Genomic DNA, 72,089 nt, shown 5'->3' with positions numbered 1-72,089 from the left:
TTATGCATATATTCCCTTCAAACTTTGAGCAAAACTAATGCTACGTCCCGTCCTTAATCTCCTAAATTTTAATAATATTTTTTTTGAGAGAATTACAATCCAGTCCCATGCAAAAAAAATAATTACTAAAAGGTCTAATAATAACCTGAGTAGCCCGTAATGACAAGTTCTAGAGTAGAGAATAACAACTTTTGAAACTTGTTTTGTAATTTTTTTTTTTGCATGGGATCTCATTGTAATTCTTCTTATTTTTTTTTGGGTACAACTTAGAGTATCTTTAAATCTTTTTGGGTTTGGGACTAATATCTATTAGACCAGAAGTATTAAAGTACTTCCAACAAGTTTGCTTTAACAATTAAAGACGATAGTTTAGATAATTTAACACATATCCGTTATACAACTTGTATACATAAACGTAAAAGTTTAGGGAAAGTTTCAAAGATTGGAAACATTATTATTTATAGTTTAGAGAATTTTTATATAATTTAGATTTTAAAATTAAAAAGAAGAGATACATATATATGTGTCATTTATGATAGAATATGTGTGGTCCGTGTCAGATGAGAAGAGTAATTAAGTTCTGGTAACATATATCCTTAAGAGTCACGTGAACATATATGGTTGGTTTGGTTTAGCTTAGTTAAGATGCTCCTCTTTTGAGTAACGTGAGTACAATGTTTAGGCGTATGACATTGGAGCGTCTTTTGTAATTAAGCCAACCATTCTCATTCGTTCTCACAAAACGATTAATCAAACTTTTTTCTTCAATTCCTTTTGTTTTTTTAATTTCAGCTTTCTTCAATTTATTTCTTATATGTTTCTTTAATTTAGAACCTCAAGAAACTAATGCAGTTCCCTCCATTTGTTTTTTTAAATTAAAAGCTCTTCAGTTCACTTTAGTTAGTTCTTTCTCAGTGAGAGTTGTGTGTGTGTGTGTTTTTTTTGGGTTGGGAGCAGAGGATTACAATCGTTTTCATATAACTTTTTAAACTTATAGGCTTGAATTAAAATGTGTCGAAACATTTTCCATTTCTTTTGTAGAAAGCACTCTTCTATATTCAGAAAATTGCATTAATAGCGTGTACATGGATATAACTCAAAATTTAAACAAGTTTATATGGGGAAAAACAAAACTTAAAAGAATATATGATTAACGAATGAAAACAAAAATTTCTTTAGGAAGGTTGGTTCTCAGGGTTCATATTATTAATACAAAGATCTTATTAATAAATAATCTATAAGCACATATAAATATAATTTAAACTGAGACTTATTAATTGTCAAAGGCAGATGGAGGGGGCACTAGCCAAGGCCATGAACCCCCCCTCCCAAAAAAAAAGATTTTAATTTTTCTTTGTATCATGCATATATCAGGCCCCCAACATTTATGTAAACTTTGTACTTCTCTGATTGTAAACGTAAGACTCATTTTTGTAGTATAATTTACAATACAAAATGAGTTTTATATTTAGGATCGGAGGGAGTGCTAAATATTCTTCTCAACCTTGATCCCCCTTACAATTCAATCTTGGTTCCACTCCTAAGAATTTCACAGGATAAGTGAGACCGAATACGTAAGCTTATAGTGACATACAAATTTTGATAACGATATAATTGGTCTTATCATAACATTGATGAATGATGAAATTCAACAAATACTAATTATCTAGTATTGCAAATGGAATCGTACTCAAAACCTTTCACTTATTAAAAGACCTTAGCTTTAATGAGTATTGGTCAAGGTGGTAAGTAGTCTCACTTTCCACAAGAAGGGGAAGACATGTTTGAATATTGAGAATTTGCACACTTGTTGGTAAAGGAGGTAACACGTTAAACAACACACCTTACTTTCCAAGACTAAACGGTTGTTTGGATACCTAATCTATGTTAAAAGACTAAGATCCAAAAAAAGTATTGGATACCGAGTGGTGGTTCTTCCCCTTATATTTTTTTAAAAAAAAAAAAAGATAAAAGCTTTTTTGTGAGTAGGGTATATGGCATTGCCAACTCTAATGCACACATTGAGGGGACAATGGGAGTACAAGAGGAGGTGTTCACGTGATGGGGGATCAGAGGGACACCAATTCACCATTAAAGCACTGTGCAAAACTTATGGGTCCCCTTTGATGAGATTTTCTGTGCCAAAGGCTTATTATTACTGTGTTGCCCCATTTGCTTCTTCTTCTTCTTCTTTGATGCTCAAAGCTTAAAGTGTAGATGCAAAGATATACGCAGAAAAAAGAAAAGGCAGCGAATGAATGAAAGCATTCATGGAAGATAGAGAGCACGTGCTAAGACAGCCATTTTTACAGCTCTCACGTGATCAAAGAAACCCACACGCCATTCTCTTTCTCTTTACTCTTTCTTCTTCTGTCTCATTTCCCAATCTCAACATCGCCAGACCAGCATGTGGTTTTATCTCACACAGACACACACACTCTTCTTCCAGAAGAGTTTATTTAACTTTTATTTTTATTCTATAAATATAAGATCCCAATTCATTTTGTCTCTCATATTTATCTATTTTTTTTCAAGATAATCTTTGTAATAATAGTACTTTTAACCAATACACTTAATTAGCAAAAATATTTTAAAAAAGACAAAACATATTTATTACAAATAACTAAACTAATTTTTTAATCTATTCAAATTAGTCAATTATCTCTTATATTAATGACTAAGATAGTGTATGTATATACACACATATTTGTGTGTGCCTGCCTGTACACACAAGCATATTTTATGACAAGTGGCCAATTCTGTATAAAACCAAAAACTGTTTATTTTCTTGTACAGCTATTTGACGGGTCACATTTAGTATTGGCAAATTTAACTAGATTACCAGCTCTCCTAATAGTATAATATTTTCTACATTTACATATGCTCTGACTTTAAATATCACATGGCCCCTTCTATCATGTATTATCAAGCCCATCAGTTTTTGAGTCGCTTGAGCTAGTTGCTCAAAGGTCAGTGGTCTAATCGTAATTGAATCGAGACTAATCCAATCACAAGTAAAATGATATAACAACATATATGTGTGTGTACATATATATATATATATATATGTGTAACATTCAAATAGAAAAGACATTCATCAACAAGTGAAACGGAACATAAGCCACACATAATTTAACAAAACAACGTTATTAAAGTACAAATATGACAAATTGCTATTTTTTTAAGCTTAAAATTACATCATTTTAGGTTCAACAAGAGAAGGAAAAAAAAGTATCAAATTCAACCCAGTCTATTTGCACAAAACTTTTGACTAAATCAGCTAGATAACTGGTTTACTGGTTTATTAGTCTGATTGACTAATCCAAGTTGGATTTAATACCATCTGGCACTTAGATGTGGCCTATCATTAATCCAAGGCACGTAGATTTTCATTTTCACACACGGTTGGGCATAGTATACACGAGTGAAAAATGAAGAGGGAAAGGAAATATAATACCCATAAATTAATATACGTATATATACACATACACAGATTACTATTATTATTATTAGTTGACAAGAGTTCTTTTTATTATTTTTCATTTATTGGTACCAATATATATTTATTTTTTGGCCATAAGGTATTTATCAACGCCGTAGAACAATCGGAACTGAATCATTGTGTGATTTGATTAATTAATATTAGGAAAAGCCCACAAGTATTAAAAGCCCAACGCTCTCCTTCCCATCTTTTGAGTTTCGATGTTTTGCTTTGAAAATTGATGCGTCTTGTTCATAACAGACATCAAACTTTGGCCCAAGACACCCACACAAGCGCGCAAAAACGTCAAATTTATTGAAATTTGTTTCATATATAAGACCCAAAACAAAAGCCCAAACATCAAATTTATTTAATGTATAATATAAAATAGTGTTGTTATAATCAAGAAATAAGGAGAATGTAGAGTAGAAAAGAAAGCAAGAAATAGAGAAGACAATGGCCTTTTCTCATTCACTTTGGTTCAAGGTACAAATGCCTCATGCATGCCCTCTATTTATAGGCCTCCAAGCATTGAAGTCCTATACTAAGGTTACAAAAGAATAAAGAACATTATAATGGCATTAACAATAAGAAACTCCTCCCAAGTCATTCATTAGGGAGGTTATGTAGTTTATGACACTTGAAGGTGATGAATCCTATGAGAATTCTAAGGGTTAGGGGTTATGGACATCCACTCATACAATATTCATAACACTCCCCCTTGGATGTCCATAATGAGTATTGTGCCTCATTAAAACCTTACTAGGAAAAATCCATTGGGACAAAAACCCAGTGAAGGAAAAAGAGTACACAATATTTACTCCCCCTAATGATAACATCATTTTAAGTCTTTAAGTCTGCGCATTCCAATACCATACACTAACTTCTCAAATGTTCTAGTCGGCAGTGTCTTGGTAAACAAATCAGCAAGGTTGTCACATGAGCGAATTTGTTGAACATCTATATCACCACTTTTCAAAAGATCATGAGTGAAAAAGAACTTTGGAGAAATATGTTTTGTTCTGTCTCCTTTGATATATCCTCCATTTAATTGAGCTATGCATGCTGTATTGTCTTCATATAATACTGTTGGAATCTTCTGTTCAAGGGAAAACCACACATTTTTTGAATATGTTGAGTCACTGACCTCAGCCAAACGCATTCTCGACTTGCCTCATGAATTGCAATTATTTCCGCATGATTTGATGAGGTAGCCGATAAAGTTTGTTTTGTTGAACGTCATGAGATCGTTGTACCTCCATAAATAAATAAATATCTTGTTTGAGACTTGCCTTTATGTGGATCTGATAGAAATCCTGCATCTGCATAGCCAATTAATTGTGATTCTGATTCATTAGAGTAAAATAATCCCATATCAATTGTCCCTCGAAGATATCGAAATATATGTTTAATTCCATTCCAATGCCTTCTTGTTGGGAAAGAACTAAATCTTGCCAATAAACTAACAGCAAATGCAATATCAGGTCATGTTGAATTAGCAAGATACATTAATGCACCTATGGCACTGAGATATGGTACTTCAAGACCAAGAAGTTCTTCCTCATCTTCTTGAGGACGAAAAGGATCTTTATCCTTATTCAGTGATCTTACAACCATAGGAGTAGATAACGGATGTGCCTTATCCATGTAAAATCGCTTTAATACTTTTTCAATATAAGTTGATTGATGAAGGAAAATTCCATTTGTCAAGTGCTCAATTTGCAAGCCAAGGCAAAACTTTGTTCTTCCAAGACCTTTCATTTCAAATTCTTTCTTTAAACAATCGACTGCTTTTTGAAGCTCTTCAGGAGTTCCAATTATATTTAAATCATCCACATAGACAGCAATTATAACAAACTCTGATCCATTTCTTTTTATAAAAACACATGGGCAAATTGGATCATTTTTATAACATTCTCTCAACAAATATTCACTAAGTCGGTTATACCACATTCTTCCAGATTGTTTTAATCCATATAAGGATTTATGCAAACGAATTGCATAATTTTCTGAGAATTCTTACATGCCTCTGGCAATTTAAATCCTTCAGGGATTTTCATATAAATCTCAGTATCTAAAGAACCATATCAATATGCCGTAACAACATCCATTAAACGCATTTCAAGTTTTCTATGGACTGCCAAACTAATTATATATCTTAAAGTGATTGCATCCACCACAGGAGAATATGTCTCTTCATAATCAATACCAGGTCTTTGTGAAAATCCTTGTGCTACAAGCCGTGCTTTATATCTAACAATCTCATTTTTCTCATTTCGTTTGCGCACGAAGACCCATCTGTATCCAACTGGTTTCACACCATTTGGTATATGGACTACAGGTCCAAAAACTTCACGCTTTGAAAGTGAATTTAACTCTGCTTGAATTGCATCTTTCCATTTTGGCCAATCATCTCTATGTCTACATTCTTCAACTGATGTAGGTTCAAGATCCTCATGTTGATTAATTATTTCAACAGCAACATTATATGAAAAAATATTGTCAACAACTGTGTTCTCTCGGTTCCATCTTTTTCCTATAGTAACATAACTTATTGAGATCTCTTCATTATTTTCAGGTACCTGAGCCTCCTCTGAGGTCTTTTGATTAGTTATGTTTCGGTCCTCTCCTATAGGATTTGCCTCATCAATTTGACTATCATGACCATCATGATTATTTGCTCCTTTTTTCTTTCTAGGAGTTTTATCTTTGGAACCGATTGGTCTACCCCGTTTCAGGCGTGGTTTGGTTTCACTTGCGCTTTCTAGTTGTCCTGCTGGGACATCAATTCTAATTGGAGCATTTTCAGCTGGAATGTGAGATTTAGTAATTCTCTTAGGATCAGTGAATGCATTTGGCAGTTGATTTGCAATATTTTGCAAATGAATTATTCTTTGAACTTCAAGTTCACATTGTTGTGTACGAGGATCTAGATGAGATAATGATAATGCTTTCCATATGATTTCTTTATCCAGCTGCTTATTATCTCCCCCTAATATTGGAAAAATGGTCTCATCAAAATGACAATCGTCAAAACGTGCTGTAAACAAATCTCCTGTTAATTATAGAAGGAGATTCATAGCCAACATATATCCCTAACCTTCTTTGAGGTCCCATCTTTGTGCGTTGTGATGGAGCAATAGGGACAAATACCGCACATCCAAAAATTCTAAGATGGGAAATATTTGGCTCTCGACCAAAAGTCAATTGTAACGGGGAGAATTCATGATAACTTGTTGGCCTGATGCGTATAATTGCTGCTGCATGCAGAATTGCATGTCCCCAAGCTGAAATAGGAAGTTTTGTTCTCAAGAGCATTGGTCTAGCAATCAATTGGAGGCGTTTAATAAATGACTCTGCTAGGCCATTTTGAGTGTGGACATAAGCAACAGATTTTTCTACTGTTATTCCAGTTGCCATGCAATAATCATTAAAAACTTGAGATGAAAACTCACTAGCGTTATCAAGACGAATTGTCTTAATTGCATGGTCTGGAAACTGTGCTCTTAATCGAATTATTTGAGCAAGTAATCTAGCAAATGCTAAATTACGTGTTGATAACAAACACACATGGGACCATCTTGTAGATGCATCTATTAAAACCATAAAATATTTGAATGGTCCACATGGTGGATGGATAGGTCCACATATATCTCCTTGGATACGCTCTAGAAATGCAGGAGATTCAACTCCTATTTTTGTCAATGAAGGCCTTATAATTAATTTGCCTTGAGAACAAGCAGCACATGAAAATTCTTTAAATTGAAGAATCTTCTGGCTCTTCAATGGGTGTCCATGTGAATTTTCAATAATTCTTCGCATCATAGTTGATCCGGGATGGCCTAACCGATCATGCCAAACAATAAACGTATCTTTATCAGTAAACTTCTAGTTTACCGTAGCATTTGTTTCAATTGTACTAATATTTGTATAGTACAAACCAGAAGATAATGTCGGTAATTCTTCCATGACATATTTTTCTCCATTTCTTACCATTGTAACATGCAAATATTCAATGTTCTTCTCATTTATAGTCTCAACATGATATCCATTTTGGCGAATATCTTTAAAACTTAATAAATTTCTTTGAGACTTCGAGGAATATAAAGCATCATTAATAACAAATTTTGTTCCTCTGGGTAATATTATAATTGCTCTTTCGGAGCCTTCAATTAGTTTTGTATTACCCGCTATAGTATTGACGCTTGCACTATTTATCGTAAGATGAGAAAAATATTTTCTATCTTTGAGTATGGTGTGTGTTGTAGCACTATCTATCAGGCATATATCTTCATTCTTGTGCCCAACAAAAGGAAGAGAAACATCCATATTCTTCACTGAAAAAAAAACATTCATTAATATAAATTCGAAGTACATCATGATTAATAATACTCTTAAAAAAGAGAAATAAATAAACATAAACTAAATTAAAAAGCATAAATAAAGCAAACTAAAATTATCCAAATTCTTCTAATCATGATTCTCAAAGAAATCAGCCACATCCAAATGTGTCATAGCATCAAGGCCATTAACATCATCTAGCTCATTGATATCATCATTTTTGTATGCAAAATTTGCCTCCACATCATCAGTTTGAAAAGTCAAATTTGCTTCCACATTATTTGAACTTCTTTTTATAGAGGCCTGATAAAGTTTTGCTAGATGCTCAGGCGTACGACAGGTACGTGACCAATGTCCTTTTATGCCACACCGGTAACATTGATTTTCAATAACTCTTGAAGGGCCATTCTTATCTTTTTTCTGCCCATCACCAAGTTTTTCTTTTGGTGGGTATTTGGTTATAATTGTTACTTCCACCTTACGCGTCCCTTACCACGACCACGGCCTCGGCCACGACCACGACCGCGTCCACGCATATGATAATTATTGCGTACAGTCACATTCGCTTCAGGGAATGAAGCTGATCCAGTGGGACGAATCTCATGATTTTTCATTAATAGCTCATTATTTTGTTCAGCCACAAGAAGACATGAGATCAATTCAGAATATTTCTTAAAACCCTTTTCACGATATTGCTGCTGCAGGAGCACATTTGAAGCATGAAAAGTTGAAAATGTTTTTTCTAATAAATCCTCATTTGTTATTTTCTCACCACATAATTTCAATTGAGAACTTATTTTGAAAACTACTGAATTATATTCAGTCACAGATTTAAAATCTTAGAGCCTCAAATGCATCCATTTATAACGAGCTTTAGGCAAAATTACCCTTTTTTGATGATCATAGCTTTCTTTTAAATTATTCCACAATTCTAACGGGTCTTTCACCGTCAGGTATTCAGCTTTCAACCCTTCATGCAAATGGTGGCGTAGGAAAATCATGACCTTAGCCTTGTCTTGGCTAGTTGCTTCATTTCCAGGTAAAATAGTACTTCCTAGACCTTTGGCATTTAGGTGGATTTCAGCATCTAAAACCCAAGACAAATAATTTTTTCCAGTGATATCAAGAGCCGTAAACTCGAGTTTGGTAAGATTGGCCATGGATCAAACTAAAATGATAATGACAAAAATTAGAATTATAATAAAATTGATGCACACTGAAACACAATAAATAAAATATTAGGATTCAAAAGTCACCCATAAATAAATTATTCCTTTAAAATTATAAACAAAATAAATGAATAAATAAACAATGACAAATAAACATATATGAGGAAAAAAAATAAACAACACAAATAATTAGTTACAATAATAATATAGAGACAATGTATATATAAATATATATAGGCGGAAGGGGGAAAGCGGTAATGTAAATGCGGTAATATAAATAAATATATAAATATTACAATAGACTAACTAATATATAATAAAAATTAAACTAAAGATAAAAATAAAAATAATGCTACAGTGAGATAAACGAAATAAATATAAATTGATAAATAATGAATAAACAACATATAAATTATTAGGCCTTATTATAAATAAATTATATAAACAACATATATAAACAACATAAATAAATACAAACAAATATAATGATAGAAAAAAAATATAAACAGTGTAAATTATATATATGTATATGAGAGTTAGTACAATATAGATAAAACAACAGTAAATTATATATGTATATATGTATATATGTATATATGTATATGAGGGTTAGTACAATATAGATAAAATAACATGGGACACTGTAAATTATATGTATATGAGAGTTAGTACAACACAGATAAAATAATGTAAAACACCATAGATACCAAATGGAGATGATACATAAATTACATCAATTATTTGAAACAAACATAATATTTTACAATGTGACAACAAAAATAAAATGACTTAAAATAAAACAGAATGTTAACATAATGAAAAAAAAAAATTAAAATGTAAAGAAAAGAACAATAGAGTAACATTATATAATATAAAACATGGTAATTAAGAAAGGAGATAATATAAATTTAATATGTAGTCAATACATAGATATATATTGTGATGATTGAGTAAGGAGATAATTAGACGATGAGAAGAGTGCATTATCTTACGAAGGGTTTATACCTCAAATTTTCAGAGCAAGGTCGTGCTAATAACGTGTTATAAACAAGAAATAAGGAGAATGAAGAGTAGAAAAGAAAGCAAGAGATAGAGAAGACAATGGCCTTTTCTCATTCACTTTGGTTCAAGGTACAAATGCCTCATGCATGCTCTCTATTTATAGGCCTCTAAGCATTGAAGTCCTATACTAAGGTTACAAAGGAATAAAGAACATTATAATGGCATTAACAATGAGAAACTCCTCTCAAGTCATTTATGAGGGAGGTTATGTAGTTTATGACACTTGAAGGTGAGGAATCCTATGAGAATTCTAAGGGTTAGGGGTTATGGACATCCACTCATGCAATATTCATAACAAGTGTGATAATTTGACATCACTTAAATTCCTCTAACTATAATCAGATTTTTGCGAGTCAGATAGCATATCAATTTCAAAAACAAAATGATAAATAATAAATTTTAAAGTAAAATACAGTGACCTCTCTTCCATTTTAACAAAATTACAACATATCCTTGTTGTTTTCAAAACCAGTTTTTAAGGGAATAGGGTTTCTTCACTTCTCTGTCCTTCTATTTCCACCCACTTCCTATCTCAATTATTAAAATTAATATTTAAACTGCTCAGATTTCATATTTAAAATTTTTCAACATAATAACCAATAAAAAATAATTATTTTAGAATATTTAATAGTGTTAAAAATTAAGTACAATAATATTTAAATAAATAATTTAAAATATTGTGTTAGAATTAGTAAAGTTTAAAGAAAAAGACATGTATTATATTAAACCTCTATTTTATTAATATTTTTACATATGTATTTGGACTATTATTTTAGAAAACTTATGTGTTGAAATTTGTTTAAAAATTACTAAATAAATAAGTTTACATAATTAAAAAATTAAAATATGAATTAAAAATTTTGAAAAAACATATGCATCAAACTTTTTGATAATCTAAATGATTTTTAAACACATATGTGGAAGAAGGAGTAGTTTGATAGAATACATGTGATTTTAAATGGGTAGAAATGAAATCTTAAATACAAAAGGGGAGGTTTGTGTTTTGTAACTATTAATTCGAAAAAAAATCATATAAGTCTTAAAAATATATGTATATATAATTAAGATAAAATAGAAGGAACGTTAATGTATTTTAGTCTAAATTATGTTTCACTCTAATGAGTCTAGCCAATCAATGAAATGTGACAATGATTACATATGGAATAATAAGTTGCCGGATACATGAAATGTCAACCATTTTACCACATTATAATTATCATATTAGTTATTAGTCCTAGTTGAATATTAATAGTATGTACTACTAGTTGCAATAATATTAAGTAGGACACAAAATTTTAAGTCTGTCTATTTTATATTCATTACTCTTATTTAACCAATATACAAAAGGAAAAATTGCAAAACAAGAACCGTGAAAATTGCAAAAATCACAAATCAGGACTCGTTGCAAGATTTGTATAAGTTTTGGGAATAATTGAATGGCAAATAACAACAAATTTTTCACAAAATACCTGATTTGCAATTTTTACAATATTTTTTTAACGATTTTTTCTATATAAAAATCCATTTGATTCAAATTAATATATGGCTATTTATTAATAAACCATTCCTTTCCTAGAGGTCCAATTGTGTACTATCTCAAAATGCATGACGTTGCATTGATCAATCAAAGTCCATTTATACATTATGTGATTGAAACAAATAGAAGAGATTTTACGCTTTAATAAAATTTTGAATCTGTTATGAATATTGTAATTAGGGGTATGTCTATAACACCCAAGCATGAGGCTCTTAAACTTTCATCTTATATTAAATGTCATTATATCCTATAACTCCCAAATTGAAGGGTCTCAAGCATTTATTTCCTGTAGTTTCTGATTGTACAATTATGTTGCTTGATCCTTTTTTTATTTTTATGGATTTGTAACTCTAGAGTTAGTATTTGATGTTGGGGTCTTATAAACAGAGGATGTTGTGCATACAATGATGACAATGAAGTGAATAAAAGATTACTCCCCATTTCTTTTCTAGTTGTTGTCCATCTCTATTATCTCAATCTTTCTTATTTTTCTTATTTTCATAACAGAGTCTAAATTTATAAATAAAGAAATCACATTAGAACGAATACTTTTAAAAACTGGATTGAAGAAGTTTGCGGTTTATAGTTCTCATGATCTAACTAGTTAGATTGGCAGTCGAACTGATAACATAGTAATTAAATAAATTTTTAATAAAAATAATTATATATAATATGTGTGTGTGCGTGTAAGGATAAATTCCTAATAATACTGATTGTTAGCATAATAACCCGAGAATATATTAAGTTTTCAATAAAATAACGTCATATAAACTACAAATACTCTGATGAAAATAACCTCTAGAGAGGGTCAATTTTTTTTTTTGAACTCAACAAAATACGTATACATGGCAATTGAGTGAAAAATGGAACTCGATATGCCTACCAAGGTTTTAAATTCGAGCCTCATATTTTTTCCCAAAAAAAACACAACTGAGAGAGATCAGAGAGAACCATCCCATTTGATATTTAACAATGCTTGAAAATTTGGAATTATATATAGTCAAAATATAACAATATGCCATAAAATAATTGGATAGACAAAGCGTTTTTTTGTCTGATTCAACACTTGCATATATAATCTTTAACCATCAATCGACTTCGCCGGCTTTAGCCGGCAATTACTCATTAAAATATATGTTTTAAGCAACAGTGTAGGTTAAACCTGAAACTCCTCTCATCCCAGGCTTCCATGGCAGACACTATAATATATATACATATAGACACACACACATGCATATAAACTTGCATGTGGCTTATATGAATTCCATATAGCTTCATATATATGTGTGTGTGTTAGAGTGAATAAGAATATCATCAATAGAGAGTAAGAATGAGGCAAGCAGGGGCATATTCGGGGCTGCATCAAGGAAGGATGGGGCCTCAGGCGCTGCCATTGGCGAGGATAAAGAAGATAATGAAGAGATCTGGGGATGACGTCAAGATGATATCAGGTGAAGCTCCCATTGCTTTTGCCAAAGCTTGTGAGCTCTTCATTGAAGAGCTCACCAGAAGGTCTTGGCTCATGACCACTCAGTCCAAACGCAGAACTCTCCTCAAAGACGACGTCGCTTCTGCCGTGATCGCCACCGACCTCTTCGACTTCTTGATCTCTTTGGTCACCCACGCTAGTGCCTCATCTCCCTCTTCTTCCACCATGCAATCTTAGAAGGCCTCATTGTTGTCTCTCTTCTCACATCTGTAAACTTTTTGAAGTTTATTACAGAGTTTGGATGCAAATTTGCTTCAAACGTTTTAACTTAAAAATGCTAAACACCCAGAAGTTTTTTGTTTATTTGTTTTTTGTGTAAATTTGTTTCTGAAGTTTAAAGTCATAGCAATATGTCTCTTACCGTTAAAATATTAATAGTCAACATTATTATTTTAATGACAATGGACAATATTGCTACAATTTTAAATTTCTGATGTAAATTTGTACTCAAGAATTTATTAATGTCCGATAAAAATTTTCAAGACAAATTTGCAATATAACTATTTATTATAATATAAAAATATCCTCTGATTTTTATTACTAGTAGTATATAATTTATATGTTCATGTCAATTGAATAAAGGGTAATTCCATAGTACAACATATTAATGGATAGTGCGTGATACATGGAAAACAACAAATACACCCCTCAGTTAGAATCCAAGTGGTTTGATTGATCCGATCCTGCTCCGTACATTGTGTTGGTTGTTGACGTCAAGTAAAAAAGGTAAACCCCTAATTAGTTTAAATTGATCCAGTATATATTGTGTTGGTTTTGGACTTGCTCGGCCGTGGGCTGAGTGTGCATTAGTTGGAGCATTAATTAATTTATGAAAACGCTTTCATTGATGCATCATGTGTGATGTATTGATTTTATTATTATTATTATAAATTTGTTTAAAGAAATCTATTAGAATGACGGACCAACCAAGAGGGAAGTGAATTGAATGATAACAATAATTTAAGATTAAAAAACAATAACTTACATGGAAGGAGTTTGAGTTAAAAGGATTTTATCAAAGGATAAGATAAGGGAAGAAGCACAAAGCAAATTTATTTTATTTTATTTTGTTGGTACAAAGCACACGGCAAATTTACATTGGTTCGGTCTTAAACACTCGATCTATGTCCAGTTCTCAGAATGTCTATGAGAGTTTCACTATACTTCAAAAATTTGAAATGGTTCTTGGCGCTCTAGTATATCAATTGATTACTCTCAATCTCTTCTCCTTGCTTTCCTTAAGATTACAACCAGCTCAAAATTCTCACAATCTTGAGTAACTCTCAAAAGAGTAATAAAAGTTTAAGTATCTCTCTCTTATAGATTAATATAAATCAATACTGAAACTTGGTAGGTAAACTTAATAAAAACAAAGCCTTGAGAACAATAAATTTGACAGCGTAATTGTTCATTCTCTCTTCTTTGCTTATTTGAATGCTTTGTTCATTTATAGTGAATCTTCATTAACTATCGCGTTAGACTTGAAGCAATATCACCATTTGAAAAAGAAGCTGAAGGTGTAGTTAGCTTGTAATGATTGGGGTGCTTTTAGTGTTTCTGAAAAAAGTAGCTTAATCATGTTATTTTTCCATTGAGCTATTTGATCCTGTATTAGTCATGCTCAAACATGTCATTAGTGGTTTAGAGTATTAGCTATAGATAAATGACGAGCCATAATTACATTTCAAACAAATTAGGTTCAGTTTGCTGACGGATCATATATCAGAACTAAATGAATGATTATGAATAAGGAACTCGATAGCGGCTATTATCAATAATTGTTCAATAAGATGAAACTGGAATGAATGAAAAATTTGAAGTTTATTATCAATAATACCCTTTATCGATAACCTTATCGATAAATAATTAAAGATGTGAAAACTGAAATGTGAGAAACACTGATGTTCTTAGGCCATTTTATCACAAACCTTATTGATAAATCTTTGAACAAAATAGAGAGATAACCCAAAATTTATCAAAAAGCTGAATACCAAAAATTGCAAAACACTTGTATTTATCGATAATCTAATCGATAAATATCACTAGGAAATCTATTTCGCAGTTCAAGTCAAACAAATTATCGATATCATTATTGATAAGCCATATTATCAATAATTAATGCTAAAAATCTTTTAAGAATAATTTCTGAAATTGTGAAAAACTTGACTTATAAAATCTTATTGATAAAGAGTTTGCAAAAACCTTATTGCAAAAGAAGAATGTTGATAACTTCATCGATAAACCAAAGATTTTACATTTAATTCGTTCAAATCAAATACTTTGAAATTTGAGAGCATTTACTGAAGTTCTTATGAATAAACCATGTTATGGATAAGCTTATTGATAAATGTTTCTTTTTTTTTTTGAGAACCAAAGTATTATGAGAAAATTATTGATGATTTGAATTATCAATAACATTATCGATTATTACTGATTCAACGTCGAGACAACAAGCTTTTAATCTTTAAAACAATTAACTTTCTTTATCATGATATTGTATTTTAAGGGAATATATCTAGATGTAACTATATTTTTATTAATAAATAAACTATTTTTTATTGTTAATAATTTTTTCACCAAAACATGAGAAAACCCAATTCAGCATGGTCACTAAGTTGGCCTAAACGCATAAAGATAGAGCTTTTTGGATGTGAAGTTAAGATTTTTTTTAATCTCATCTTAAACACGGTCAATTACCAACAATTTTCTCATCTGATCAATTTCCTAACAAGATTAAGAGTTTGTTTGACTTAAAAAAATGGAGAAAATAAGAATTGAAAAAGATTTTAATAAGTTTAATTTAAAATAAATAGAAGAAATGAAATTTAAGACTTTTAATTGATTTTTTTATTTGTTTAATCTTACACATTTTCTTTAATAAATTTTTGTAATTTGGTTAAAATAGAATTCATAAAGTAAACACCCAAGCGCTTGACACGTCATGTCCACTAAACAAACTGTGCTTATGCTTCTGGTGGCCCAATTAAGCCAGTCCAATATTGCTATGTTTTCGGCCCATAACATCACTTTAACCGTTCATTGGGATTTATTAGGTCCACACCCGCTAAATTTGTTCTTTTGGGCTTAAGCCCATATCTCTTAGCAAAAAGGAGAGAGAGTGGCATTCAGAGTTCTTTATAAAGAGAATGACTGATACCTTGGTCTCCCGCCCTGAGCGCATGATCTTTTGAAACTGGCAAGTATGATATTACTGTGCAGGTTAATAATTTTTTTTTTTTAAAAGCAGAGTTATCAAAGTATTCCATAAAGGCATTTGATTAGAATCAATTACGAGACCATCCATCATGGTTTTCATAAGAAATCCCTATAAGCTTGAATGTATTTGGATTTGCGTTAGATAAAACAAATAAAATTAATAAGGAGTTTGGTAGGCTATGAAATAACCAGGGTTTAATTTGGGGTCATAATTGATTTTGGCATGTCTAATGTTTGGATTTTTCCTTTTCCTCTAAGAAAACTATGGCTTTCAAATTAATACTCGGGAGATAAGTTTTCCCTTCTAAGGCGGTGCTCTTCCTCTCCGCCTCATGATTATCCTTCTTCTTGTTCTTTTTTTGTTTTCCTTTTGATTTGGTTTCTTGATCTTAGTTATACTAGTTTTATTTCTCCCACGATTGCTGTACAACATGAGGTTTTCGGCCAGTAATGATAGTCACCTCGCTCATTGTCGGCGCCACTACCTTTTTGCTAAGCAGCTATGCATCCTTCCAAACTTCAAGTTCTTATTGATATTCATTGTTGTTTGAAACAAGAAGTCTGGGTTGTGCGACATGGTTCAAATCATTTTGTTCTTCACGTTCGAGATGAAGCTGACAGGTTGGCTATTCTCAGTCAAGGGACTTGGTTGCTTCAAGGCTTTCCAATGGCTGTTTATGAATGGTTTCCTGATCAACCAATCAATTCGGTTCCGTTCTCCTCTTTCTCAGCTTGGGTCCAAGTGTTTGGTCTTCCTTTGGAGTATTATACAAGAGAGGTAGCGTGCGAAATTGGCGGGCCATTTGGTCAGGTGATTGACTTTGATTCTTCATGCTCGCAATATCCCAGTGGACTGCAGTTTAAAGCTAGCTTTCTTAATCGGATTTGCAAGGCCGAAGTCCCTGCCTTTCAACTAAATTCAGGTGGTTCAATTCCAATTTCAATCCTCTTTGAGTATATCGGCCGTTGGTGTCGGCGGTGTGGTGGGGTAGGTCTTCCTTGGCTTCACTGTTCAACGTCGGAACAGCCATCTCGAATTTGGTTACGTCATGCTGGCTTGCGCTTTGGACATGTCTCGTGCTCTAATGACTTCTATTTTTTGGATGGCAAAATTGGGCTTCGTCGTTGGGCCTTATCTTCATCCTCCAATCATCATGGTTTTCCTTTCCCAAGATCCAAGTCAAGCAGATGCTTACTTGACTTAGGGGTGTTCATGAAGCCCGATTGCCCACTATGCCTGCAAAATAATGCCCAGCCTGCTCTAAAAAAAATGGCCCGAAAGAATTATTGGGCATGTTCGGGCTGGGCAAATTGTTGGGTAGGGCTGGGTATCGGGCATGGTATGCTGCCCTGCCCATTTGGCCCTGCTCGCAAAAATATATATAATTTTATTTATATATATTTTATTTGCCTCATATTTATTTCCTGAATCAAATGTACTGTTGCATTGTTCATTATACTTATTTATTTTTGAATGGTTTTGAGAGTTAGAAACTAGAAAAATAATTAAGTTTAATAAAATATACAAACAACAATTTTTTGTCATAGTCCACTCCTTCTAGCTACTACAAAAAATAGTTTCATAGTATATTAATTAGTAATAACAAAATTAAGGCCAAGTTGCTATTTTAATATAAAGTTACATTAGATTATTTAAAGGAAGATAAATAATTAGTTAATTAATATAGTATATTGATTTGTTGGGTATGGAAGCCCATCCTGCCTAACCCGCATTTGCCCAGCCCAAATTTAATAGGGCTTTCCATGGACAGGGTCGGCAGCGGGCTGTATTTTTCAGCCCGTTCATTCTTCGGGTTGATTATCAGGCAAGGGTGCTGCCCTGTTCATATGCAGTCCTAACTTGACCCATTCTGCCTTCCCAAGAAACGCATGCGGAATGAAGTTCCTTTCTCCTGTTCAAAGCAAGCCAAGCTCGTTACTTTGAATCATGATGACTCCAAGGTTTGCTGTTCAGGTAGCTCTCCCATTTTAATTAGGCGTCGATAGGAACGTCTCCTTGTAGCCAAGGCACTAAGTTTTCACAACAGGGAACACATTTGCTTTATAAGGAAACGTCCACGGGATGAGTCCAATGCTCATGTTCTAGGTTTTTGCGGAGCTTTTTGGCAGAAGCTTCCTAAAACTTCCCAAATGCTCATGACACAAGTAGGGGCTTTTAAGTTCATTAGCAGCCACTTAAGGTGCAACTTGCAGTGCTACAATTATCTATATTTTGGTGTTTTTTTTCTTCCAGTTGTTGTGTTTAGTTGATAAGTTGCTTTGGCTTGTAATGGCTTGATTTGAAGACTGGAGCTGCGCTTCTTGTCAGAATCTATCACCAACTCTACTAAGGTTCCACGTTCATCTTTGCCGCAGTTGTATTTCTCTGGTGTTTTATATCAGGACTCTTTTCAACACCCCAAAGGGTGCAGACATCACAATACATTGGGTTGACTCGATGCCTCGTAGTGGCATTATATCTTGGAAGCAAGTCTGTGAAATTCTTCGTATGATGCAGCTTCAAGGTAATATGTGCATGTTGTTGAGCGTCCATGCGTGGAAAAGAAATGGCTGGTGTTTCGAGGGACTTAAGCTTTGAGCTGTCTCAGATCTACTGGTAAGAATTGAGGACTATAAGCAGTTATACGCATGCTTTAATTTTTGTAGTGATGCCTGTCTTTCTTTGTTTTTTTTTTTCTTTCCTGTTTTTCGGTTGAAGCTTGTTCTGCTTTCTCATGTCACTCTGTTAGGCTGGCCTTTTTTTTTTTTTGGGTTCATTTGGGCTTCGTTCAAATTGATCAAATGTAATTGGCAAGCCTTTTTATGTAATCTTTTTATTTACGTTTGATTAAGTTTGCCATTTTATCTTCTACCTAAAATTTTTTTTTGGCACTTTATCAAAACAAAAAGAAAAAAGAACTATTGCTTTGGCTTTTTCATTCTGCGAAAATTAATCTTGCAAATCAATTACCATCAAATTTATTATCAACATTATGATTATAAATTAATTTTATCCACATCGATCCCTTAGCTAATCCAAACACTGATTCAGATAGTTTATCCCTCCTAATGGGATGCTTTTATTGCTATTGGAAGCAAAGCCCAATGCCATTTAAAAAAATGAAACACTGAGAGAAAGAATAAAATTTTGACAATATTATTTAGCTCGTGCGTCATATTAAGAAGAGGGGCTTATTATAAGTAATTAATTTTGTATGGTAGGAGATAAATGTGTGAAAAAAGTTGTCTTGTAAAATAAAAAAGGAAAATATCTCAAAAAAAAATCCCTCTAAAATTCTAAAATCCTAAGTCAGAAATGACTACAAAAATGTGTTTTTATTTGCTTTTCAAATATTGCTAATTGTTATTAAAGTGTAATAAACAAGATTGATTTAAAATTCTAAAATTCAAAGGTTGGTTTTTTTGGAATTCTCCTTTTTTTTTTAAAAAAAAGCCTTTTGTTTTAAGTAATTGTGGTGTTTCCCAAAATCATTAGTACAAAAACTTGTGCATATTATTTGAAAAATATAAGAATGAATAAATAAAATATCAATAGATCAAAGCAGACAGAGTACTTAAAAAGTAAACGAAAAATTAAAAAAACATTGCAAGGTTGGAAGCCGAAGCTCTTAAATTTCGCTGGCAAAGAGTTTTTAATTAAATCAGTTGCTAACTCCATTCCTACTTATTTTATGTCAAGTTTTTGTTTCCTAAGAAAACGTGCGGGGAAATTGATAGTATGATAGCTTTTTTTTTTTTTTTGGTTACAAGGGGGCGGGATCGAACCCGCACGCGCGCGCACCACACACACCACTCGGCCAAACGGCCAGTGGTAGTATGATAGCTGACTTTTGGTGGGGCCAAAATGAGCAAAATGGAGGAAACCTTCATTGAAAACATTGGAAGTCAATGACAAGTTCTAAACTTGATGCTGGCATGGGATTCAGGATCTCTCATGCCTTTAACAAGGCTCTATTAGCGAGGACATTTTGGAGACTTTTGCAAAATCCAAACGATCTATGGTGCCCAATCCTAAAATCCATTTATTTCCCTAGATCGAGCTTCATGGAGGCAAAAACTGATGGAAGAGCAAAATGGTGTCGGCTGAGTATTTTAGAGGGAAGGGAGTTGCTAAAGAGTAATCTCTTTTGGAAAATCGGAGGAAGAAGTTGTGTTGGAGTCTTCGGGCAAAAATGGATCTCAGAAGTTCTTGGTTATCAAAAAGCTATAATACCTGTGTCTAATGCAGAGAAAAACCTGAAGGTAGCAGATTTATGTTCTAATGGTAGTTGGGATCTACACGTGATTGCTCACAGACTTACACAAGTGGAGAAGAATGCAATTAGAAGAATAAAAATACCTGAGATGAATACATGGATATGCCAGTTTGGTTGTGCTCTAAAAATGGTATATACACTGTCAAATTACGCTATCATGCTGCTAAAAGGGAAGAGGAAGAGACAGTAATTTTGAGGCCCGTTAGTTCTTATATAATTCCTACTCAGCTTTGGAAAAGCATTTGGAAGTTAGAAGTTCCACCTAAAATTAGGCACTTCTTATGGAGATTGTTATATGGGGCTCTTGCAACTAAACAGACTCTCTATAAGAGGAAGTGCTCTATCGTTTTGATTTGTCCTATCTATCAACTGGATGCAGAAACCATTGAACATTTGATACTAATTTGTCGCTGGGCCAATAAAATTTGGCTTTGCTCTTCATTATCTCTAACTATTAATGCTAATCAGGCAGTTTGCATTAAGAAATGGGTTGAGCAAATGCTTTTTCATAATAAGAATATTGATGACAGAAATCATTTGCTAATAGTAGCAATGTGTTGGGGGGTTTTTGGCAAGTAAGATGTGAATTTGTTTTTCAGGAAATTCACGTTGATCCTATGAAGGTGGTTTCTTAGACTTCGTTGCTGGTAAATGAGATCTGGGCAGCAAAAAATTCTGATTTTGCATAGATATAAAGGAGGAAGGATGTTCAATTCTCATGAGAGCTATCCTGAAAGGCTCCTCCAATTGGTTATGTAAAAATAAACCTAGATGGAGCTTTTAGTAAAGATTCTGGTTTTGCTGGAATTGAGAAGGTTTGCTTCTTGGCAGTGTGTGTAGAAAAGTCAAGGCAGTTTTCAAAATGCTTTGCCCTTCGTGATGCTATTTCTTTTAGTGATCAATTTAATTATTCCAAGATATATTTTGAGACTCATAGCCAAGAACTTCACAGAGCTATTGTAGCCAAATCCTCAAGTAATGTTGAATGGCAAAGTATTGATACAGTCATTGAGATTCTGGGCATGTTGAAAATGAGACCTCATGTTGACCTTACTTTGGTATTCAGACACGGTAATCATGCTACCGATTATGTGGTTGATAAAGCCCAATTTTTATAAATTTTATCCCATATTAATTTAGGATTTAAATGATAATTTTGAGCTTAAATGAACCTTTTATGCATTATTGGATTAATTGGTTGATTTTTGGATTTTGCATAAAAATTGAGATTTTGAATTAAAAATATAGATATTTTGTGATTTTCTATTTTTGACTTGGAATTAATTTTTCTTATTTCTTTGGAAACAAGTTTCATATTTTTAGAAAGATTATTTTTAGAAAGTTTTGCAATTTCTTGCGTAATTTTTGTGCATATCTAATATTTAATTTTGATAGAGATTATATTATATTTGGATATAATCTACATTAATGGATGCACTTAAATTCTTGTAGGTCAAGAAAGAGCATATGGGAAATCCAATGGTGCAAGACTGTTTCTTGGAGTTGAAGCACAATCCAATGACTAATATCAAGTGGGTCAATTAATTACTAATGGGCTTGAGCTTTGGATTCATAAAAATTTCCTTTTCTCCTATTAAAATATTTTCCTTATTTGAGAGGACAATTCAACGCCATATATCCGATATATCCCCTCATATATATGACTCATTAGAGGGTCACAAGAGAACAACACGTCTTTGACTTCCGAGCTACTATTATCCCATATATTCATCATCAATCCATCCGTTCTCACCATCATCAATTTACACCCTTTTCTTTCTTACTCCACGTACAACTCCTCACCATCACCTTCAATCAATTCATGGCTATGGCATCTAACAACCTTGGAAGAGGAGACAATTTGATGGAAGCTTAAGCTTATTTGGGAGGCAACTTGGGAGGAGCATGGAAGAGACTAGAGCCTTGGGCTAGCACTTGAAGACCACAAGGGAGTGATGTTCCATTTATCTTTTTAATTCAAGGACTTCAAATTATTTAGTTTTAAATAATTTTAAGTTGTAATTTTGTGAGACAATTTAGTTCTAGATTGTCATCTTTATGCTTGGATTGGATTGATATTTGGATTTTATTTGTGTTGAGACACTTGTTGGAATTTATGTTTAGAACCTTTGCATTGTTAATTGAATTTATAATTGAGTTTTCATTATGAGTTTAATTATCAATGTGGTTTGAATTGCAAAATTTGGGTTCTTTTGCCTCTTAATTGTTTAATTAAGTTGGTTAATTGTCTAATTGTTTAATTGGATAATTTCAAACATAATTTCCAAAATTAATTGAGTTATTTTCATTGGTTTTAATAAGCTTAATTAACCAACCTTATACTGTTATGAGTTCTCTAATAGTTTAAGGGTTTTTGAAATTGAGGGTTCCCTTTGTTTCAAGTAGGTAATTAAGTTTATTAATTCCACTCTCTTATCACTTCCCTTTGTCTAATTAACTGATTAAGGTTATGAAGGTTAAATCCATGCAAATCCTAAGTTGTCCCCTCTACCTTACCGAAGAGAACTTCTCAATTTTCACTTGTTAATTTTCTTTGCTCTTTAGTCAATTTTCTTCATTTATCATTTTAATTTTCTATCTTCAAAAAAAAATCCCCCCAAAAATTGCATTGCATTTATTTAGTTTAATTTAATTTTCATATAGATTTTAGGACATTTGCATCTTGCATTTAGAATTAGAATTTTGCATTTTAGTTTAGGTCCAATTTATTACTTTTTTTTATCACCTAAATTTTTACCTAAAGAAACCCATAACTTGCTCCTTGGAAGTAATGACCTAGGTCGATCCTAAACTACAAATTAATTAGGACCTAGTTTAATTGAGTGCTTTGACGACAAGAGGCATCATCAATTTTGGCGCCGTTGCCGGGGAGCAATGGTTAAACTTTAGGTTTGATTTCTAGGTGATTTTGTATTTTTTTTCTCTGTGTTTTTTTTGTTTTTTTTTTGTTCATTTTTTCCCCTTCTTTTCATTTCACTTTGATTTGTGATAGTTGCTTAGTGCATGACTAGATCCTCTAGCAAAGAATTGTTTGAATTTGATCCTGAGATTGAGAGGACTTTTTATCAAAGAAGGAGGGCTCAAGCTAGCAATCTTATAGAAAGTGATTCTTCTGTTAAGTTAACTGCTGATTCCTCTAATTCTCTTGACTCTTCTCATTCTGACAGTAGCATAGCTAATCCTGCTAGGACTATCAAGGAATTGGTTTCACCTGATCTGCATTTTCAAAATTGGTGCATTAATTATCCTGATATTGACACTGATTTTGAGTTAAAGTCTGGATTGATTCACTTACTTCCAAAATTTAATGGTCTTGCAGGCGAGGATCCATACAATCACTTGAAGACTTTTCATATGATCTGTACTGCTATGAAGCCTACTGGTGTGTTGAGGATCAGATTAAGATGCGTGCCTTCCCATTTTCTTTGGAAAGTTCTGCGAAGAATTGGCTTCTTCGGTTACCTCCTGGATTCATTACTTCATGGGACCAGCTGAAAAGGTTGTTTTTGGAAAAGTATTTCCCAGCATCTCGTACTTCCTCCATCAGGAAGGATATTTGTGGTTGCGACAAATGTCTGGGGAATCCTTATATGAGTATTATGAGCGCTTTAAGGCATTGTTATCCAGTTGTCCTCACCACCAAATTTCAGATACATTGTTGATTCAATATTTTCATGAAGGGCTCTTGCCTCTTGAGAGAGATTTACTAGATTCTGCTGCTGGAGGTGCTCTTCTTGACTTGACTGTTGAAGCTGCTTGGAGATTGATTGAAAAGAAAGCTGAAAATACCCAACAGTTTGGTACTAGGCAGCAAGCTAGAGTAAATGAAGTTGGATTGCATTCATCTTATTCTGAGTCTCGCCTTGAGAGTAAAATTGATAAGTTAACATCTGCTATGGAGAAAATGGTTGTATTTCAGATGAAAAACTCCCAAAATATGGCTCCTTCTGTGGGATCTTCCTCTGCTTTCATCCCACAAGCTGACTCTACAGCTCTAATTGGGCACTTTGCTCTATTTGCTCTCTAGCTACTCACACCACTGACTCTTGCCCTTACCTAAATGATGGAGTTGACTCGTGCAATGCAATATACCACACTAAGCCTATGACTCAAGGTGGCCAGAAATATGATCCTTACTCAAATACATACAACCCTGGATGGCGTGACCATCCAAATCTCAGATATGGGAGTGGCCAGCCTCAACAATCACAGTTCAATCAAGGCATAAACTCTTCTGGTGGTAAAATGTTCCAACAAGTTAGGCAAACTATGCCCAATCAAGATGAGAGTTCAAAGTTAGAAGGCATGATGAAACTCCTGATGGATAAGTTTGAACAAAAGGATTTGCAACATAGCCAAGAAATTCAGAATCTTCAAACTCAGATTGGGCAGTTATCTAATGCACTTAGTAACATGCAAAGTCAAGGCTCAGGGAAGCTGCCATCTCAAGTAGTAGTTAACCCTAATGTTGGCACCCAGCAGAATCCTAACATTGGTGGAGTTAATGCTATATCTCTCAGAAGCGGAAATTCAATTACCTCTGCAGATCCTGTCACTACCTATGCTTCAAAGGATGAGGAAGCTATCATTAAAGATTCTCCCCCTGCTTCCACATCGCATAATAAGTCCACTTTATCAAAACCACATGTGGAATTGCAAGAAGAGCAAGAAAAAGATGGGGAAGGGAAGAAAGTGAGCGAGCAAGTCTTACCTTTTCCTACAGGGGTGATTAGGGCTGAAAGGAGAAAGAAAGAAGCTGAGATGTTCAAAGAAGTTTATGATATCTTCAAAAAGGTGGTGATCAATGTTCCATTAGTTGATCTAGTTGCACAAGTGCCTAAGTATGCGAAGTTTTTGAAGGAGTTGTGTACCACCAAGAGAAGGCTTAAGCATGATGGCAAAGTTGACTTAGGGGCGGTTGTCTCCTCTCTTTATCAAATGCCAATGCCAGTGAAGTGCAAGGATCCTGGTAGCTTTCTCATACCGTGCACCATTGGTAACATTGAGTTTTCAGATGCTCTAGCAGATCTAGGAGCGGCTATCAATGTCATGCCAAAATCAGTTTTTGCTCAACTTCAAGGTGTGGATCTTAAGCCTACAAATCTAATCGCTTCTCTTGCTGACAGACGCTGTGTAGTTCCAGAAGGAGTCTTGGAGGATGTCTTGGTGAAGGTAAAAGATCTCATATTTCCTGCAGACTTCTATGTTCTTGATATGGATGATGCTAGATTTAGGCAAAAGGGACATTCATCTTTGATTTTGGGTAGGCCATTTCTTAAGACTGCTAGGGCTATGATAGATGTGCATGCTGGTACTCTTACTATGGAATTTGCTGGTAAAATCATTAGATTTGATGTGCTTGACTCTATGAGACATCCACCTGATAGTTGTGCTGAGATTGATGTTAGTTTTGTTGACATTATTACTGATGATGCTGTCATAGATTTTAGAGATAGTATGATAAGTAGATCATGTGATATTGTTGGCTTAGATGATTCTATCTCCTGTTCATGTTTTGAAATTGGTAGTTGTGATACTTGTACTGGTATAGATGCTGCTGATATTGATGTTTTCACTGATTTCATTGAGATTGTTAGACATTCTAGTTTTGATTCTTCTGCACCTGTCCATAGACTTGGCACTTTCAGTGATTCCTCATCTAGTACTTCTGTTGATTCACATGGACTCTCTCAGTTACTTAGTGTGATTGATGCTATAGATGCAACTGATTCATCTACATTACCTGACTCTGAGCTGTTAGTTAACATTGATCATGTCCTTGATATAGAGGTCTCTGATTCTGATCCCGATGTTGCTTCTGACATGAGTGCTACTGATGGCACTTCTTTCATGAATTGTGGCGTATTATCTGATTCTTCTGTTGTTACTGTTCCTGCTAATGATTCCCAAGTTGGGAAAGTCTGCTCTTTTGCTTGTGAGTCTTCAATGCAGGTTTCTAGTTTGACTAACATTGATTTGAAGCCCCTCGTGCCCTCAATTGAGCAAGCTCCTTCTTTAGAGCTAAAGCCACTTCCTGATTCGCTGAAATATGCCTATTTGGGGGAAGATGAGACATTGCCAGTGATTCTAGCTAGCGACATAGCTGTTGATGAAGAAATTCGCCTCCTGGAGGTGCTGAAAAGAAGGATGAAAGCTATTGGATGGACTCTTGCTGATATTCCTGGAATTAGCCCTAATGTGTGCATGCACCGGATTTTGTTAGAGGATAGTGCCAAAGCTGTGCGTCAGCCACAGAGGCGACTCAACCCATTGATTCTTGATGTGGTAAAGAAAGAGGTTTCTAAACTTCTTTCTGCAGGTATAATCTATCCCATTTCTGATAGCCATGGGTTAGTCCGGTTCAGGTAGTTCCGAAAAAGACTGGTATTACTGTTTTGTAATGATGGAGGTGAGCTTGTTCCAACTAGAGTCCAGAATAGCTGGAGGGTATGTATTGATTATAGGAAGTTGAATTCTGTGACCAGAAAAGATCATTACCCCCTTCCCTTTATTGATCAAATGCTTGAAAGACTGGTTGGTAGATCCCATTATTGCTTTTTGGATGGTTTTTCTGGATATTTTCAAATTTCTATTGCACCTGAGGATCAGGATAAGACCACATTCACATGTCCATTTGGAACCTTTGCATACAGACGCATGCCGTTTGGATTATGTAATGCACCTGGCACTTTTCAGCGTTGCATGGTCTCCATATTTTTGATTTTCTTGAGCATTGCATGGAAGTATTTATGGATGATTTCACTGTCTATGGTGATTCTTTTGATGCATGCTTAGCTAGTTTGGATAGGGTTTTGGAAAGATGCATTGAATATAATCTTGTGCTGAATTTTGAGAAATGTCATTTTATGGTCAAGAAAGGCATTGTTTTAGGACATGTTGTCTCACATGATGGCATTGAGGTTGATAAAGCCAAAATTGATATTATTTCATCTCTTCCATATCCCTCTTGTGTGAAAGATGTGCGCTCTTTTCTTGGGCATGCTGGATTTTACAGGCGATTCATTCAGGACTTTAGTAAAATTGCATTACCATTATCTCGTTTACTGCAGAAAGATGTGGGCTTTGTTTTTGATGATGCTTGTAGGTGTGCTTGGGATGAGTTGAAAAAGCGACTCACTACACCTCCTATCATTCAGCCACCTAATTGGAGCCTTCCCTTTGAGCTCTTGTGTGATGCTTCTGATTATGCATTGGGTGCAGTTCTTGCTCAGAGAATAGAAAAGCGGCAACATATCATAGCATATGCATCACGGACACTAGATGCCACCCAGGCTAATTACACAACCACGGAGAAAGAGCTATTTGCAATTGTGTTTGGGCTTGAGAAATTTCGTTCTTACATCCTCCACACAAAAGTGACTGTCTTTACAGATCATTCGGCTATCAAGTACTTGTTCAAGAAGCCAGACTCCAAACCCCGCTTGATTAGATGGGTAATGCTGATACAGGAGTTTGATGTGGAGATCCGTGATAAGAGCGGTGCAGAGAACATGGTAGCTGATCACTTGAGTAGGATTGAGACTCCTGTGGTAACATCTTCTTTACCCTTAGATGATTTTCCTGATAATAGACTTTGTGGAGTTGATATGACTGTTCCGTGGTATGCTGACATTGCTAATTATCTTGCTGCATCTGTTTTACCAACTGATATGAATAAGCATCAATTAAACAAGTTTAAGAGTGATGCTAGGTTCTATATATGGGATGATCCCTACTTGTGGCACATTTGCAATGATCAGGTTATTAGGCGATGCATTCCTGATAGTGAATTTGAATCTGTGTTGACATTTTGCCACACCCTTGCTTGTGGAGGGCACTTTAGTGCTAAGCGTACTGCTAGGAAGGTTTTAGAAAGTGGGTTATTCTGGCCCATTCTATTCCATGATGCCCATGAGTTTTGTAAGAAGTGTTCCAGGTGCCAATTTGTTGGCAATATTTCCAGGAAGCATGAGATGCCTCAACAGCCGCTATTGTTCTGTGAAGTTTTTGACGTTTGGGGTATTGATTTCATGGGACCTTTTCCTACTTTATTTGGTTATGTTTACATTCTGCTTGCTGTGGATTATGTCTCTAAGTGGGTTGAGGCAATCCCCACTCGTACTAATGACTCTTCTGTAGTGGTTTCTTTTGTCAGGTCTCACATCTTCTGCAGGTTTGGAATCCCAAGAGCTATCATTAGCGATCAGGGTACTCATTTTTGCAACCGAAGTATGCAGAGCTTACTGAGCAAGTATGGTGTGATGCATAAGGTGGCTACTCCATACCACCCTCAGACAAACGGTCAAGCAGAACTCTCAAAAGAGAAATTAAGCTCATTCTTGAAAAGACAGTGCAACCTAACAGAAAGGATTGGAGCAAGAGGCTGGATGATGCACTCTGGGCATATCGTACAGCATATAAAAGCCCAATTGGAATGTCCCCATATCGAATTGTCTTTGGTAAGGCTTGTCATCTGCCAGTAGAGGTGGAGCACAAGGCATATTGGGCCATCAAAAGCTGCAGCCTTGATCTTGCTAGTGCTGGTGTTGAAAGAAAGTTACAATTGCAAGAACTTGAAGAGCTTAGGAGAGAAGCCTATGAGAATGCTCGGATCTACAAGGAAAGGACCAAGGCTATCCATGATAAGCTCATCTTAAGAAGGGAGTTTCACGTGGGCCAAAAAGTTCTACTTTATGTCTCTAGACTTAAATTCATGCCTGGTAAGCTCCGTTCTAGATGGGAGGGACCTTTTATTGTCACTAATGTTTTTCCCTATGGTGCTGTAGAGATTAAGAGAGAGCCAACTGGAAGATGCTTTACAGTCAATGGTCATCGCTTGAAGCCTTACTACGAGGGGTTCTCTACCCAAGATGTAGAGGTTATCACACTACGAGACGCCACGTAGCCTTGGTTGTATTCCTTCCCTTCACTCTTTTTGCTTTGCATTGTCATATTATTGAGTTGGGCTGTGCTGGATACTACTTGCTTTGTGACTTGCCTATGTGTTCTGCATTGAGGACAATGCATTGTTTAAGTGTGGGGGAGGGATTTCATTCTTTTAGTTTTTTTTCCTTTTTTGGTGTGTTTTTACTTTTGTTTTAGTTCCTCTTAAAAAAAAAAAATGTTTTGTTTCGTTTTGTTTTGAATGTGAAGATTGCAAGTTTGAAGTGATTCAAGTATGATGCATTCTTGATTTGAAAAGTGATTGATCATGTCTTGAGTGGATAAACTAAGTGGCAATGGATTTGACTTAGGTGAATTTAAGCTAGTAATCATGTACCTAGTGAGGTTTTGAGCCTGATGCATTTCTTCTTTTCATGTGTGTACATCCCTATCTCTTTCCTTGATCTAGAACTTGACTTGAATCTTGTTTGAGACCACATTTGTGCATTTGCATTCATAAAGATGATAAAGGCATTCATTTTAATTTTTCTAGCCAGATAAGCCAAAAGCCTACCCTTTTCTGCATTTATCCTTTGCTTAACCCCTTTTGAGCCTTCATTTTTTTTTCTCTTAACCCAAAAAAAAAAATCCTACCCTTTCTGAATGTCTTAGGAGTTGAAGAGTGTTATATTATATGTGCTTGGGATGCAGGAACACATTTGGAGTTATGGTTTGGGTCAATTTGAAAAAAAAAATAAGAAGAAAAATATTGTAATAAGATTCCGCTCCTCTAGTTTAAGCTGTGCTTAGTAACCGGGGATCTTCATCACCAATGTCGATCTTCGCGTCAAACGGCCAGTAAGGGCTATGAGCGTGCTAGTAGCATCTTAGTGCCAATGAGTTATCCATGCTTGGAGTAACCGGGCCTTTGTATCACCAATATGAAGGTTCGCGTCAAAAGAGCATATATATAACGGCTAAGAAAGTAAAAAAAAAAAAGGGAGCTGGAAAAAAAAAGAGAAGAAGAGAAAAGCAGAAAAAGAAGAAGAAGAATGACCCAATTCAAGTTTAATTTAGTTTCTTGCATTCCATTATTTTTTTCATTGGTTCTCTTCATTTCCTAAGATGTTCACCTTTGTTTTCCCAAACACTCTATCCGTTCTTTATTTACCTTAGCCCCATTACAACCTAATAAAAGTCCTTTTGATTTATGCTTGTAATTACTTTATGATTGGTAGAGAATTTAGATTCTTGTCAAGCCTATGGAAAGAGGATTGGGTAGGATGATTTTGAGTGTAAACACAAGCCAATACACTTTTGAGTGATGAGTGACATACACATTAACCTTGGTGAGGGATTTCTGACTTAGATTCCCCTTTGTCAAGTAAATTGCCATGATATTTGTTTTCTTGATTCATGAGAAGATTACTTGGATAAGAGAGATGTTGAATGCTTTGACTTGCTTTTTCTTGTGATTGGAACATTCACTTTTGTTTGATTTTCTTTTGTTTTTCTTATTGCTCTTTGGTCTTCATTTGCTTTGCCCAGGAGTGTAAAGGCTAAGTGTGGGGGAATTGATAAAGCCTAATTTTTATAAATTTTATCCCACATTAATTTAGGATTTAAATGATAATTTTGAGCTTAAATGAACCTTTTATGCATTATTGGATTAATTGGTTGATTTTTGAATTTTGCATAAAAATTGAGATTTTGAATTAAAAATATAGATATTTTGTGATTTCCTATTTTTGACTTGGAATTAATTTTTCTTATTTCTTTGAAAACAAGTCTCATATTTTTAGAAAGTTTTGCAATTTCTTGCGTAATTTTTGTGCATATCTAATATTTAATTTTGATAGAGATTATATTATATTTGGATATAATCTACATTAATGGATGCACTTAAATTCTTGTAGGTCAAGAAAGAGCATATGGGAAATCCAATGGTGCAAGACTGTTTCTTGGAGTTGAAGCACAATCTAATGACTAATATCAAGTGGGTCAATTAATTACTAATGGGCTTGAGCTTTGGATTCATAAAAATTTCCTTTTCTCCCATTAAAATATTTTCCTTGTTTGAGAGGACAATTCAACGCCATATATCCGATATATCCCCTCATATATATGACTCATTAGAGGGTCACAAGAGAACAACACGTCTTTGACTTCCGAGCTACTATTATCCCATATATTCATCATCAATCCATCCGCTCTCACCATCATCAATTCACACCCTTTTCTTTCTTACTCCACGTACAACTCCTCACTATCACCTTCAATCAATTCATGGCTATGGCATCTAACAATCTTGGAAGAGGAGACAATTTGATGGAAGCTTAAGCTTATTTGGGAGGCAACTTGGGAGGAGCATGGAGGAGACTAGAGCCTTGGGCTAGCACTTGAAGACCACAAGGGAGTGATGTTCCATTTATCTTTTTAATTCAAGGACTTCAAATTATTTAGTTTTAAATAATTTTAAGTTGTAATTTTGTGAGACAATTTAGTTCTAGATTGTCATCTTTATGCTTAGATTGGATTGATATTTGGATTTTATTTGTGTTGAAACACTTGTTGGAATTTATGTTTAGAACCTTTGCATTGTTAATTGAATTTATAATTGAGTTTTCATTATGAGTTTAATTATCAAAGTGGTTTGAATTGCAAAATTTGGGTTCTTTTGCCTCTTAATTGTTTAATTAAGTTGGTTAATTGTCTAATTGTTTAATTGGATAATTTCAAACATAATTTCCAAAATTAATTGAGTTATTTTTCATTGGTTTTAATAAGCTTAATCAACCAACCTTATACTGTTATGAGTTCTCTAATAGTTTAAGGGTTTTTGAAATTGAGGGTTCCCTTTGTTTCAAGTAGGTAATTAAGTCTATTAATTCCACTCTCTTATCACTTCCCTTTTGTCTAATTAACTGATTAAGGTTATGAAGGTTAAATCCATGCAAATCCTACGTTGTCCCCTCTACCTTACCGAAGAGAACTTCTCAATTTTCACCTGTTAATTTTCTTTGCTCTTTAGTCAATTTTCTTCATTTATCATTTTAATTTTCTATCTTCAAACAAAAAATCCCTCCCAAAAATTGCATTGCATTTATTTAGTTTAATTTAATTTTCATATAGATTTTAGGACATTTGCATCTTGCATTTAGAATTAGAATTTTACATTTTAGTTTAGGTCCAATTTATTACTTTTTTTTATCACTTAAATTTTCACCTAAAGAAACCCACAACTTGCTCCTTAGAAGTAATGACCTAAGTCGATTCTAAACTACAAATTAATTAGGACCTAGTTTAATTGAGTGCTTTGACGACAAGAGGCATCATCAGTGGCAGCTTATGCAAAGAGGGGGCGAGTTCTAGTGGAATGCTAGCAATTGCACTTTCTCAGCTGTAACAGATTTTAGACACCGATAGCCTTAATATAGGGAACGTTCATATTTGCATGGGGGACAACAAATTTACAGACCGTGTAGGCATAGGATTAGTTTTGTTACTCCTTGTATTTGTACTTACTAGCCTTACTTCTTTCCTAGTTGTTTCCCCTTTAATAAATATGTTTGCTGTTAAAAAATAAATAAATACTATATATATATATATATATATATATGAGGGCAATAAAAGACGGATTTTTTTAATCATAACCCATACAGTTATTATATCTTCACAGAGGATTCAAACTCGTAACACTCAAGTGCGGTGAATAACTATGATTTTATATCATCATGCTTTTTATAAGTAACACTAATTAAAAATGATATTACTCTTAATTGTGATTTTTTTTTTAGATACTTCTTTTACAAGTTACTTTGAGAATTTTGATTATAATTGGATTTCATTTACTAAAATCACTTATAAATATATAATTATAAAAAAAATTTATGAAGTTGTTTACATTTTCATAATTATAATTTGACAAAAATCAATCTTTTAGTCCTTCAATTTTTAACTCGTTTGTAACTTAGTCCTTCAACTATGACTCAGTGCAACTTAGTCTCTAAACTTTTAACTCATATATAACTCAATCCTTATCTTTTCAACTTTTATATTACTATCCTTTCCCTCCACAACTCTGTCCTATGTGGCAATACACTCTTCCAACTCAGCTCCACCTGGTTTTTTTTTAACAAAATTTAAACGAAAAAGAGGGGCTGGAGAGGACCGACCCGGGGGGGGGAGTTGCAGAGAGATTTACATTATCAGACCCAAGCCTGCCGGCGTCTATCTTTGTGGTCTCTGAAAAACAAGACAATCACAATTGATAATATCTTCATATGCATTAGATGGGAACTGGTGCTTTAAATTGATTCCTTCTTATCAATTTTCGCTGACATCAGTGCTTGGTAATTCAATCGATGAATTAATGGGAAGGCCTGAGTTCTACTGTAACTTAAAATAATTGAAAGAAGGTGCCAAGGGGAAGAAGAATTGATGCATCATTGAAGCCAATGCCAGAATAGAAGCAATGGTTGCATATTCGGCTAAACAAATTGAGAAGCCACTGTCGAAAATATGAGCTACACCTTGAATTGGATAAGTCCGCCTTCGTCACTATGTGAAGTTGTGAATCTTTAGGTTCATCTATAGGGACATGGTTGTCTTGTTTATCAGAGACCAAAAGACAGATGCTAGCAAGCTTCGGTCTGATGATGTAAATCTCTCTGCAACTTTCTTTTCCCCCTCATCGGTCCTCTCCAGCCCTTTTTTTCATTTAAATTTTGTTAAAAAAAAAACCAGGTAGAGCTGAGTTGGAAGAGTGTGTTGCCACATAGGACAGAGTTGTGAAGGGAAAGGATCGTAATATGAAAATTGCAAAAGATAAAAGACTGAGTTATATGCGAGTTAAAAGCTCAGGGACAGAGTCGCACTGAGTCATAGTTGAGGGGATTAAGTTATAAATGAGTTAAAAGCTGAAGGACTAAAAGATTAATTTTCCCTTATAATTTTGTTTAAAGATATTTTTCATTTAATAATAATTACCATTAAAATATTGATTGTTATTACTTTTAATACAAGTTTAATTTAATGGGAAAATTAATCTTTTCATCTTTCAATTTTTAACTCAATTATGACTCAGTCCTTTAATTATGATTCGGCATGCATAGTCTCTAAACTTTTTATGCAGTTAAAACTCTGTTCCCAATATTTTTTTATTATTTAATAAAATAGTCCATGTCATACTTAACTCGCCTTGAGTAACTATTATTAACTTTTGGTTCATCAAGTTTGCCCTTTGATTTCAGTCTCTCAAGTTTTAAATAATAAGCTGTGGTCCACAAAGGTAACATGATTCAAATTTTCATTGAATTATAGGAATTGATGTTTTAAATAAAAAATATTTGAGAGATTAAAACCTATAATTTGAAATTTGTAAACTAAAATCATACAAATTTGTAATATCAAAAATTATATTAACACTTTAAATATAATTTTCATTTAATAGTTACATAGGATGAGTGGGTGGTGACTAAGGTGAGGTAAGTGCCACATGGGCTAATTTAATAAGTGCCTATTTAGTTAAGCAATAAGAGCTCATATAAGCCCATTTAAATCTAAATAAGTACTAAGGAGTAGCTTATGCGTTTGAAAAATACTGATCAATTTTTATCAACTGAATTTTCTTCAATTTATCCTCCTACACTCTTCCAAAAATCTCTCCCCAAATGATTAAATTTAATATTTATTAATTCATGTCTTTTTGGTGGTTATACATCCATAACGGATTTTAATAAATGGAAATTAAACATAATCACAATTCTTAAAGTCACTTATAAAAGAAATATATTCAAATAGAAATTATGATTAATTAACATCGATCACTTATAGCCATTGTCACTTATAAAATTTATGATTATCTAAAATCATAGTTATTCAATATTAATCCAAATAGGCACTAAATAGAAATAAGATTAGGAACTGAGTTTTAACCATGTTAAAACTTGAAGGATCAAAAGATTAATTTTTTCTAATTTAATTATAATTATTAAAAATAATAACTATTATAATTAAATATAATTTTCATTTAATACTTACTCCCCCTATTCCTTTTTATAAGAAACATTTAATCAAATCACATCAATAAAAAAATTAGTTATTTCCTAAAATTACCCTTATTTATAGAGGATAGAGTATAATAGAGAAAATAGAGAAATTATCAAAATAAAGGGAATAACACTTCATGAAATAAGATAATAAATATATTAAATATTAAAATAAGTAATTAACAGGGGCAAAATGAGAAAGTTTTAAGATATAGACAATAATTGTTTCTTATAAAAAAAAAAAGAGGAAAGGAATATTATTAAAAGGATAAATAGGAGAAATTCTCTTTGAGCTCCCACTGCCAAAGCATGTACTGAGAAAGTTTTAGAAAGGTGATTAATGCCATTTTGCTTTTGCCAGCTTCTTATACTTTTTTTTTTTGCCAGTGCTGCTTCATGCCATTTGAACTACAAGATCCCGACAAAAAAATTAAGGAACTAAATAGATCAATCATAATATATAATGGGGACTTTCTAAAATCCCCAAACGATACAGCCTCGTATGGATTATTCTTTGTCGTTCAATGAGCGTAATTTAGCAACTTATTAATCACATTGTTTTCAGTTTTCTTTAATTGGCTAATCAATTAACACGAAACTAATCAAATTTTATATTCATAGCCCATACATCCAATTTTCTCCAGTGGGTATCTCCAACGGTTTATATAACCCTCAGAGAGAGAGAGAGATATATATATATATATATATGTTGATTAACAATTATGGGAAGTTAAAAACACCAAATAATTTTCTTAAAAAAATAATGCTGACCCTTTTTGCGTTTTGCCTTTTCACATGTCAAAATATCACAGAGTAAACATGACCCTCTACGTTGCGTCATTGGAAAAAATATTATCTTTGCTTCTAAATATTAGTTGCAATTATTTTTGTTGTTGTTAAAGTTAATTTTTCCATTTTAAATTGGTTTTTCTTTTAAAATTTGCACTTGATAATCAATGTTTCTCTAATGATTCCCAAAATAAGCATTTATCGATAAGTAAGGGTATACGTTAAAAATAAGTATTTAATGATATAGAGGTGATTTGCATTTTAGAATCAGAAGTAAGATAATATAACACAACACCAAATGTATACTCAAAATACTCACTCCAGTTTTATTTATAAATCATTTTTAATCAATTCACAGAGATTAAAAAAATCTAGTAATAAAAAGAAATATTAATTAATTAATATTCAACAATAGAAATGGAATAATAAAAAATATAAATGTTAATGAGAAAAGAAACCTGACATTATGAATATAAGAAAACTAATATATTATTCTAAGTAAAATTGATGGTTCAATGTTTTTCCCCCCCCCAGAAGATGGTTCAGTACGGACAAAAAAATAAATAGACATATTTTTTGTGTATATTCCATGAAATTTAAGAAATAAATCACACATTTGGTCAAAAAAATCACACAATTGATCATAATGCACGTGTAATACTTTTTGCACATAAACATGCTGTCCTTTACATAAGTTTAGATAACTTTTAATAATTCATGCTTGTATTTTATGGATGTATATATTAGTTGTTTCTCTAATTTCCCATAAGAAAATACTTACATCAAATTTTTTATATTTATTATTTTAAGTTCTCCAATTATACATTAGCATATGTCTTATTTTTGAAATATTAGTATTTAATAGCATTCAATTATGACACAAAAAAGAATACATGACCATGTGTGATTGAAAAACTTGACATAATAGATATAAGAAACTTGACCTAAGCTTTTTTTTTTTTTCCTTTTATGTAAAAAAATCATCTTTTTCAATTGATTAAACCACTGTTAACATAGTTGCCCCTTCAAATTAGTTTTATTGGTATGGATGCAAATGCTTCATAAAAGCGTATAGCCATTGTTGTCAAATTCGTGAGTTGACTCTCCGAATTTAACGTTTTTATATTTTCAACTAACAAAATCATATCAATCCACTCTTAAACTCGTGATAACCGTAAAATCAATTAAACTTATGAGTTCATTTACTGAGTTTACCGTTTTTATGTTTTAATCTTACAAAATCGTGTTAACTCGTTCTTAAACTTGTGCTAAATTTTTGGATTTGATTATGTTTAGTGACTTTATATATGAATTTTATAAAAATTTCTTGGTTGGTGATAAATTGTGAACATTGATGGATATAATTTCAATTATTTAAATTTAAAATATATTTAAATGAAATTGTTCTTATTTTTTTATCTATTAATTATTTGATTATATACTTTTAATACCAGTTTATTAATATACGAGTTCACAATCCTAGTTTATGATCTGAATTTGTATCATTCTCACGAGTTTGTTTAGACTAGCGAGCTTGACAACCTTGCATATAGGTTCAAATTAGGCTATTAATGTTAATTAAGACCTACTTCTCAATCCTAAAATAAAATTTGAACCATTTTAAATCTGATTTAAACAATTCAAATTTAAAATTTTTAATATATTATTTTTTTCAATGATAAATTGATTTTTCTAAGAAATGTAAGTTATAAGATTTTCTTTATTTTAAATTTTATATCTATTAAGGTAAAAATTCTTTAAAGCATAAAAATTATTTAAATTGAATATATCTGTTCGATCCATGCTCACCTTTTTTATGATCATGTAATATGATGTACTCCCTTCCTAAACACTTGATTTCTATCCTATGTCTGATGAGCTCCTAATACTCAACCCAACCAAATTTTTATAGGAAAATTATTATAAATCTCAAAGAAAGAGTATATTTAACAAAAAATATGTCGCATAACAACTGAGCAGCTTAAAATGAGAAGTTCTAATATTGTAAATCATATGTTTTAGGTATTTACTTATTATTGAAACCTTTTAGTAATTATATTTTTTCGTTAGAGCTCATAGTAATTTTCCCTTTTTTATAACAAAAAATACTTTTCTGTGCGATTATTCAATATTCATAATACTACCTACAAAAACTTAACTGCAGCTTAATTAGCTTATCAGCATTAAAAAGAACAAGAAAAAGGGCGCATACTTGGCCCCACTTTGTGGCGTATAAAAACGAGGGCGGTCACCAACTAAGCACCATGAAAACCTCATTGTTTTCCGAGGAAGAAGAGTTGGGAATATAGCTTCCTATATCAGAGCCACATAGTTCGTTACGACGTCGTCATGGAGCAAGGCGAAGCCAGCAAGTCATATAAGACGCTGCCGGATTCTGCGGTGGCCTCAACATCTGAGCCTCGCCAAGATGATAATAAGGATTCGGAGAAAGCAGACTCTGCTTCAAACGACGTCGTCGTAAACCAGAAACTCACTCTTGTCGCTACTGATTTTCAGAGTAAATCTCTCATCTCTCCCGTCGTTCCTCAGTAGTGTTCTCATCAATTTTCTCCAAAACGACGTTGTAGTACAGAACCATATTTTCTTTCATTATTCCATTGAACATGTGATTTTGTTTACATAACAGATCTTGGAGTTGATAAACATCTCGAGACTTCAACAGACAGAGGTAATATCTTTCCTAAAAATGTGTATAATAATATATTGGATTACGGTGTAAATTTGTCTTAAATTTTTTTTTTTGTTTTTATGTCGCCTCGAAGGTTTTAAAACATAACAATGTTACTCTCGTTTGTTAGAAAAATTAATATTGCCCATTTAAACAATTGACATTAACAGTTAATATTTTTAATGATAAAGGGTAGCATTGCTTTATTTTAATATTTTAGGGGTAACATTGAATCTAAAAAACTTTCGGGGCAATATTGCTATTGAATAAAAATTTTCGAGACAAATTTACACTTTAGTCCTAATATATTCAGTAATTTAAAGAAAAATAACCTTTTTTTTATTTAATTTTCTATTCCTTTTTGCGTTTGGGTTTCATCATCAGATGTTGCTTTTGCAAGAGTTGAATCAGAAAAAAGATTAGCCTTCGTTAGAGCATGGGAAGAAAGTGAGAAGGCAAAAGTAGAGAACAAGTAAGACAAAGTAGCTTATTTATCATGCAAAAATAAAGGTTTTTTTTAACAAAAAAAATTGGATTCTGATATCATAATTTTTGTTTGTTGGGGATCCAAATTTTGATGGCCATAATGAATTATAGACTCTTGACAATGAATCACTTTTGCTTAATTAACTACTTAAGGGCCGTTTGGGTGTCACCGAAGTTTTCTTATTTTCAATAGTTATGATGAAGATGTTAATTATTTACTACCTCCGGTCTCTAATATAAGAGCTAGTTAACTAATTTGATTAAATTAAGAAAGTTTGTTAAGTGAGTTATTTGTAATAAACAGGCGTTGTCTTTCTTAAAATATCATTGCTAATTAAGTGTATTGGCTAGAACTACTGTTATTACAAGGACTATCTTAGAAATAGATAAATATAAGAGATAAAATGGATTGTGGTCTTATATTTATAACCAAAATAAAAGTTAAATAAGCTCTTATATTAAGAATCGAAGGTAGTACCGTAAAAATTTTTTTTTCCATATTATTATAATGTACAAGGTTTATTTTTTACTCTTAGCTTGTTAACAAATTCTAACTGGCCTAATTCATGACTTTAAGTGCGAAAACAAGTTGCAATTTGTGCGTATGATGGGTGTTGTTGATAAAAAGTAAAAATCCCAATGCCAAACAGGGCAAGTAAGAAGCTCTCTATGATTGGACTGTGGGAAGACAGGAAAAAGGCAGCTGTTCAAGTTCAAATCAAGACGATGGAGGTAATAATATTATTAACACCAATAGCAATCTCTTCATTATACATACATACGCTATCCCTCTAGTCCTTATTATATGGCATCTTTTAAAAGTAATTTTTGATCCTAAATACTATAAATCATCAACTAACTCATTATTTTCTACTTTTTAATTTTAACCTTGTTATGAGTTCAGGTTTAGTATTAATAAGCTCGTCGAACTCTGTACTTTTCTATCTACATCATTTAAGTTGAGGTAAACATGGAAAAAAATTATCAATTTATGACAGATTTAATGCTTTAAACATTTCTAGGTGTGTGAGAATTAGTTGAGAATGCCTTATACTAAAGACAAGATGGAGTGTGTGTGTATATGTTAATAATAAATGAATATGAGTAATATTTTTTGTTACAAGATCAAGGTAATAGCTTAATATCACATAAGGGGAACCTATAGTCTTCTACTTACAGAAGAGTTTATGGACTCGTTTGAAATGGCTTATATGCAGTTTTTTAATTATGATTTACAGAATATAAGATAAATATGTGAGAGGAGTTTTATCTCATGAGCTTACATGAAATGTACTTATAAGTGATTTTAATTGTGATGCCAAATAGGGCCTACATACACTACTATGTGTCGGGTTAAGTCTGATAATGTTATTATTGTCGTTGGCATTGTAAAATGTCCTGTATTATGGCAGGAAGGATTGGAGAAAAAGAAGGCAGATTATGTGGAGAAAATGAAAAACAAAATGGCCGAAATTCATCAGTTAGCAGAAGAGAAAAAGGCAGTGATTGAGGCCAAGAAATATGAAGACTTTCTCAAGGTGGAAGAAAATGCTGCAAAGTATCGTTCTCGTGGATATAGTCCCCGAAAGTTTTCTCTTTTCCCTTGCTTTAAAGCCCATCTCTCTTAATTAATCCTTGCGCCAACTTTTATATATTGCCTTATGAAATTTACTATAATAATCCCAAGTTCATGTGTCTGAAAAGAGACCGATATATTTAAAGTTTTACTTATTTATGGTGATGTTGTTCTTGCTCTAAATTAATTATGCTCATACCGATATGAAATCTTTTATGTCTATCAGCTCCCTCTAAATATGTAATGTGTGTGCAAGGATGGAGCTAGGGTACAAGGAAATTAGCCTTTATTATATTTTGACCAATCAAAATTCAATTGGGTTAAGCCTTAAATAAAAGTTGCTCTTTCAAAATATTATATCTTTATTAGCAATCAATATATTTTGACTATTCCAAATTCAGCATTCTATTATCTACTTTGCTTTGCATCTTTATCAATCTTTTATATTACTTTTGGTCCTAAATATAAGAGTTAGTTGACCAATTTGAAGAAATTAAGAAAATAAGTTAAATTAGTTATTTGTAATAAATAGGTGCTATTTTTCCTAAAATATTCTTATTAATTAAATATATTAGCTAGAACTACTAAAACATCCTACCTTTAACCCCTCAGAGTACGTGTTCGGAAGTGTTATGGTTCAAGTGATTCACGAAACAAGCCCGTAGATTGAAAATTTGCAACAAAATTGAAGCTTTTCCTCAAACTTTCAGGCCAGGTCCTGACTTGAGTCCACATAATGTTTGGGTTGTGACTCGGTACTTTTTGATCACGAATTGAAGTCATAGAGGCCATTTTTTCTTCCTGGTCATGACCTCAACTTCCCAGTTACGACATGGGGTCACAGAGAGCTTTCAGGTCCATTCACTGAGCATTTTCCAAATTACAGGTTCAACTTTATGAGGGCATAACTTTTAGCACACATATCCGTTTTAAGTGATCTGCTACTTGTTTTAAAACTCAGGATGTGAATTTTAATCATGTCAAATTTTATTAGTAGAATCAATCATTTACCTCACTTATACTTTACCAATATTTCGTTGCTCAATTAGGAATAGTTTATCCCCTTAACTTGCACTAATTGCTCATGATTAATACTTTCCATACATAATACCATTCCATTCATACACTAACCATTCCTATACATTATTATAGCCAATTTCACAGGCCAACATCATCATTTATCATCACATACCGTTAATGGCATATTTACAACATATATTGGTGTATACAGTGTATAAAGTAATACAACAAATTTTCTCAATTCTTTTCTTCTTTCCTTGCTTTCACTTTATGTATTCTTCGCTTGTTTATATCACCTATTATGGTTGGTTACGGGAGGGTGAGATTCGGAAAAATCTTAGTAGCAAACAATAACCACCTAAACATACATGGCAAGCTTGGTATTCATAACATGCTTGCAACTTAACATTTCTATAACACAGTGACATGTTTGGAAATCATCATGCATCAACCATAAAACACATAGGCCTATGACACATTTCAAACATATTCACAATCACAATACATGAGTTCATAAAACCATATAAACACAGAACATGTCATACATGCAAGCAAATACCAAGCACATAAGAGTAGGGTAAAGTTTGCTACCTTGTGTCTTTAAACTTTCTCTTTACTTCCTCTTGCTCCCTTTGCTACCAACCATTAAGGTTGCTTGCTCTTCATCTTCCTCAATGTCTCATGACCCTAAATGCACCAACACATCATTTCCATTCATTTCTTAGAGCCATGGTAATCAACAACATCAATACTTTATTTTCTTTGAACTATATTGACTTCTAACTTTTGAACTTGATTTCCAACCTTTCTAAAATTAATTCCACATGTTATTCCCATACAATTTTGTATGTAAAATCTATTTCCAAGCTCAAAATAATCAAAATCAAACTCCTTCCCCATGAACCACCCTTGACCGAATAGTATGCCTTTAGGGTCCAAAATTTCCATTTTTAATTCCAATGCTTCCAAACTTATTTTCTTACCTTTACCCCACACAATTTTTCATTTTAAATACATTGGAAGTATTAAAATCAGCAAAATCACATCCTAGGCACAAGAATCAGGTCTGGCCGAAATACTACTCAAGTTGTACAATCATAAAATTCAACCAGTTTCAACATAAAACCACTTTATTTTTGTTCTTTCAAGTTTTAAACATTATTATAACATCAATTTCATCTTCCCATATCCTTAACAATTTCATGTAGCATGCCCCTAGGGTTTCAAGCTCCCAAAAATTATTACAATCCATAACCAAGCTCAATAACAACAAGGGTAGTGAAAACTACATAAAAAACCATGAACATATATTGTTTCAGAGCTTAATCTTGCATGGGGTCACTTGGCCTTTCTTTCTCTCTCTTCTTTCTCTCTCTAGAATCCATTTTGCAAGAGTTTTCTTATGATTCCATGAGCTTACACAAAAATGAGGGTGGGGAGGGGGTATTTATGGAAAATAAGACTAAATCTATGTCGTTGATCTTAAAAATACGTAGCTTGATCTGGACTATCCATTTTCTCTTTTAATCTTGTGATGACATGTGTCCTATGATATCATGCTTACATCATCAAGTCACATATCTTTAATACGACTGTACACGTGTCTTGCATCCACCCGTACACCTAGTATCTTCTTTTCCCATCTAACCATACACTTGTCTTCTTCATATTCCTTCATCATTTTTGCATTAAAATAGGGATAAAATTAATATAAAATTCGTGTAAAATACAATCCTTAGGCATTCCTCCACTTGTCTTGCCATTCTGCACCGTATATGGTACTTTTTCGAGCCCTGATTTACCCGAGACCACTGAGACGTGTTCTAGTACCATTTTCTCACCTCAAATAAATCCACATGGCATTATATAACATGCCCAAAGAGAGAGTGATGCTCTTCCCTTGTTCTTCCATTAAAATAATTAATAATATTTATTTCGAAGTGATCTTGATCTTATTCTTTCTACCGATCCACAACTCTGAGAATCTATCTCCAGGTACCAATACTATTTATTCATCATGGGAAATTCCTCTAATTTTTCTTAAGTCCAAAGTCAATCTCTAGACAGTTGACTTTGACTTTTACCGGATAGTGTATAAATATACTTTAAATTCTATTAAAGCCAACCTCTTCACTTTTTGGGAACAGAATTATTTTTAAAACCTATGATAATTCCTCAAGTATCTTCTCCCATTTTCTTTCAATTATCTGAGGCCTCCATATACTTTAAATAATTCATATTCAATAATATTCAAAATTAGTCAAAATCCTAGGAATTCCACAAATTCCTTCCAAGGGCATTTTCATCATTTTTAGTCTCATATAGGCCTCTAAACTTTATTCCTATTTTTCTAGAATTTTTCTGAAGTGTTTAGGCCTTAACCTATATTTTTTCATCTTCTGGGATTTTTCTGAGATTTTTAGGCATAATTTCTATTTTTCCCTTTATCGGCCCAAAACTTTGCACAATTACGATTTTGCCCTTGGTTTGGCTTAACTTCAAAATTCACCTCATTGAGGCCTCCAATATAATCTTTGGCCTATATTGATCTCTATTTTTCATTCTTGGGCTCCAAGACTTCTTCTGAGCCTCTAACTTCTTCTTTTCTCAGTCTCAAAAATTTTCCCTTGCGATTTAGTCCTTGAGATCCTGTCGTCCTTCTAGGAAATCTCTGGGACCTCTGCCAAAAAAGTCTCGTAGCCTACCCATTTCAGGCTAATTTTGGTACTTCTAGGCCTAAAATTCAGGATGTGACAACTACTATTATTAGAAAGACTACCTTGGGAAAAAATACATAAATATGAGAGAAAAAGTGAACTAGGGTCATATATTTAGAATCAAAATAAAAGACGAGATCTTATATTAAGGACCAGAGGTAGTGTGCTTTTTTTTAAATTTTTGTTGTTAAATTTTGGTGATATTGCTCATTTTTTACACTTTGGGGCAACATTGCTGTTTCACGAAAATTTTCTCTACAAAATTGATCAAAAGAAAAAGCACAGTCATGTTCATGTGGAATCATATATGGCATAAGGCCCGATGTGGTAGACGTCCATTTGGCTATTATTAGAATAAGGTAACATTTTTCCTATTTTACAACTTTTGGGGCAAGACTAAATCCAAGAAACTTTTCAATACTCATAGCTCATGCGCAAAAGCTTTTAGGGCAATATTGATCTTTAACCCTAATATTATGTATATTTTTATTGAATTGCCCAACTTATTCTAACATGAGAATATAAAAGGGATTATTTGTGTAAGGTAAATTTTTGTAGGACTTGTCTCGTGCAACTAATTGAGAAAACACAACAATTTTAAACTGCATATGTGAAGTCAAGCAAAAGTAAGGGAGAGAGAGAGAGGGGGAGAGAGAGAGACTTGGTCAGAAAATGTCCATATTAGTTGGAATCTAAAAATAGAGACTGCGTGTGATGGCAAACGACCAAATTAAAAAAGAAGAGGGGGATGCGTTTAATGGTATTTATGTATGGATTCACTATCTCCACCAGTTTGATTCATTTCATTGCTACAGCTTTAATTTCGCAAGTTATTACAAGCGATGGTGGAGGATGACAAATAGAATATATTTCCCACTTTGAGTTCTTTTATTATCTGAAAGCTTTTTCCAGATTCAATAAGGGACACTTTTCTCTGATAATTGAAAGCAAATCATATATATTCTTGTTATTACTTGGGGAATTGCAATAAAGCTCATCGGGGGGAAATTACAAAGAGGGAAAAGACCATTAAACGACATGTCGTTCATCGGAACCCAACAGAAATGCAAGGCTTGTGATAAAACTGCTCATTTTGTGGATTCTGTGTCAGCAGACGGAGTTATTTATCATAAGACTTGCTTCAAATGCAGTCAGTGTAACGGCGTCCTTGCGGTACGTACCATTATCCCATACAAACAACAACAAAAAGAGAAAAAGAAAAAGAAGAAAGAAAGAAGCAAATAAATAATGTAAAGCTTGTTTGGATTAATGTTTGCAAAATTAACTTTTATCCCAATTGCATTTTGCAAACTGAAAGTTGGGTAAAAGCCAATTCTGTAGTGTAATTTATATTTACATATACTTTTTGTTAAAAAAGTTAGTTTGAATATCCATTTCAAAATGTGATTTTAGATTTAACTTGGTTTTTGACAAAAAATTCATTCGATTCCAGTGTCAATCTAAACATAACTTTTGAACCTAAAAGGACTTTTGGATTTTTAAACTGGTTTTTGGAGGATTTTCAAGGTCACCAAAATGATTTAAAACAGACATTATTCATCAACGAAAGAGACATTTGAATTAAGCGCATCCGGTGGATGTTATTTTCAGTATATAGTCTAGCTAATATGGTTTTAAAGATTTTCATTAGCCATTTTGATATCATATATGTTATTTGCCATTTCACTTACAAAGCAAATGACTATATGATAATCTAATGATTGAAAATCGTACTGAAATTAAAATTTTCTTGACATAATCCCCAAGAAATCCATTGATTATATGAATAAAAGTTGATTCAATTGACAAGTACCGGTCTCGTCCGTGTTGAGATTTTTCTTCTGAGCTCATAACAATTCTACTAGAAAAACATGCATATGCATAATACTCACTCGGTTCCTATTTATAAGACAATTTTACCTAAAATTTACCCTAAACTAAGAGAATTTATTGATGCCTATAAAATTATTTATCTTTCCACAAATGCCCTTAATTTTGTGAGGTTTGGAATGATATATATAGATAAGCACGTACTCGTCGGTGGATGGAGTGTTGTACTGTAAGCCTCATTTTGAGCAGCTTTTCAAGAGCACTGGCGGACTCACCCGGAGATCCCTATCAAGTGAGTTCCATCATGAGTTGCTTATATACATATAAATATATATATATATATGTATATAAACATAAACTTTAAATTGCAATCATCGCTATTATATTTTTATCATCACTTTTTGGGGCTAATCAAGAATTAATATTGTTTCTTTATTTCATGATCATACATATCAATTCTGAATCAGCTGGAAAGAATGAGCTGGTACGTAATCTTCTGTTGCAAAATGCCTTTAATTGGCTTTCTAAATCCAGTTAATTTGTATATGTATTATGGTTATGTATTACTACATCCAGTTCTTAATAAAAATCTAGTTGACTAATTTGAATAAATTAAGTAAGTTTGTTAAATTAGTTATTTATAATAAATATATGCTATCTTTCCTAAAATACCCTAACTAATAATGTGGATTAGCTAGAGCTACCATTTGATTGAATTTTTAACATATGCAATTACTGCATAGACTACTTTGAAAAAAATAGATAGATATAAGAAAAAGATGATTAGGATATTATATTTAGGACTAAATTGAGTGTCAAATTAATTCTTCTGTTAAGGACCGGATGTAATAGTTAATTTCAAAAACAATCCTCGTATGGTTTTGAAATGTTGGAACGTACAGACGAGGGCACCAAGCAAATTGTCGGCCATGTTCTCTGGAACTCAAGACAAATGCTCTTCTTGCAAGAAAACTGTCTACCCACTTGAAAAGGTTCGTTTGTTTTGCACTCTCCTTTATGGCTATTGCTATTATTATTCTACTCTTTTCCATCCTCTACAACCTAGTTAGTGGGTTAGATTTAGTCCTAAATACTCTTTTGGTCCTATTTATAAGTTACTTCCAACATGTTTCACATAGACCAAGGACAACCTTGAACTTCATTAACTCATTTAAAATTCAACAATTTTTCAACTTTATCCCTATTTAATATTTATTATCCTTCACATAAATAAAGTCAACACAATAATAAATTAAGGGTAAAATTGTACATCCATACAAAAAATTTCTCTCAGTGTCTTATAAATAAGACCCAAAAAATCTTCTCTATCTGCCTTATAAAAAGAACTAGAATGCTAATCTACTTTATTTCTCATATTTGTTATTTTTATTCTAAACTAATTTGCCTAACTTATAAATTGATATATAATAACCCCTTCGTCTCTTTTTATAAGAAACATTGGACTCCATCACATAAATTAAAAAAAAGTTAAAATCAATTAAAGACAATAAATGTGAAATTAGAAGTTCTTTCTCGAAAATATCCTTATTTATGGGGGAGAGAGTATAAGAAGGAGAATAGAGAATTATGAAAGAGAGAGAATGTGTGATGGTGAGAGATGATGGGCAAAACAGGAAATTTGTTATAAAAATTTAAGTCAACTTATAAATGTTGCTTATATTTAGGGACAAGAGAGGGACGGTAGTTAGTGCTTATAAAAAGGGACGGAAGGAGTATTGTCATATACAAGAGTATTTTAGGAAGATCATGTCATATTTGTTATATAATTAACTAACTTATTTAACTTTCTTAATCTATCCAAATTAATTAAATAAGTCTTATATTAAGGATAGGAAGAAAGTTTTAGTTGGAATGGTTTAAAAATGAAATCATTTTTATTTTAGATGATATCAACAATGTAAAAACTTATTTTAAAATGTAAAAAAACTAAATTAAATTGAACCTAGACCGTCCAAAACCAATCCAGATGACGATCTGATGATGATGACGACCAACAAGCAGGTGACAGTGGAAGGAGAATTCTATCACAAGTCATGCTTCAGGTGTGCTCAAGGAGGCTGTTTTCTGAGCCCATCAAACTATGCAGCACTTGATGGGTTTTTATATTGTAAGCATCACTTTGCTCAGTTGTTCAAGGAGAAAGGATGCTATTCCCATGTCTCTAAATCTGCTTCCATGAAGAAAAACAACGAAGCTCAGAATAAGCCTGAAGCTACATCATCTGATGAACATGATAATTCTGACCCACCTCCTCCTCCTGCTGCTGCAAATCATGATGATGATGAACAACAAGAAGTTCCTGAGTAGTTCATTTTATTATCTATTTCACTGACTCATTCACTCATAAATATTCATTCAACACATCGATCATCCATTTTTGTCTTTTCTTCTTAATTAATTGTTTTCTTCTTTAGGGCCTCTTATGTTCATACTTTTTTTTTTGGGTTCTGCACAGTGCTATTATGTATTTCATTTGTTAACTTTCTTTTTCCTTGGAAGGAAAAATAAATGTTGTCTTCTTTGGGCCATATATTGTAGATGTCCTTCCTCAAGTCAGAAATGTATAAGCAATTTCATGTTTTCATTTAATTTCTTCGGTGTACACCCTTCGCTCTTTATTATTAGTCATTACTACCCACCTCATTCAATTCAAGAAAAGATGGTTAGGTCATTGATTTTGTCTGAAGATCAAAAAACTGTTTAAATTTATCCTTATTTAATATCATGAACTACATCCAAGAAATCATAGAAGTTCCAATCAATGATGAGATTTTAAATACGGACAATCTTTAAAAAAGGCAATTAATACCCTATTTGATGACTTATAATAATTAAGGACCATATATGTTCCTTCTGGAAGGTGCCTTGTAATAAGAATCAAACGGGGTATTAATATTTGTTGGAATCTGGATACTTCTGATGTATCAGTTATTAATGTTAAAGATACTTGTGCAAATAGATACCAGTTTCTAATGATCTCAATACAAGTCATGTGGGAGAGCAGAGTTTGTTTTGATCCTTATAGTTGGACTTGGATGCACTACTACAAAAAAGATCATTTATATCCCCATTTTCATCTGTTTTTCAAAATAGAAGAAAAAGACCATTATATTCATCTGTTATAGTATAATAAACAAGTATGTATATACTGTAACAGATGAGCATGAATAATTCATACATGTCTATTGCATTGTCATACATGTCTATCGCATTGTAACAGACAAGTGTGTAGATACATACTTATCTGTTACTTAGTGTAACAAAAGAAAAACTTCTTCTTTTTTAAATTTTGAACCTCCAAAGTGCAGCAACATATTTTCAATCGAATCAGAGTGAGCCCTGGCAATAGTTTTCTCTTCTTGTCCTCTTCTCCTTTGCCACAAGCTCTCTCTTCTCTATCTTCTTCTCTTCTCCTGCAATAACCAGTGTTCTTTTCTCTCCTCTTTCTTGGCCGATGACAGCTTCTCTTCTCTTCTCTTTCTCAGTAATGCAACAACTTGACAATGCGGTGAACTCCATAGCTAGCCTTTCTTCTCGATGGCGGATAGCTCCTCCTCTCTTCTCCTGCTTGCTCGACGACTTTGTCTCCTTCCTTTTCCATGGCTTTAACTTTGCAAGATGCAAGGTAAGTTATTTGGTTTGGTGCTAAATTTTTGGTTGTGTGTGACTGTTATATGGGTGTTGAAAGTGATTGTTTAGGTTTGTGGGTGTTGTAAATTTTCTATTTAAATTGATTGTTGGTGAATAATAGCTTTTGGGAAGCATTGATAGTGATTGGGAAAGCATTTGAGGATTTTTTTTTTTGGCTGAACAGGCATTTGAAGATTAAAAACATGATGAACTTGTTTAAATATTAATGCACAAATGGTATTTGTGAAAATGTCTAGGAGAGAAGTTTGGTTAGAATTATATAGTTAATTAAGTATCATCAATGTTTAATTTTCATGTTGAACTTTAAAAGCTATGAAATTTTAAAAATTAATACGATGAAGTTGGTACATCAAGTGGTGTGTGCATGCCGCTGCTATAATTATAAATTTTTATTTACACCATTCTTTCTACTTATCACCCAACCATATATGGAAATGTTTATGTAAGCCAAAACAAAATTAATTATTACGAGAAACCATTATTATGATTATTTCAAGTGAAGACTATTTGAGAACATGAACTAAAACTATTTGAATATTTTTTCTATTACAGAGATTAAATCAATGGTTAGGATTGAACTATAAAATTGAGAGTGCAATAGAGATATATATACTTAACATTGATGATTAACCATAAAATATGAGCATTTGGATAAATATACAATGGGGGTTGTAGAGAGGTAGATGTTAAATAAGTTAGGATGTTACTAGAATTTTTGTTTTTATATTTTCTTGTGTTATATGACTAAGTTAGGGTGCTTAGTATTTTTGATTAATTGAGCTAATTATGATATTATTATTGTCATTTTTTTAACCCTTAAAATTGTGATTTGTATGGAAAGTGTAACATGATTTGGTTTTACTGAATCGTTATCATTCTTGCTCTTTTTGGTTTTGCTTCATGCACTTTAAAATTGCAAGTTGCAAGAAAAACTGGTAAGGCAAATAATTTCACATTTTTTTAAAAAAATATTTTTGTTCGTCTGCTCAAGCCAAAATAGAGGAATATAAGATTTTATATTTGTTTGTTCTAGCCAAACAGACGAATATAGGAGCACTATTTTTGTCTATTTTGCCAAAACAGACAAATATATATAGTGATGTTTTGTTGTTTGTTTAAAACAGACAAATAAGTACTATTATCTACATATTCTTTATCAACACCTCCCCTTAAATAGAAGGAAAAAAAGGCTTTTAGAGCAGATAGAAATAGCATATATTGTAGTAATAATGAGAAACTCAATTTAAGTGTCTTAGGCAATCTCAAACCCCGTTGTTCGGAAGTTTAGCAAATTAAAAGTTTATTATGCTCATCCAGATTGAAGGACCGTTGTCTGTTACAGCTTGTTTTGTTCAGTTGTGATTATACAAGTGTGAGTTTAGTTGGCAATGATGGCCTCATAAGGCGCATGGAATGGGAACTAATCAAAGGGATGTTATAAGCATATTTCATATTTACATGGGTCATCTTTAGAGTCTTTTGGTTATAGGTGTAGTCTTACATTTTTGCCCTCCTCGAAATTGGTGGCAACAATATGTTTCTTCACCTTGGTTATTATTTGCCACGATTCTTATGTGGCTATGGGGTTTTTTATTGTATCCTTTTGTTTGTTCTCAGTCTTAGGCATATCAAGGTGAAGGAGTGAAAAAAATTACATTAAAAAATATGTAAATATGTTCAGTCGTCACTTTAAAATTTCTTTTTGAACATGAATCAATGGCTTAAAGTTACATTTCAAGCAGGTTTTATTATTAAGATTTTTAATTAAAATACAATATAAACATTGTATATATGCTGCAACAAGTGACGTTACCGAGATATAAAGGGAATGCAATGATTTATTTTGGCTTAGCTTAAATCTAATCAACAAGCAAAATCATTTGAGACTTTTCTTTTGTTTTAAACATAAATTCATAAAGTTAGATAATTAATTTACATATATTAAATAAATAAATAAATTTAATTATTTATAAAAAATTCATGTCAGTATCTCTCATATATATCTTTTAATCATTTGTATTAAAACTACTCTATTGATTGATGATTTGATGGAACCCCTCCTTTAACACGCACGTGAAATCAATAGAAAGAGTTTGAAAAAAAATTATAAATTTAGAAAATAAATAAAGTATATTAAAATCTTGGAAAAATTATTCTTTTAATCCTTCAACTTTTAACTGACTTATAACTCAGTCCTTCAACTATGACTCGTTGCGACTTAGTCTCTTAACTTTTAACTCACTTATAACTCAGTCCTTTATTTTTCAATTTTTTAGAAAATGATTTTTTATCATTAATAAATCAGCCCAACTCATCCAACCTGTAAAAAAAGTTATTAACTCCGTTAATAATTGCTTCTGTGGGTGCCAAGTTAGAGATATGTGGAATTTATTTAAGATTGAAAAAAATAATTTCAATTAAGGTAGGGTTTTCAGGAAAAAAAAGAAAAAGAAAGTGAATTAGAGGTGACCCAACAAAGATTACAAGCAGAGGAGCGAAGGAAAAGGAGACGGGTAGAGGAAATACTAATTGAGACAAAGTGTAGTGTAGATTCCACGAAGACGAAAACTCCCCACGATGAAAAAGACGTATGGACGCAGAGGACAATGAAGAAGAGAAAGCTAGAAAAGAAGAAGATTAGACTTTAGAAGACTGCAAAGGAGTATTGGCAAGTGAAAATTATTTACTTTGTAACAGTTTATCTATGTGCTTTATACATTATAAGGGTCCGCTTCAGGCTCTCTTGTTTGGTGTGTCAGATGTATGTGCTCTTAGAATTTCACACAATATATATATATATATATATATGACAAAAGTTTTTCTGTTTCACATGATAGAAGGCTTTAGTGGTCCCACTGATTTATTTGAGTAATGCTTGTCATATTCATCGATTTTGGCTCTATCTTGACTCTATTTGGTGGTCCCCTTTGTCTAATTTGACTGTATCAATTATCCATCTAGATTGATGAGAAGAAAATATATACACAAAAATACTGATGTACAATACATACAAATAAAGCCTTTTGAATGATCATATGTTAAAGAAAAAATTGATGAATAGTTCATTTAGCATCAGCATTGTCAATAAATTAATTAAGTTAACTATTTATAAAAAAAAATACATGTCAGTATCTTTCATATATATATATATATATATCTTAATCATTTGTATTAAACTACTCAATTGATTGATGATTTGATGGAACCCCTCCTTTAACATACACGTGTAATCAATAGAAAGAGTTTGAAAAAAACTATAAATTTTGAAAATAAATAAAGTATATTAAAATATCATATTTAGACCCAAAATAAACTCCTCCATTAATTTCTAAATTTTGGTTTGAAGGAAGTAATTCTCACATCGTTATACTGAGTATTCCCAACATTGTTTATAAAAGGAAAAAAAAAATACTAAAGTTGAAGCATTATATGAAAGAGGCAAGAGCTTAAGAGAAATTAGTATGAAAATCATGTTTGAACCACTTATAGATAATAGTAGTATTGTTATCAAATCTCACTAGACTCAAATAAGCTTGTATATTCATAGATCTTTTTTTTAGTTTTAGCCGTTAGATCTAATTGTTAGACACTTTGCAAAATTAGCCATTGATGCTTTTGTAGAAAATTTTTTTGAGTGGTTCTCCTTTTCATTTGAATGAAAATTTCACATAAATTATTTAAATGATTTTCATTTTTCATTTGATGAATGATGTTATTCATCATGGTTAAGATGCAAATTTATCATAAAAGATTTTACTTAGGAACACTAGGTATCCAAAAGTTTTTTTATTTAATGTCATCCTCAAAGTTTACAAATTGTAGCAATGTCATGTCAACTGTTACCCACATGACGTTTGACCCATCAGTTGACCAACAATGTTGAACTCACAAGTCCATCTGTCACCCATTTTACGTTCTTCATGTTAAGATATAAATTTACTCAGGAAGCTTTTGCTGAGAATCGCTAGGTACTTGAAAGTTTTTTTCTGGATTCAATATCACTATAAGAATTTTCAAATCATCGCAATCTTGCCAATTTGTTATCTAGATTACGTTTTACCCTTAATTGACCAAATATGTTGAGGTAACATGTCCAAATCTTATCTCTTTTATTTTTCTTCCCAGACGAGAGTTCAACGCCAGCTTCAATAAAATAATTGTTTTTGTGCTTTTCGAGAGGCTGCTCGTGGTTATTCCTAAAAGTAACCTTGTCATTTGTGCCTTTCAAGATTTGTTGCGAGTTTCCTTTTTACATGTTATCTTCTATGTTTTTTTCTACTCTACTTTGCACTCATAAAAAGTACCAACTAAGAGCAAATGACATGGGCCTCTTATTCTTCTTCCCCCCGCCCCCCCGAGTGAACAAAGTGATCAAACTAACAAATGCATTGAAAGAGTTGTTCTTTCGTAGGAGAAATAGAGTTGGGTTTCTGAATGTAGAATGAAGTGGGTGACACATGGAGCTACTGACTGAGCATATTTGGTTAACCAATAGTGAAATTTAACCTAGATAATGGCCAAGTGATGTGGCTAAAATTTGAGAACTTTCGAGGCAAAATTAGATCCAAAAATTTTTTATATACCCAATAGTATTGAGAAAAACTTTCAAGGAAAATTTTGTATCTTAACCCAGAAAAATGATATGGATGACATAGGAAGTTTGCAGCTTAGCATATTTAATCAACTAATACACAAATTTAACTATCAGGGTGACATTACTATGATTTGGAAACTTTTGAGATGACATTGAACCTGAAAAAACTTATGAATACCAAGTGCTACTTGGATTAATACTTATAAGACAAACTTGCACCTTAATCCTGTATTTAATATACTTTCATTCAATTAAATCAAAACAAGGGAATTTTAAAAGTATTAATAATAGGGCTAAGGTGTAAATTTACTCATGAAGTATTCTTTCAAAGATACTAGACACCATACACTTTCCTTGGATGCAAAAGTAGATAAAATTTTTTAAAATAGTGCAAAAATACCATGGCTGTTAAGTCAATTAACACTAACCGTTTAACAAATATGTTAATGGTAGGTCACTCAATGGCCGTGGTATTTTTGCACCATTTTAAAAACTTCATGTATAGTTTTGCTCTTAAGAAAATTTTATAATGTTTGGTGTCCATGTTAGAATACATCATTGGTAGATTTGTATTTTAACCTTTAATATAGTATTAACAATAAGAATTTGAGGGAAAAACAATTTCGCAAGTACCTATACTTTCTCTTAATTTTTAATTTGGTACCTGCATTTTTTCTCATAAATATTTATATTTTAATTTTGCTCAGTTAGTACCGTTAGTTCTTATACAGTGTCTAACAGTGCTAACATAGAAAAATTATTTGAAAAAACTGTGTGTATTATTTGGAAAAAAAATCCATTAAAACTTCAATTTAGTTGAATGAAAAGAGATCAACCTGAGGCAAATTGTTTCTAACTCAACTAATTCGTTAAAATTTAATGGAACTTATTAAAAATAAACTTTAATGATTGCGAAAATATATCATCTAGAAGCATGTTTGAAATTGCTTCCGAACTACACAGTTTTCTCCTCCGCCACATAGTTTCGTCGTTTAATCACAGAGTCGTGTTCTGCAGAACTTGTCTCTATCTTTTGCTCTCATTGCCAAGACTCTCTCTATGCCTAATGCACACTAGTCTATTCTTCTTCATCGCTGGCTGCTGAGCAATCTAAAAGGAGGCACATGGATTTTTGGGTGTGAACAATTTTTCTTTTTTCTTTCTTTTTCTATTTTAAATGTTAAACTTTTTACATGCAATCTGATTTCCAAACTAAGTAACCACACAACCCATTTAGAAATGGTGATATGAGTGAGGTGGCATGTGAGACACCAAAAATCACCCAGGCAACTGAATACTTGCAGATTGCTAGCTTCTGGATATTGTTATGGGGAACATCTTTTGAATCAATAAATGAAAGGAAGAGGATCTAAGAGCTAGAGGCACTATTAGAATAATGCTTTGTAAACCAACTTCACGACACTGAGTTTTTTTTTTCTTTTTTTTTTTTTTAAAGTTCTACCTTACAAGTAATTTAGGCTTTGTTTATGTACTCTCAAACTCGAAAATCAGACCTGCTCAAGTTAGAGCGAAGAGTTTCCCTTTACATAGGCTTCCATAAATCGAATCTTGCTCTGGTTTTCCTTTTGAAGTGTATTCTTCCATAATCCTTGAAGGTTATTTTTTTCTGCAATCTTCTCCAGTCAAGTTTCATTTTGAATCCTCAAGATCAATATTTAAATTTTTTAAGTTCTTGGGCAAGAATTTATTTACGTCAACTTCGGCAGTTTTAAGACAAGTAAAAGGAGTAACAATGGCAGTGTGGGTCAGTTTTTGTGGTTGTCAGATCTTGGTTATTATGGGTGTGTATAGTCATGAAGCGAAATCTTCTAGATCAAACCTTCAGTTTTTTATTATCAACTGGGATAATCATAAAGTCCATGTCACTATTACCAAGCATGCTTTCTATTATTGCATCGAATTGGATCCATTCTATTACTTTCAAGGATATATACATATACATACATATATATATTTTGGTAATCTTGTAGTCGGTTTCAATGTTCAATAGTCTCCTAGGGGAAAACATATTCCTACAACTACTTTACAGCTATGTATTGGTAAGGTGTTTGATTTACCATCTCCAGCACACAAATTTTGTGCCTAACACTCTGCAATTTTCTCATGAATCTGAGCAACACTTTTGTTGGTTTTTGGAATCATTTTGATAGAAGGAAGTTGATAATTTCAAAGCATAAATTACAAATGTCAAGACATCCTTTAGACCTTTGGTGCTTCATGCGAATGGCCAAAAAAGTTCAATAAAAAAAAAAATCATTTCAAAGGATTGTTAAAACTGGACTTGGTATTTCTGGAATTAAGCAAAGAAAAATTGTTAATATGAGTAATTAGGATAACTCATACCTCAAGTCCTCAATAATGGTCAGATCTTGCAAGCATCTCTAGATTCTTATAGTGCTTTTATGCTTTAGAAAAAAATTTCAAGCGTGGAAACTATCTGGGTACTCAACTTCAATGGGTTTCTCTGCTACTCACCACAAGCCATTGCACAAGCCATTGTCAAAGGCCTCATCCAATTTTTTATGGGTTAAAAATTCTAAGGAGGATCTCTTTAAGGAGAGAATTCAGTCAAATTTCAAGCAAGGGAAGCAAAGCTACAAAGGAATGGATATTTTTTTTTTTTAAAAAAAAAAAGAGGTTGTCATGACAAGGATCAATCAAATTTTATTCAAGAACAATTTTTTTTTAAAGGTAATCTGCTTTTGGAAATAAAGCTTTTTCTTTTGCCGAGCCTATTGTTTCTTCTAAGGGTGTCTCTATTATATTGTAACGAAAGAAGGTAGTTATCATATTTCAAAAAGAAAGCGAGATGAATAAGCTCTAAAAACTTCTTCTAACAATGTAATGCCACATAAGAAGATGTTTAGATGCTCTTCTAGTACTTTTTTTTTTCTTTTTTGAGCCTTATGATATGTTCAGATCGATTTTCTCACCAAGGTCAATCATCTGATTTTCCTAGTTAAAAACAATTAATTGAGACCTCTTACATCATTGATCATGTTGCCAAAAAGTTGAAGCAAACTCGCAATTTCTCTTTTATCAAAAATATGTTTTGGCTTGTACTTTTGTCAAGAGAGTTCAAAGGAAGCTTCCCGATCAGCCATGAGGGCCTTAAGTTGGAACTATCATGGGTTTAGGAAGACCATGGCAGTTTAGAGATGTAGGCGGATAAATGAGAAACATAGACCTGATGTCACCTTTCTACATGAAACAAAAATTTCTACAGCAGTTGCTTGCAAACCTATTTTGAATCTAGGTTATCTTAACTATGTTGGTACTCATGGTGTTAGAAGGGGTGTGGATACTATCTATAGCTTGGATACCTGCTATTGATGTTTCTATCCTTGAGGTCCTCCTAGCTTATTTTTGTCATTGCAAAGTTAACGAAAGCGTCAATATCCCTTCCTACTGGATATCTCATTTTGTTTACAATCCATCGATCTCTTCATTAAAATATTTATTTTGAAACTGGATGATTTATACCTCTTAAAATATTGTCATTCCTTGGTTGCTTATTGGGGACTTTAATAAAGTATTTCCACTGAAGGTAAATTAAGTTGTCATGGCTCCTCAATTGAAATTTTAGCTTTTTTTGAATGCTTAAATAGCTGCAACTTGATTAACATCATTCAAAAAGGACATACCTTTACTTAGAGTAACCAAATAAATGACCTTGACCTTGTTCTTGAACAAATTGACGTGGCTTTTTGCAATATTAACTAGGCTAATTTTTTCCTTCTTCACATGTGCAAACTCTTGCAATAGCTATATCAGATCATAGTCTCATTCTTTTCTCTACTAAAATTGTTTATTCTCACTATAGGACAGAGCACTTTGAATCTTATTGGTACAAATTCAAGGAGTGTTCTAATATAGTCTCTGATTGTTAGACTCAACCTTTCTCAAGCTCCATGAGTTTCAAAGCACATAGCAAGCTAAGTCGTACACTCAATACACTGACCAATTAGAGCACGCATCAGGTAGGTAACTTATCCCACAGGATTTAAAAAGTAAAATTAAAGGTGACTTACTTATCATCTCAAATTTCCCTCATCTGGTTGAGTTTTGATTTAATTGAACCTTATCATGAACTTGAGCTTTTGTTTGACTGTGAGCTTAGTTACTGGAAGCAAAGGGCAAAAATTAAGTGGCATACACAAGGTGAATGAAATACTAAGTACTTTCATTATTTTCTTAATAGAAAGACAACTTGGAATATGATTAATATAGAAAGATATAGCTGATGGTTCATAGACAGATTATCAAGCTGAATTAAGTTCTATGGCTTTTCATCATTTTAATGAGATCTATAATCTTTCTATTATTCATAGTTCGAAGCAGATTTTTCATGAGTTGGAACAAACTCCTATTCCTTCTCTTTTTAACCTGGATCACGCGTTTCTAGTGGCACTTATCTCCATCCTAGAAGCCTGTGAAACGATCTTCTCTTTGTTGAAGGACAATGCCCCTAAGCTTGACAGATTTCACACTAATTTCTCTTAGATATATTCGGATCTTGTCCATCAACTTCTTTGATATGCTCATTTTGGATTTCTAAATATTTGTTACATTCTTTGAATAAGACTAAGATCACTGTGATCTCCAAAATAGATAAGCCTCAAAGTTTCAAGGACTTGTGATCCATTAGCCTCTGTAACATGATCTACGAGATCACATCCAAAGTATTGGTGAATTATTTTTAAAAGCCTTTTGAGTTTATGATGATATCATGCTTGCAACTGATCTAATGAGTCAAATTCATAATGCCAGGCAAGGTAGAAGAAAATTAGTTGCTTTGAAGGTTGATTTCTCAAAGGCTTTTGATAAGTAACATAGGAATTTAGCCCAAATGTTTCCCAATCTCTTAAACTGTAGCTATCTCTATTTCATAAGGTTAGGTCAAGATATTGACTACTCTAATTGTGTGCTTATGTTTGGCCTAAATATTTCCCATTCTCTTAAATTGCAGCTCTATCAATTCTTGAACATTAGCTTTTCAGCAACATTAGTCAAATCTTTAGGAACTTGAATAGATCCAGGACGTAAAAAGTCACAGATATATACTCATGCCCTGGAAATGATTGATAAAAGAACTGCTGTGTGGAAAGAACGTCATTATCTCAAGCCTCTTAACTTTAACTAATCAAGTATATTCTCTTAGTTTTTGATACTCATATCATTTCTTGCATCTTCTTGCCCATGCATATTTGTTATCGCATTGATTCTCGTCACCTAGATTTTTTTCGAAGGATCACATGGAGATAAAAAGAAGATTAATTTGCTTAGGAAGGAGAAACTCTTCTTGCCATTGAAGAAGGAGGCCTTGCTATGTGGTTAGTTCACTTGGTTCATAAGGCCTTGGTAGCTAAGTAGCTTTGGAGAATTATTACTTCTTTTCCTCCCTCTCTGCTAACTAGTACTTTAAAAAATAAATATATTGACTTATTGCAAGCAGCTACCATGAAAGATCCTTACAATGCTTCTTGGATTTGGAAAGGAATTAAAAAGCATAAAGACATTCTTCTTAATCATTTGCAATGGAATGCCAAAAATGGATCGTCAGCCACCCTTTGGAAATTAAAAAGCATAAAGACACTTGCAATGGAAATCGGACAGTTGAAGATCTACTATAGGACATACCCTTTTGGTTGGAATCCTATCCGATGGAATGTTCCATTGGTAGCACATGGTATTTTAAGGATTTGTTTTTCCTTTATCAATATTCTTGATCAAATCCTATGGAATGGAAACAAGTTTAGCTCATATTCGGTCAAAGATGGTTTTTCCCTTTTCCGATCTCAATTCTCTTTTGGGATCAAAGACCCTTTTAAATATTCTAATGACCTATTTCTCTTCCAATTTAATATCTCTTGCTTACGTGGAAATTACTTCATTGCGTTATGGCTTCTTCTCATATCCTCCATCTGCATTATTTCAATATTTCTGGGTCATGTTCATTTGTTTGTCAATGTGAGGAGACTCTTAAATACTTGTTTTATACTTGTCCTTTCTCAAAAATAGTATGGCTTGAATGTTTCACTATTAGATTTATTAATCAGAATTCTCAGTTTTCTTCATTAGTTAAAAGTCACTCTGGTTTAGCTCCACACAAGTGGTCACACTAATCTCCTAAAAGTTATTGTCATTTTATTAAATCTGATATATAGGAGTGCCAACGTTATCTTGCATGAAGGAAAATCTTCTAATCCTCTTTTGGTTGTTTAGGTGGTGACAAACTCAATTATTTTTATATATTTTGATATCTTTTATATGGGTTTTGTCAACTTAATTAGTCCCTTATGACCTTAATTGATTGATTAATTGATTTAATATGTTTTATTTTGAATTATTATTTTATAGGGGCAAAATTGTCATATTTTGGTTTAATTGTGACTAATTGATTTTTGAGGACAATTAATGCTACCTTATCTTTGAATTTTTGCTTGCAGGTTTTTGGAAGATTTTGAAAATAAAAAAAAATAAAAAAAGAAAAAAATAAAAGAAAAAAATAAATTAAAAAAAAGAAAAAAAATAAAATAATAAAAAGGGGGAGCAAAACGCTGCGTTTTGCTCCACCCCTAGTATCTAATATTCATCTTCTTCATTCGGGAGACGGGACGAGCTGAACAAGGAAAGAGCTGGACGGCGGCTGAGAAGGAAAAAACAGAGGAGGCGCACGCACAAACCAGCGAGCAGAGGAGCATTCCTCATTCTTCTCCGTTGAACCTTCCTGGTGGCAGGGGGCGTGCAACGGAGACAAACACAGCGAGCTCGTGACGGCGAGAAGCAGGAGCTGGACGGCGCGAGGGACCTGGTAGTAAAACAGAGTGGCAGCAGCGTGAACGAGACCAGCGGCAAGGGAGAGTGACAGAACGAAGGACCAGTCTTCACCGTGTGTACTGTTCGGTCGCTGTCTTTGATATCTCCACTCTGTTCTCCATGGCAGACCGCAACAGAGCTCTGATTACAGCAATTTTGATGGCAAATCGTGGTTGAGGTTCTATAATTCTCTAATTCAACAACAATGGCAGGAGCTCAAATCATCAAAAGGGAGTTTTAGTTGCTTTAATTTTTTACTCAATAATTGTTTAACAATTCTTAGGTCTTAGGATAGTTTTTCTGATTGTTGAGATAATTGTATTGCTTAATCTGATTATATTTGGAGATTATTGTGACTGAATTATTGCTTAGCATTTGATATTGAGCTGTTTATAGCTTTGATTTCAATTATAATGTTGTGGTTATGACATTTGTATTGATTTTGGAGTGAATATATCGTGATTTTCTAAGGTGGCTTAAAATTTTAGATCATATTGTCTCTTGCTAGCTTTAAGTTATTTTGGATTTAAGAGTTCTAATTAAGCATTGTTTTTTAGCATCCTTAATCCCATTTTACTATTCTGGATGCAGTTAGTAAGTTGGGATTTTAGGAAAATATTTTGTGGCAACTCGAGGTGGCTCGGTTGTTGAATTAAAAGCTTAATTATAATTCTTAATTCATTGTTTTTAACTCCCACATCTTTTAGAGTGATGATTGCCTGCGTTGTTGAATTGGAGGATTGATTATTATCAGTGTTATTTGTGTGTCTCATTTTCATTTCTTTAATCTTCATTCATTTTAATCACTTTTATATAAAAACAAAAAAAGTATTTTAATTTCAATTTGATTCGTAGTATTTAATTAACAATTCCTCAAAATCAAAAATCCTTTTTTATAGTTTAGGTTACTTACATTTATTTACTAGGATTTAATTTTATTTTCGGCTCCTCAAAATGAATACGACCCGGATTGTGCACTATATTGCATTAATTCGGTTAATTTTTAGAATAACCCCAAAGCGATAAATTAAGGGCAAGTTAACTTTAGGTGGTTAAATTTTTTGTCCTTTTGTCTAATGGCTTTTAATTCTAATAAGCAATCTATGTTAGTATGGCTGAACACTCAAGAGGGGTTGATGAATTGGGTGTTAATAAAAATTTTAACTAATAATAAATCAAAACCAATTAATAGAAACAGAGTAGAGTGGAGAAGATATCACCTATTATTCTTAAAGGAAGGGATAAGGAGAGAACATTACACACAAATATGTCTACTGGTTCTGTCTAATCCTGACCTACATCCAGTCTCCAGACTCCACCTAATAGTTTCATTATATCCCCAGGATTCAGTGGACTCTTGGTACCAGAATACAAATAACCTCCTCTATACCAGAGGCAACACCTTAATCCTTGAGGCCGCAATCACTCCCCTTTAAAACACATATGAGAATATCCCAGCTAGAACCCCATAATTCTGAGTAATAAATGAAAGGGTATGTTAATAGAGTGAATCATTCTCTCTCTCTAAACAGCGTAAAGCAATAATCACTAAGGGCCTGTTTGGTTTGAGGGGAGGGAAGGGGAGGGAGGGGTAGGAAAGGAGAGGGGAGGTTTTATCCTTTCCTTGTTTGGTTTGATTAAAAAGGAGGGGAGGGGAGGGTATTTAATGATCCCTTGTTTGGTTCAAGGAGGGGAGGGGAGGGATAGTAATAATCAATTTACTATTTTACCCTTACATATTAGTTTATGTTTTTTATTGATATATTATATAAATTAATTTACATCTTAATTTAAATTATATAATTTAATAAAAATTCAGTCTTATCATGTTAATATGTGTATTAAAAAATTGGTATAGTAATTTTTTATTCTAATTAATATAATAATATATTTAAAATAATCAAATTAACAAATTTTATATGCTCTAAGAAAAATGAAATTTTATTTTCTTTAGGCTATCTTTTTTTCTAGCTTTAAAATATATTTAATAAATAATATATTTAAAAAAAAAATTAATTTTATATATTATAATTTTTTATTTAAATAATTTTTTATTTTTAAATAATTTTTATAATATATTTTTAATTATAATAATGTATATATTTTTTATTTTTTACTTAGGATAATATATTTTTTATTTGAAATAAATATTATAATAATATATTTTATGGGTATAAGTGGAATATTAAAAAACCATAAGGGCATAATGGTCCAAAATTTTGGCTCCCCTCCAAAAACCCCCAATTTGGAGGGGAGCCAAAATGGGGGAGGGGAGGGGACATTTTAGCTCCCCTCCCCTCCAAAATTTTTAACCAAATGAGGGGAGGGGCTCATTTCCCCTCCCCTCCCCTCCCCTCCCCTCCAACCAAACACACCCTAAAGCTCAATAAAATTTTCAAAAAATGTTGCAAACAATGTTCTTTCTATACTTGTAATTGTGATTTCTCTTGGTTCTCTACTTCTTCATTTAATGCATCCTTCTATTTGTAGTGCTTCTTTGAATTTTTCCATTAGACACAGTGAAGTTTCCATTGAGCCATGTGTCTAAGGTGGGTGAGCGCACTAAATGAAACTTCTCGTTGAAGCTCATTCCCAAATAAGTTAGCTCTATTTAATGCTTTCTAACATATTGCTTTCCTCCTTAATCTTCTCATTGGATCTTTGATATGCTGTGGAGTATTTTAATATATTCTGAAAATATTTTCTTTTTGATTAGACACTCTGTATAAAATTATTTTAGATGATTTAAAATCTGATAAAATAATTTTTTTAATGTAGAGCTTAAATAGAATGAGAGTAAGAAATAACTTGGCATATATCTTTAGATCATCAGGATAGTTCAATTGAGATATAATGCTAGAAAGCTTAGCCTTATTATGATAGAATCATAGTCACTTTTGACTTGATCTCTATCTTGAATATATTAGAGTTGAATATTCAAATATATAACATGAACTCTGAAAATATTTCTAGAATAAACTTAGCGTTGATAACGACTTTGAACATATTTCCAATAGATTCTGATTTTAGTATAAAGCCAAACAAAGTTACCTTATGAATAAAGAGCGAAGGTTTGCTGATTTGATTTATATCAAGAATTCGTATAAGTCAAATACTCATACTTAGAAAACGTTTAAAAACTCATGAACCAATTAAATGACTTTTTGAATACACATTAATAACTTTTATAAAAGCTAATTAATAAATATCTTAATCATTAATTTTCCTGTAAAATAAATGTTTCTCTAAATTTTTTATCATCAAAACATAGGATCAATTATCCTAACAATCTAAACAGCAAAGTTCTTGCCACATGTCTCGTGATTTTCAATTCCATTTCCACCTTGTTGGTTGAACTATTATTCTTCATCGTTTCAATCATGGCCGAATGTCTTTTTGGGATCTCTAGGTATGTATATGTTTTCAGGTCAACCTATCTAACATTTAATATGGATCAAGCAATTCCAAGATGATTCTGCCTTTATCTTCAATTGTTTGAGAGCCATTATTTGTTGGATCATGCATTCATCTTTATTCTCCTCTGCTAGGACTTCTCTTCATATCTAGGCACTTAAAAGACAAATTCATTTTTGTCAGTGGTCTTTGAAAAGCTTGGTCAACATTATCAAGCATGATCTTGCTCACATATTAAAGGCTTTTATAGATGTTAGAATTGGATTTCTTAAAGTTTTTCCTTTATAACTTGTTATATGTATTGATTGTTGCTTTTCTTTTGTATCTAAAATATAACGCTTGTATTAATATCATTTTATTCATTTTATAAAAAAAGAAATTTTGAAACAATTTATAAAATCTTAAAAAAAAATTATTTAAGGACTAGTGTATGGCTTAACCACTAATCACACTACGCATATTTCCTGGGAAAATCCTAATAAAATACCACTTGGATTCCAAAATTTCAAAAAGGTGATGGTAATATCTAAAAAGACAAATTGGTGATTGAGTATCAATTTGGCATTTTAATATTTAAGGCAAAAGACAAAACAAAGTTCGGCTGTTGGACCTTTAGGTATTGACTATTCTTATTAAATAATTGACTACTTATATTTCTAGACTTCCAATAGCTACTCTTATTTAACTATCCACTAATCTAGTTAAGTTGTTAACTACTTTTTTTCTTAATACATTTTTTTGAATTTTTGAAACAAAAGTAGTCAATAACGAAATTAGAGTGGTCAATAGCTAAACTAGAGTATAGTCATCAAAACTCTAAAAATAAAAGCATCTAATGACTTAATAAGTGTAGTCAATAACTAAACGATGATAGTAATACAAACTATAGAAATAAAAGTTGTCAATAGCTTAACAAGAATAGTCAATACTTAAATAAGATTAGTCACTGGAGTGTCAGCAGCTGGTCACTGGAGAAGTCACTAGTGACGGAGCTTTAGCTAGATAGTGGTGTTTTTAGTGAGGGTGGCTTAGGCTTTTTTGCCTTAAAAGAAAAACTGCCATGGATGTTCTATTCTTTTGACCCAAAAATTTGAAATCTCATAAAATCCTATCCAATAATCAATTTGCCTTTTTTGCATATGAGCATCACCTTTTTGGAGATTTGGAAGTCAAGCGGTCTTTTTGGGTCATTTTCCTTGTTTCTTATATATCTTTAGAGGGTTTGCTTGGTATGACAAAATTACAGGAGAAGGGAGGAAAGGTAAAATTTTAATGAGTTAAGAAGGGGGACTAAAAGGTTTTTAACTAATTTTTCTTATTCTTTTATCTCATATCTTCCCTTTATTAAAATCTGGTAACCCCACTTTTATGATTTTTTTTTTCCAAATTAAACTCATTGAAAAATTTCCTCTCCTTCCCGTCATGCTAAATATAGGGTAAGCGTGTAATTACGGGTTGAATGGCCTCCCACGAGTCCGTGAGTTCGTTTTTGAAGATTACAAAAAGCAGAAAGGATGCGAAACTCGAAACCTTTGTTCTTCCTTTTGCAATATTAAGACTAGTGTTTTTGACTTCTTATTTCTTTGAGCAAAATTTTATTTTCCAAATCCTTCTACTTTAAAACTCTCTTTCATATATCCCAACCAACATTTTGAAGACAAAACTTTCTCTCGTCAACAGGCCAGCTTTCTCTCCCCCTTTCCATAACTTTTTTGGGCAATTGGGGCTTTCTCTTTCTTGCCTCGATGGGAGCAGCTGTTGCAATGCCTTCCTCACTGGACTTTATGCTAGTAGGGTGGGCGGTGTCACAATTTATTTTTAGACCTTATTTTATCTCAATTGAAACCATTTAGAATCATTTCTTATTACCTTATGTTGAAAAAATTTGAACCTTAAAATTTCTTTAATTTGGGTTACTATTCACTATAACCTTTACAAAGGTCAAACTTTGAAAATTCATAGCTAATTCTAAAAAAATTGAAATAAGGTAGTTACAAGTTCTACTAAAAGCTCTCAACATTATCTTTAGAGGAAAAATACTCACTAGTATCCAAAACTCACCAATTAATCACAGAATTCGTACAAAGTGGTGCTAATCATGTAATCATTTTTTAATTTTTCAGGATTTATGCCTAACTTTGGATAGGCATAACTTTTTGCACAAAACTTCAAATTTCATGAAATACAAAACTTGTTTTAAAGCTAAAAATATAATCTATATGCATGCCAAGTTTCAGTTCAAAACTCAACCAATTGCATAGAATTTGGTATGGTCAAACTTTACCTTTAAAAAGTCAACTTTTATCCCCCTCTTTATGAAATTCTTGGATTTTCTTTTCTTTTCGTTCCATAAAACCATTCCAATCACATATTACATGTTTAAACATGATTCCTTGGCCAAATATTCACATGTATATTACTTTGATCATTAATACAATATTCCAATATAATTCACAATAATACATAACAATTCATAATAATTACAAAATATAACTTCAAGGGACATTAAACTCAATCATCTTCCAAGATGATTTCCCTTCTTTTCTCGTTGCTTGATCCAACCCCTAGTTGGTGAACATTTGAACATAAAGGAATGAGATTTTCTAAGAAATCTCAGCAGCAAAGAAATTACAATAATAATATTAAACATACAAGATATATTACAATCAATTCCACAAAACATTCTTTACCTCTTTGCCATATAAAACCACATCAATCATTCCAAATCAATGTCTCAATGCATTATGTCAAGGCATACATTATAAACAAATCAACCACATTATGATCAAAGAATTTCAAATACCATGTGGCATATATTCAAAGGTAATATCATGTAATAATCAAATAAGTCAATATTAAAAATTATAAATTCCATGCTACCTCTTTCTAATCCAAGAATTTCGGCCTTCTTGATTCCTTATTGTTCCTCTTTGTTTTCTTATTCAATGCCTATCAATCCATGCATAAATACGTGTCAAATTATCAACCATAACAGATGAAATACTATTAGGTATCAATATAACTCCATAACTCTTTTTTTTTTTTTTTTTACTTTTTGATTTTAATTTCCACCTTTGTTTTGACAAATCTCTTAGGCCATTCCTACCCAATTTTTTATATAGAATTCAAATATCAAATCAGATTTACAAAATCATACTCCTTCCCCCTCAGCTTGCTTTGGCCAAATTGTATGCTTTAAAATTTCAAAATTTTCATTTTTGATTCCAATAATTTTAAACACTTTTTCTTGGTATTTTCCTACACAAAAATACCTTTTAAACTCATTGGAATCATTAAATCACAGTGAAACAATCTCTAGCTTCAAGAACACATAGTGGCTGAATAGGGCCTCTTATTCCCTAACTTTGATTTTCTTCCAACATTCAATCCAAACATCAACTAAGCAAGCTATTCCAAGTTCTAAATCATGGTTTCTATCCTTCCTTAACCATTCTTCATCCATTCGGAAAGCTGGATAGCATGAACCTTAGGAATTTTGCCACTAAATTCCAGTTGAAACAAACTAGAAACATAGCCAAAATAAAGCATTAACATACCTTGATTAATTATTGGTTCTTGCTTGATAATTTTGGGCTTAAAACTACGTGAGAATGGCTCCCAAAGTCATCTTTTTCTACAATAAAACCTCCCCCCTTTTAATGCCCAAAAAACCGAAACTGAATGCTTGTGGGAGGGGCATATATAGGTAAAGTTTCGGTCATCTCTTGCTTCCAAGTGTCCCTTAAAAATCTAGAGGAAGAGGCCATGTGGACACCTAAGATGCTACAGAAATTTAGAAGTGTACAAGTGTCCCCTTGGGTAATAATGTTTAAGATAAAATCATGTGATATTTTGTATTATTTTATTCCATAACCATGTGCATCACTTTGGCCACAAAATTACTATTCATTCCTGGTCCAAAATCAAGTCTAATGGGCTGGAGAAAGAAGGAGAAAGTGTGATCCAATTACAAATATCAATTTCTAGTCAAAACTCACTATTCCGGTTACAATTTTCAAAAATAATTCCGGGCCTCCAAAAATTTATTTCTCTCTATTAAAATTTCCCTTATAATATAAGAAAGCTCCCTGAAAAATTTCAGAATTTATCTCAACCTTTAACTATTTATTTTGAATTTTCTCCAAAATCTAGCTTTACTGATAAGATTTTAGTAATAAATATTCTAAAATTAATCCTTTCATCTCCAGGGCTTAGAAACCATTTTATAAACTCAAATAAATCCTTAAAAAAAGCTTGCTTCTTTTTTCATTCGAAATGCCTATAACAACTATATATTTAGCTTTAAATCCAAGTAATTGGTAGTCCAAGCTTACTTGATTAAAAGATTAACAATATCAGGCAAGTTTTTTTTATTTACATATTTGCTATTGCTAAAACTTATTATAATATAAACATGTTATGAGTTAAGGTCCATTTTATCCTGGAAGATTTTGTAAAAGAGCTATGAGCAGGGCTGCTCAAAAAACCCAGAGTCCAGTCCAACCCGGTCTGGTTCGAGTGAACCCGGCCCGGTCCAGTCTAAAAAAAATTGGCCCCATGCAATAACAGACCAACCAGACCAAACTGGCTTAGTTTATATATATATTTAAAGAAAATAATTCTAACCCAACTTTGAAGCCCTAGCCGTCAATCATCTTCATTGCCTCACACCCTCACGAGTCCCCTTCATCCTTTCACCATTGTTCTCCTCTCCCTCTGTCGTCGATCTTGATGGCAACAAGCACCAAAACACTTCTCTCCCTTTCGGCTTTCACCATTGGTCTTTTTTTCCAGTCTCCCTTTCACCATCGCTCTTTAGCCTCCTGCCTTCTCCTTCTTCTCCATCATCTTCTTGATTTTCCTTTGTCTCCTTCACGTTGCTTCTTCAATGGCTATCATTCGACTCCATCATCGGTAACCACTTGTGATCACTTGTGCTTGTAGTAAATTCTGCCATGATCAAAGTCTCTCTCCCTCTTTAGTTTGCCTAGCTTTTAGATTGTCTTTACACTGCACGTTGCAGCTTTCAGATCTAGTATGCTTCTTCCTCCTATGTGTCGATTTGTGATTCTTCATTCTTGCTATTGATCCACGCTTCTTTGTCCCTCATCTTTGATTTGCCGTGGATCTGTGATTCTCCTTCCTCCCTCTTCACACCTTGCAACTTGTGCTGAAACTATCGAGTATAAGTGGGTTTTATTGATTGTATTATTGCAAAAAGAACAAAAGAAAGAAAAAAAAAGGCTGGACTTCCTAGACCGGTCGTCCCTCAACCTGGTAGACCAAAGTCTAGTCTGACCCGACTTCAGGTTTCCCCTAGACCAGACCATAGGCTATGTATTTGAGCCTGAGGTTTTATCTAGACCAGATCTTGGGTTGATGAGTAACCCATTCTGATGTGGTCTTTGCACAGCCCTAGCTGTGAGTGTCTAGAAGTATTTTTTTGGAGCAATGTCATCCTAAAACTGGGAAAATCATGACAATGTTGACTTCTCCTAATAAATCTTTACAGTCAAATGTTAGTTGACCCAATCATGCTGAGATGGATCTGCCAAGTCGAAGATTATGCTGAGGTAGCTTTGCCACCTATTATTCCACATATTATGGCATATAAAAAATTTTTTAAAAAAAACGAAATACCAAATATGCTCCTCGTCGTCATCATCCTCACTAAATATTCCTGTCTTGAGTGCTTGAACCAGAGGCTTTATCATCATCATCCGCTACCGCCCTTATTGGAAAAATATTATCGTCAATTCATGAACAATCAACAAAGGAGAATCCAAATCCAGATCAATAATTAATCAGCCTAGGAAAACACTAATTTGAAAAAAAAAGACCCTCTTCCTCTCCCTCATTATCGAGCGTCCATTGATGTCAAAGCAAAAAAAAAAAAAAAAAAAAGAAATGAATTATGAAACAAATATCAAATCTGAGGGGTGGCATATTACATCCAACAATCAAAGAAATTGAAACAAAAAAATCAAACAAATTGAAAAGTCACCAAAAAAATCTTGATATTGAAAAATTACCAAAACATCTTGATTGATCCATAGAGAAAGGCAGAAGCTTGGAAAACGAACTTCAGGCTTGTTAAAGATCGATCTATAGTTTTTTAGAGGGGAGATGGTGAGTGTGACTTTTGTTTTCCCCTCTATCTTCTTCTTTAGTTCTTCCTCAACTCTTGCCTCTCATCCTACCAGCAACAGTAACGACCAGCGACACTAGAGGATGATGTATGTTACCAGCGAGAAGAAGCTAGCGAGAATCGAAGAGGAGAAGCTTCTACGTTGTTTGAAATTGCAATCCTCTTCCTGCTAAGTGACCAAATATAACCCTTCAACCCTAATTTTATAAGAAGAATTAAAACTAGACACTCAAATTTCGGTAGATTCGATTCATTCCAAGTTGCAATACCAAAAAATCATAGTACTATTAACTATTAGAGACATATCCAAAGTAGAAATTTCACATTTAAATTGAGTGACAAGATCGGAATCTAATTATGGTGAGAAATTAATTAGATTTCACAAAACACATCAATTTTTCCAAAGAAAAAACAAAAAGAAATAGCAAACAATGAGAGAAGATCTAAACATGTTCTGGAATAGAGGTCTTAGTCTCCTAGATTCAAGTTTCAAGACAGACTACTGCAAGATGGGGAAACCAAATCGCCTTGAAAGCTACACTCTGGTGAAAGAAGAGCTTTTCTTTTTCTTGATTGTTCATCTTCCCTCCTCACAATGCTTTCGTAAGAGTTAAGGGCAGGTTTGGTGTTTCTCATTTTTGTTTTTATTTTTTTTATGATGTGGCACACTATGTGAAGCAATATCCTATATGGTATACCCACCTCAACATAACTGGGTCAACTAACATTTGACCATTAAGATTTGTTAGGACAGGTCAACATTGTTACTATTTTGGCCACTTCCGGGG

At 32.8% G+C, this 72,089-nt stretch overlaps 3 protein-coding genes across 3 annotated transcripts; all 3 read left to right on the top strand.

Moving 5' to 3' along the window:
- The first annotated feature begins 12,920 nt into the window (after positions 1-12,920).
- On the top strand, positions 12,921-13,256 carry LOC114759694 (nuclear transcription factor Y subunit C-2-like). The gene has a single exon (XM_028948913.1). It carries the CDS (start codon positions 12,921-12,923, stop codon positions 13,254-13,256), a length of 336 nt encoding a protein of 111 aa, XP_028804746.1.
- Positions 13,257-38,664: 25,408 nt separating this feature from the next.
- LOC114759693 (remorin 1.4-like) lies at positions 38,665-41,118 on the top strand. The gene is made up of 5 exons (XM_028948911.1): positions 38,665-38,833; positions 38,963-39,004; positions 39,389-39,476; positions 40,141-40,222; positions 40,903-41,118. The coding sequence occupies exons 1-5, from the start codon at positions 38,665-38,667 to the stop codon at positions 41,116-41,118; spliced, it is 597 nt and encodes a 198-aa protein (XP_028804744.1).
- Positions 41,119-45,841: 4,723 nt separating this feature from the next.
- On the top strand, positions 45,842-48,961 carry LOC114759692 (LIM domain-containing protein WLIM2b-like). The gene is made up of 5 exons (XM_028948910.1): positions 45,842-45,976; positions 46,826-46,925; positions 47,101-47,117; positions 47,536-47,625; positions 48,656-48,961. The coding sequence occupies exons 1-5, from the start codon at positions 45,842-45,844 to the stop codon at positions 48,959-48,961; spliced, it is 648 nt and encodes a 215-aa protein (XP_028804743.1).
- The last annotated feature ends 23,128 nt before the right edge of the window (positions 48,962-72,089 follow it).

This window comes from Neltuma alba, unplaced genomic scaffold (genome assembly GCF_004799145.2).
Source record: "Neltuma alba isolate B1F8T4 unplaced genomic scaffold, ASM479914v2 tig00010879_pilon, whole genome shotgun sequence".
Taxonomy (NCBI): Eukaryota; Viridiplantae; Streptophyta; class Magnoliopsida; order Fabales; family Fabaceae; genus Neltuma; species Neltuma alba.
Note: the sequence above shows the minus strand (reverse complement) of the source record. Positions and strands in the feature narration are given on the sequence as shown.

Bases quoted from the DNA above. Each gene is read 5' to 3' on its own strand.
- LOC114759692 (XM_028948910.1), top strand. From the start codon at position 45,842: ATGTCGTTCATCGGAACCCAACAGAAATGCAAGGCTTGTGATAAAACT. The intron at 45,977-46,825 runs GTACGTACCATT...TGATATATATAG, and splicing joins AGTGTAACGGCGTCCTTGCG to ATAAGCACGTACTCGTCGGT. The intron at 47,626-48,655 runs GTTCGTTTGTTT...ACCAACAAGCAG, and splicing joins CTGTCTACCCACTTGAAAAG to GTGACAGTGGAAGGAGAATT.
- LOC114759693 (XM_028948911.1), top strand. From the start codon at position 38,665: ATGGAGCAAGGCGAAGCCAGCAAGTCATATAAGACGCTGCCGGATTCT. The intron at 38,834-38,962 runs GTAAATCTCTCA...TTTACATAACAG, and splicing joins TGTCGCTACTGATTTTCAGA to ATCTTGGAGTTGATAAACAT. The intron at 40,223-40,902 runs GTAATAATATTA...GTATTATGGCAG, and splicing joins TTCAAATCAAGACGATGGAG to GAAGGATTGGAGAAAAAGAA.
- LOC114759694 (XM_028948913.1), top strand. From the start codon at position 12,921: ATGAGGCAAGCAGGGGCATATTCGGGGCTGCATCAAGGAAGGATGGGG.